The sequence below is a fragment of the Oncorhynchus mykiss genome, chromosome 12, assembly GCF_013265735.2.
Source record: "Oncorhynchus mykiss isolate Arlee chromosome 12, USDA_OmykA_1.1, whole genome shotgun sequence".
Taxonomy (NCBI): domain Eukaryota; kingdom Metazoa; phylum Chordata; class Actinopteri; order Salmoniformes; family Salmonidae; genus Oncorhynchus; species Oncorhynchus mykiss.
In genome coordinates, this window is record NC_048576.1 from 91824971 (window position 1) to 91896456 (window position 71486).

At 42.4% G+C, this 71486-nt stretch overlaps 5 protein-coding genes across 14 annotated transcripts in view; 2 read left to right on the forward strand and 3 right to left on the reverse strand.

Annotated features, from left to right (window-relative positions):
• Positions 1-14427: 14427 nt before the first annotated feature.
• LOC110487060 (centromere protein X) lies at positions 14428-16246 on the reverse strand. 2 transcript variants are annotated; one of them, XR_005035199.1, is made up of 6 exons: positions 16106-16246; positions 15755-15806; positions 15557-15610; positions 15177-15265; positions 15002-15071; positions 14428-14900 (listed from the first exon to the last, which is right to left on the reverse strand). XR_005035199.1 is itself a non-coding variant. In XM_021558968.2 (5 exons), the coding sequence occupies exons 1-5, from the start codon at positions 16139-16141 to the stop codon at positions 15057-15059; spliced, it is 246 nt and encodes an 81-aa protein (XP_021414643.2). In that variant the 5' UTR covers positions 16142-16245; the 3' UTR covers positions 14428-15056. The 2 variants fall into 2 exon arrangements, 1 of the variants encoding a protein (XP_021414643.2); XM_021558968.2 differs by having other exon boundaries at positions 14428-15071; positions 16106-16245.
• A 1003-nt stretch (positions 16247-17249) lies between these two features.
• On the reverse strand, positions 17250-22917 carry LOC110485305 (heterogeneous nuclear ribonucleoprotein A3-like). The gene is made up of 5 exons (XM_036939548.1): positions 22824-22917; positions 22447-22532; positions 22012-22107; positions 21513-21668; positions 17250-17357 (listed from the first exon to the last, which is right to left on the reverse strand). The coding sequence occupies exons 1-5, from the start codon at positions 22846-22848 to the stop codon at positions 17250-17252; spliced, it is 471 nt and encodes a 156-aa protein (XP_036795443.1). The 5' UTR covers positions 22849-22917.
• Positions 22918-25594: 2677 nt separating this feature from the next.
• LOC110513333 (transmembrane channel-like protein 6) lies at positions 25595-54197 on the reverse strand. Of its 5 annotated transcripts, XM_036939171.1 has the most exons (21): positions 54103-54167; positions 52750-53270; positions 50283-50389; positions 49599-49742; positions 48643-48798; positions 47673-47781; positions 47413-47488; positions 46998-47255; positions 46409-46611; positions 45876-46020; positions 42596-42742; positions 39704-39876; positions 38971-39061; positions 31648-31745; positions 29744-29839; positions 29483-29558; positions 28482-28615; positions 27953-28129; positions 27709-27787; positions 27493-27597; positions 25595-26183 (listed from the first exon to the last, which is right to left on the reverse strand). In XM_036939171.1, exons 2-21 carry the CDS (start codon positions 52800-52802, stop codon positions 26157-26159), a joined length of 2454 nt encoding a protein of 817 aa, XP_036795066.1. In that variant the 5' UTR covers positions 52803-53270; positions 54103-54167; the 3' UTR covers positions 25595-26156. The 5 variants fall into 5 exon arrangements, with proteins under 5 accessions (XP_036795066.1, XP_036795062.1, XP_036795063.1 ...); XM_036939167.1 differs by lacking the exons at positions 25595-26183; positions 27493-27597; positions 27709-27787; positions 27953-28129 and adding an exon at positions 53478-53520 and having other exon boundaries at positions 28463-28930; positions 52750-52858; positions 54103-54197; XM_036939168.1 differs by lacking the exons at positions 25595-26183; positions 27493-27597; positions 27709-27787; positions 27953-28129 and having other exon boundaries at positions 28463-28930; positions 54103-54176.
• Positions 54198-55305: 1108 nt separating this feature from the next.
• Positions 55306-62027, forward strand: LOC110487070 (synaptogyrin-2). Its single transcript, XM_021558990.2, has 4 exons — positions 55306-55577; positions 58502-58739; positions 59087-59223; positions 59896-62027. The coding sequence occupies exons 1-4, from the start codon at positions 55479-55481 to the stop codon at positions 60109-60111; spliced, it is 690 nt and encodes a 229-aa protein (XP_021414665.2). The 5' UTR covers positions 55306-55478; the 3' UTR covers positions 60112-62027.
• A 601-nt stretch (positions 62028-62628) lies between these two features.
• Positions 62629-71486, forward strand: part of LOC110487066 (soluble calcium-activated nucleotidase 1) — a 12465-nt gene continuing 3607 nt past the window's right edge. Inside the window, exons 1-2 of one of the 5 annotated variants that reach the window (XM_021558978.2) lie at positions 62629-62788; positions 70730-71392. In XM_021558978.2, the coding sequence (XP_021414653.1) occupies positions 70741-71392 (652 nt within the window). In that variant the 5' untranslated portion in view covers positions 62629-62788; positions 70730-70740. Of the gene's footprint in view, positions 62789-68180; positions 68461-69916; positions 70266-70729; positions 71393-71486 lie in introns of those variants that run through there. The other 4 variants (XM_021558975.2, XM_021558977.2, XM_036939173.1 and 1 more) reach the window with 4 other exon arrangements.

Here is a 71486-nt window from a genome sequence, read left to right on the forward strand (position 1 = left end):
GGCCGTCATTGAAAATAAGAATTTGTTCTTAACTGACTTGCCTAGTTAAATAAAGGTAAAATATATATGTATTTTTTAAAAGTACCTCTCCATCCTCTCGTCTCTCCACCCCCTCATCTCTCCACCTCTCCAACCTCTCATCCCTCATCACCTCTCCACCCCCCCTCACCTCTCATCCTCCTCACCTCTCCACCCCCTCATCCATCCTCATCTCTCCACCCCCTCACCTCTCCACCCCCTCATCCCCCCTTATCTCTCCACCCCCTCACCCCCCTCAATACTCCATTGTTCCACCCCCTCATCTCTCCACCACTGTAGAGGAACTGTAAAGAACTGATTCTGAACCTCTTGTGTTGTTGGACAGATATTTTCACTCAGGTTTGTTTGGCGCATTACGAATTCTGTGAATATACTTATCTTAGTCCAGCAGATTGGTGATAACTTTGTGAAGTGTATGATACAAAATTAATGAATTCTGTCTGTGGGCTTGTCTGCCTCATGTGAATTGGGCCGGACAACATCTTACGATCTTGAAAAGTAACTGAAGAGTGAAAATTCTTAGATGTATTTACCTATTTAAAGTTGTGTTTAGCCCTAGTCTCTGTTGCCACTGCTAGCCAAAGCCAAATTCCATTATGTCAGTGGAAGCAAGTGTGAGATCTGCTCCCATTCACCAATCTGCTGGACTTTTCACAGAATTCACAGAATTCGTAATGCGCCAAACAAACCTGAGTGAAAATTTCTGTCCAACAACACAAGAAGTTCAGAATCAGTTATTTACGGTCTCCTCTACAGTGGTGGAGAGATGAGGAGGTGGAACAATGGAGAATTGAGCTGCACCATCCCACATTATTGGGACAGTAGATCCCCAATATGTTACCATAGTAGTAGCCCTTAGACTAGTCCTTCACTCACTGGTCCAGTGAACAGCAGCCACGCGCAGGGGATAACCATGACACCTGTGGATGCCAATCCTCTCCGCAGCCTAGCCAAAGGCCAAACATCACACTGTGTCCGCCCCCCTGGCAGCTAAAGACATTTCGGTCATTGCTTGCTCCTTTTGAAATATCATCAAACGTTTCCCCTGCTCATATTCCCAGCCCGCTGTAAGCCTGATAGACAGGTACCCAGAGGGCCCGTGCAGCACTATTTTTATTTCAGGCCCTTTGATCGTTCCTAAAAATAGGTTGATCTGCTGACCTCTGGTCCCGCAGGGCCAATCAGCTCGTTTGGAGTACGACTTGATCTCCCCCCCACACCCCTTTTGACGTCATTTTAGACCAAGCAGCACTTTATTATTAGAGGGAGGCTTCCCGACATTAATTGAATGGTCTGCTGCCATTCAGTTTGTGCACCATGTGTGTTATGTAAGTGGATTTACTCTTGTTATCGTCGACCTGTACCCTGGCCATGCAGGCCACAGTACTGTGTGTGTGTGTGTGTGTGTGTGTGTGTGTGTGTGTGTGTGTGTGTGTGTCAGTTCGCAGTACAGTGTATGTGCAGTGTCTACGATAGAATTCATGGCTCCCGAAATAGCCCCAGTCCTCCACCTAATTGTACATCCCTCCTCCTTCTGCTCCCCTCTTTCCCTCCTCTGCTGCATGCCAAGGTCGCTGACCCCATCATCCACCTCACTGGTTCCGGAAGAGTCCTTTCCGCCCCCTGCGTCGTCCAAAACCCCAGCCAATAGGGAGGGCACAGCAGCAGCCCATCCCGGCCCAGGCCTAACAGCAAAGCGCCAAAACCAGTTAGGAGTGATCCCAGGCCGTCCCAGCCCAAGTAGCTCAAACTGCCAGGTATGTTCTAATCAGAACCACCCAGTGGGCCCAGTGGCTCCCTAACGAGGGCCCTTCAGAGGCTCCGTCCGGGGCCCCTGGAACCTCCCACTGTGTTTGTGTCACGGCCGTGGAAACTGCAGGCAGAGCACACCGTCTGGGTATTTACATTCAGTGCACACACGCTAGGGTTAGGGTACACCCTCTCTCCCCTCAACAGTAGGCTAGGGTACACCCTCTCTCCTCAACACTAGAGTTAGGGTACACCCCCTCTCCTCAACACTAGGGTTAGGGTACACCCTCTCTCCTCAACACTAGGGTTAGGGTACACCCTCTCTCCTCAACACTAGGGTTAGGGTACACCCTCTCTCCTCAACACTAGGGTTAGGGTACACCCTCTCTCCTCAACACTAGGGTTAGGGTACACCCTCTCTCCTCAACACTAGGGTTAGGGTACACCCTCTCTCCTCAACACTAGGGTTAGGGTACACCCTCTCTCCTCAACACTAGGGTTAGGGTACACCCTCTCTCCTCAACACTAGGGTTAGGGTACACCCTCTCTCCCCAACACTAGGGTTAGGGTACACCCTCTCTCCTCAACACTAGGGTTAGGGTACACCCTCTCTCCTCAACACTAGGGTTAGGGTACACCCTCTCTCCTCAACAGTAGGGTAGGGTACACCCTCTCTCCTCAACACTAGAGTTAGGGTACACCCCCTCTCCTCAACACTAGGGTTAGGGTACACCCTCTCTCCTCAACACTAGGGTTAGGGTACACCCTCTCTCCTCAACACTAGGGTTAGGGTACACCCTCTCTCCTCGAGACATACAAGCTAGAGGATGTTAGGGCCATACACAAACATACACACACGTCCATGCGACTGTGTACAGTATGTATGAAGTTTGTTATACAGTGTTGTTCAAGTTTGTGAGTAGCATATGTGTTTGTAAGTCTTCATGATTTGTGATTGACTGTTAGCATGTATTGCTAGTGTTTATGAAAATCCTACACACTATGAAGTGACCTATCAGATAGTGTTAATATTTTGAAATGGAGAAATACTCCATGTTTTATGTGCCTCCTAAACTGTATGTGGTACATCCAGTGGTTCAGCTACAGTACTGTTACAGCAGGCCAAACAGTCTGAGACAGAATCCTGCAGGGTGTATAACTGTAGCTCAAACTTATAGTCTGGGCCTGAGAAGAAAATAGTTGGAGGAGTGAAGACAGAATATTGGGAGGCTGAGTCATCGTGGGCTCAAACAGAACGATGGAAATCGGGGGGTGGGGGGGTAGTACAAGCTGACATGATCCTGACGTACCCTCAAAGGGACAATAAAGTGATGCTGACGTCCAGACTCACTCCACCCTAAAAACTGACATGATCCTGACCTCAAAGGGACAACACAGATTGATGCTGAGGTCCAGACTCACTCCACCCTAAAAAAAGCGACATCAGCCAAGGACCAACTTCATCACCCACTGTCACCACCACTATTATCACCAACGGCACCTGTCGTTGATAATCATAGATTTGTGCATGCTGGCATAGGGTGTTACCATTATTCTCTCAATGTGTTTTTATTTGCTGTTGTTTACAGAGTGTTACTGTGTGTGTGTGTGTGTGTGTGTGTTTCAAACCTTGGTTACAGTGAAGATTCTGTTTTGTTTGTTTCCTTTCAGGTAAGACAAGAGAAGACTAGCAGTCCAAGCATTAGAGTACATCACGATGAATATGAAGGAGACAACCTTAACTCAGAACCAGAACATACAGCATCACACATCAGAAGAACTTTCCAAGTTTCTCATTAAAGACCTCAACCCTTTTAACACAGTCAGAATGACTACCTTAATGATACGAAGGACAACATATTGTAGTGACCTCAACCACTGTAATTTCTGACTCTGTTGAAACAATATCAACCCTACCTTAATGAATTACATCAACCCTACCTTAATGAATGACATCAACCCTTCCTTAATGAATGGCATCAACCCTTCCTTAATGAATGACATCAACCCTCCCTTAATGAATTACATCAACCCTAACTTACTGAATGACATCAACCCTTCCTTAATGAATGACATCAACCCCTCCTTAATGAATGACATCAACCCCTCCTTAATGAATGACATCAACCCCTCCTTAATGAATGACATCAACCCCTCCTTAATGAATGACATCAACCCTTCCTTAATGAATGACATCAGCAATACCTTAATGAATGACATCATACCTACCTTACTGAATGACATCAACAGTACCTTAATGAATGACATCAACCCTTCCTTAATGAATGACATCAACCCCTCCTTAATGAATGACATCAACTCCTCCTTAATGAATGACATCAACCCTTCCTTAATGAATGACATCAGCAATACCTTAATGAATGACATCATACCTACCTTACTGAATGACATCAACAGTACCTTAATGAATGACATCAACAGTACCTTAATGAATGACATCAACAGTACCTTAATGAACGACATCAACCCTACCTTAATGAATGACATCAACAGTACCTTAATGAATGACATCATACCTACCTTAATGAATGACATCAACAGTACCTTACTGAATGACATCAACCCTACCTTACTGAATGACATCAACAGTACCTTAATGAATGACATCAACCCTGCCTTACTGAACGAAATCAACATTACCCTAATGAATGACATCAACAGTACCTTAATGAATGACATCAACAGTACCTTAATGGACGACAGCAACAGTACCTTAATGAACAACATCAACCCTACCTTAATGAATGACATCAACCCTACCTTACTGAACGACATCAACATTACCCTAATGAAAGACATCAACAGTACCTTAATGAACGACATCAATCCTACCTTAATGAATGACATCAACCCTACCTTACTGAATGACATCAACAGTACCTTAATGAATGACATCAACAGTACCTTAATGAATGACATCAACAGTACCTTAATGAATGACATCAAATCTACCTTACTGAACGACATCAACATTACCCTAATGAAAGACATCAACAGTACCTTAATGAACGACATCAACCCTACCTTAATGAATGACATCAACCCTACCTTACTGAATGACATCAACAGTACCTTAATGAATGACATCAACAGTACCTTAATGAATGACATCAACAGTACCTTAATGAATGACATCAAATCTACCTTACTGAACGACATCAACATTACCCTAATGAAAGACATCAACATTACCCTAATGAAAGACATCAACCCTACCTTAATGAATGACATCAACCCTACCTTAATGAATGACACTGCTTCTCAGTGCAAGAGGTGTCACTGCAGTACCTGATTTGAATTCAGGCTGCATCATATACGGCCATGATTGGGAGTCACATAGGGCACAATTGGCCCAGCGTCGCCCGGGTTTGGCCAGGGTAGGCTGTCATTGTCATTGTTCTTAACTCACTTGCCTAGTTAAATAAATATATATATATTTTTTTTTAATAACTTAATAAATGACATCAACCCTACCTTAATGATACAAAGGACAACATATTGTAGCGACCTCAACCCAATGCCTAACAACCTCATCAAGAGGCTCGGATATCTTGGCGTGACAGCTAAGGTGTTGAGTTGACAGTTGCTGAACCTGGGTTTGTATCTTGGTCGGGCTACCCCACTTTCGCTATAATATTTATTTTGTTATTATCATAGATATTGGATTTTGAGTACGTTATTCTGGAAAAAAGCTTATTGAAATTCCTGTCTTTAAAGGCCCCTCTTGGGCCTCGAGGAGAGGCCAGGCATGGCTACTGCTGCTTCCATAACGTCAGTACAGATCATGACGACCACCATCACACTAATAGCCACAGCCACGAGCAGGGCCTTTATCCCACGTGTGTCCAAGACCAGTCATCGGGATTGGAGACGGTTCAGTGTGTGTCTCCTGGTAAAAGCCTCCTTGCTCCGGAGCTTCTCCAATGAGTCTGGAATGGGCTGTGTCTCAAATGGCCCCACCTTATTCCCTACGTAGTGCACTACTTTTGACCAGGGTCCAGTAGTGCACTGTGGAGGAAAGGGTGCCATTTGGGATACATACATGGGCTGTCGACACTCCCTAGCCTTTAATGTACGATCTAGAAAACCTTCAACTCATTACTCTCTTCCACGATCCTCCCCAGTCTGGTCCTAACTGCTTTCAGATGTTTAGTAATGCTGCCTTCAGATGTCATTAGTTCCACTAAGATGCAGAAGGAGAAAAGTGGTGGGGTAGCGCCACTACTTCACTACCATTACAGAGATCTTCCAAGAGCACTTCAGTGGAGATTTGCAATAGTACTCAGTTTTGGAGGTTGACTAGAGTTAATGTTTACGCATCTCAAACATCTCTGGACAGTAGGCACAATCATTATAACAAAGGGAACTGTAAAGTTAACTGTCTCTGTGGAATCATGTCTTCTCATATAATACACACATTGTGAATTGACGTTACAGTATCTTTGTGGCAATTGTAATGCAATACTTTGAAATTGTTCAGTTACTTACACATTAGGAAACTAAATCAATAGTTTTACATATGCAGTGCATTGGGAAAGTACTCAGATCCCTTGACTTTTCCCACATTTTGTTACGTTACAGCCTCATTCCGAGTGGCTATAGAGTTACTCCCAGCGGTCTGCCGGCATAACTCCCTCCGTTGTGCCCTCAACCGGCCTTTGCCGGACGTCGGAGCAGACGCTTCTACTAGCCCCGGCCCTGCTAACTTTGAACGCCGTGTCTCCTGCTTGCTAGCGTAACAACGACTACCTAACGGCTTCCCTGTTTCATCTATTGCTGTTCACTGGACCCTATGATCACTTGGCTACATAGCTGATGCCTGCTGGACTGTTCATTAATCACGGTACTCTATTTTGTTTATTTTTTGTTTATCTGTTGGCCCCAGCCTCGAACTCAGGTCCTGTGTGTAGTTAACTGACCCTCTCTGCCCATTGATCGCCATTTTACCTGTTGTTGTTGTCTTAACTGATTAGCTGTTGTTGTCTTACCCATTGTCTTAGCTAGCTCTCCCAATCAACACCTGTGATTGCCTTCTGCCTCGCTTCATGTCTCTCAAATGTCAATATGCCTTGTATACTGTGTTTTAAGATAGTTATCATTGCTTTAGTTTACTGCGGAGCCCCTAGTCCCACTCAACATGCCCCAGATACCTTCTTTGTCCCACCTCCCACACATGCAGTGACCTCACCCAGCATGACTAGTGCATCCAGAGATGCAATCTCTCTTATCGTCACTCAATGCCTGGGCTTACCTCCACTGTACCCACACCCTACCATACCCTTGTCTGTACATTATGCCCTGAATCTATCCTACCACGCCCAGAAATCTACTCCTTTTATTCTCTGTCCCCAATGCACTAGATGACCAGTTTTGATAGCCTTTAGCCGTACCCTCATCCTACTCCTCCTTTGTTCCTCGGATGATGCGGAGGTAAACCCAGACCCTGCGTGTCCCCATGCACTCTCATTTGTTGACTTCTGTAACCTAAAAAACCTTGGCTTCATGCATGTTAACATCAGAAGCCTCCTCCCTAAGTTTGTTTTACTCACTGCTTTAGCACACTCCTCCAACCCCGATGTCCTTTCTGTGTCTGAGTCCTGGTTTAGGAAGGCCACCAAAAATTCTGAGATTTCCATCCCCAACTACAACATTTTCCGTCAAGATAGAACTGCCAAAGGGGGAGGAGTTGCAATATACTGCAGAGATAGCCTGCAAAGTTCTGTGATACTTTCCAGGTCTATGCCCAAACAGTTCGAGCTTCTAATTTAAAAAATGAATCTCTCCTGAAATAAGTCTCTCACTGTTTCCGCCTGTTATAGACCCCCCTCAGCTCCCAGCTGTGCCCTGGACACCATATGTGAATTGATTGCCCCCCATCTATCTTCAGAGTTCGTTCTGTTAGGTGACCTAAACTGGGATATGCTTAATACCCCGGCAGTCCTACAATCTAAGCTAGATGCCCTCAATCTCACACAAATTATCAAGGAACCCACCAGGTACAACCCTAAATCCGTAAACATGGGCACCCTCATAGATATTATCCTGACCAACTTGCCTTCCAAATACACCTTCGCTGTTTTCAATCAGGATCTCAGCGATCACTGCCTCATTGCCTGCATCTGCTATGGGTCCACGGTCAAACGACCACCCCTCATCACTGTCAAACGCTCCCTAAAACACTTCTGCGAGCAGGCCTTTCTAATCGACCTGGCCCGGGTATCCTGGAAGGATATTAACCTCATCCTGTCAGTCGAGGATGCCTGGTTGTTCTTTAAATGTAATTTCCTTACCATCTAAAATAAGCATGCCCCTTTCAAAAAATGTAGAACTATGAACAGATATAGCCCTTGGTTCACTCCAGACCTGACTTCCCTCTACCAGCAAAAAAACATCCTGTGGCGGACTACACTCGCATCGAATAGTCCCAGCAATGCGCAACTTTTCAGGGAAGTTAGGAACCAATACACACAGTCAGTCAGGAAAGCAAAGGCTAGCTTTTTCAAACAGAAATTTGCAACTTGTAGCTCTACTTCCAAAAAGTTTTGGGACACTGTAAAGTCCATGGAGAATAAGAGCACCTCATCCCAGCTGCCCACTGCACTGAGGCTAGGAAACACTGTTACCACCAATAAATCCACGATAATCGAGAATTTAAATAAGCATTTATTTACGGCTGGCCATGCTTTCCTCCTGGCTAGCCCAGAAAAAGCTAGCCCCTCTTCAAAGGGGGTGACACTCTAGACCCAAACTGTTACAGAACTATATACATCCTGCCCTGCCTTTCTAAGGTCTTCGAAAGCCAAGTTAATAAACAGATCACTGACCATTTCAAATCCCACCATACCTTCTCCACTGTGCAATCCGGTTTCCGAGCTGGTCACGGGTGCACCTCAGCCACGCTCAAGGTACTAAACAATATCATAACCGCCACCGATAAAAAAACAGTACTGTGCAGCCGTCTTCATCAACCTGGCCAAGGCTTTCAACTCTGTAAATCACCGTATTCTTATCGGCAGACTCAACAGCCTTGGTTTCTAAAATGACTGCCTCGCCTGGTTCACCAGCTACTTCTCAGACAGAGTTCAGTGTGTCAAATCGGAGGGCCTGTTGTCCAGACCTCTGGCAGTCTCTATGGGGGTGCCACAGGGTTCAATTCTCGACTCTTTTCTCTGTATATATCAACAATGTCGCTCTTGCTGCGGGTGATTTCCCTGATCCACCTCTACGCTGATGACACCATTCTGTATACATCTGGCCCTTCTTTGGACACTGTTAAAAACTTATTCGGGATAGGGGGCAGTATTCGGAAGTTCGGGTGTCTGAGGTGCCCAAAGTAAACTGCCTGTTACTCAGGCCCAGAAGCTAGGATATGCATTTAATGGTATTGGATAGAAAACACTCTGAAGTTTCTGAAACCGTTAAAATAATGTCTGTGAGTATAACAGAACTGATATGGCCGGTGTAAACCCGAGGAGAATGCATCTGGAATTCTTTTTTTGAGCTGTCTGCCCATTAAAATGCTTGTTTATGGGAAAATCAAACCTCCCAGATTGCAGTTCCTAGGGCTTCCACTAGATGTCAACAGTCTTTAGAAAGACTTTCAGGCTTTTTTTTTTATGAGCTAGAATTTGTAGTTTTTCTAGGTGGCTTTCATTTTGACTGTAGTCTTGTGGCGCGCGTGGATGAGCGCGCGCTCTTCTTTATTTATCTCCGGTAATGTACATACTATTCTCCTTCTTAAATTTGATCGTTTATTTACATATTAGAGTACCTGAGGATTGATTAGAAACGTTGTTTGACTTGTTTGGATGAAGTTTATTGTTAACTTTTGTGATTCCTTTGTATGCATTTTGAACGAGGGGAACAGGTGGATTACTGAATCAAGCGCACCAACTTAACTTACTTTTTGGGATATAAAGATGGACTTTATCGAACAAAACGACCATTTGTTATGTAGCTGGGACCCTTGGGATTGCAAACAGAGGAAGATCTTCAAAGGTAAGTGATTTATTTTATCGCTATTTCTGACTTTCGTGACACCTCTGCTTGTTTGGAAAATGTTTTTAATGCTTTTGTACGCGGGGCTCTGTCCTCATGGTGTGCTTTTGCCGTAAAGCATTTTTGAAATCTGACAAAACGGCTGGATTAACAAGAAGTTAAGCTTTTAAACAATGTGAGACACTGATATTTTCATGAATGTTTAATATTACGATTTTTGTATTTTAAATTTCGTTAGCGCCCCACCTATCCCAAAAAGGTTTTAACCTTTTGTGACTAGGGGGCAGTATTTTCATTTTTGGAAAAATAACGTTCCCATAGTAAACAGGATATTTTGTCAGGACAAGATGCTAGAATATGCATATAATTGACAGCTTAGGATAGAAAACACTCTAAAGTTTCCAAAACTGTAATCCAAACGAGCTTCAATGCCATACAACACTCCTTCCGTGGCCTCCAACTCCTCTTAAATGCTAGTAAAACGCAATGCATGCTTTTCAACAGTTCGCCGCCCGCACCCCCGACTAGCATCACTACTCTGGATGGTTCTGACTTAGAATATGTGGACAACTACAAATACCTAGGTGTCTGGCTAGACTGTATACTCTCCTTCCAGACTCATATTAAACATCTCCAATCCAAAATTAAATCTAGAATCGTCATCCTATTTCACAACAAAGCCTCCTTCACTCACGCCACCAAACATACCGTCGTAAAACTGACTATCCTACTGATCCTCGACTTCGGCGATGTCATTTACAAAATAGCCTCCAACACCCTACTCAGCAAACTGGATGCAGTCTATCACAGCGCCCTCCGTTTTGTCACCAAAACTCCATATACCACCCACCACTGCGACCTGTATGCTTTTGTCGGCTGGCCCTCGCTACATATTCGTCACCAGACCCACTGGCTCCAGGTCATCTATAAGTCTTTGCTAGGTAAATCTCTGCCTTATCTCACCTCACTGGTCATGATAACAACACCCACCCGTAGCACGCACTCCAGCAGGTATATCTCACTGGTCATCCCCAAAGCCAACACCTTCTTTGGCCGCCTTTCCTTCCAGTTCTCTGCTGCCAATGAAGGGAACGAATTGCAAAAATTGCTGAAGCTGAAGACTATTATTATTATTTCCCTCACTAACTTTAAACATCAGCTATCTGAGCAGCTAACCGTTCGCTACAGCTGTACATAGCCCATCTGTAAATAGCCCATCCAATCTACCTACCTCATCCCCATATTATTTGTATTTACTTACTTTTTGGAAAATACTTCAGTCACGTGCAACGATGGAACTCCAGCAGGGTATTGTATTCTCTTCTCATCTGATGCGTGACTTTTTTTATTTCGTACTGTCGAGGTTTCCAGAAATCTAGCATGTTGAACGCACAGTCCAAACATGATTGCCCATTGGATTTTGCTTATCTTTAAGTTTAAATATAGTTTTTTTTGTGATTGAGATATCTACTTTAGATATCTGCTCTTTTGCACACCAGTATTTGTACTTTCACACTCCAGTGTTAATCTGCTCAATTGTAATTACTTCGCTACGATGGCATATTTATTGCCTTACTCCTCAATTGCACACATTATATGGACTTTCTTTTTTTCTATTGTGTTATTGACTGTACGTTTGTTTATCCCATGTGTAACTCTGTGTTGTTGTTTGGGTCGCACTGCTTTGTTTTATCTTGGCCAGGTCACAGTTGTAAATGAGAACTTGTTCTCAACTAGCCTACCTGGTTAAATAAAGGTGAAATAAATAAAAAAATATTCTAAAAGGTTTGCAGAAATTTTTGCAATTAAAGGAATAAGTGGTTTTGGGTGGATTTTTTCCTTTGACTAATCAATCAGGTACAAGGAAGGAGTGAAAACCAACAGACACTGCCTTCCATTGAATTAGTTGGACACCTGCACTTTAGGAGAATTGTCACCTATACCTACCAAAATGTGTGTGGCTGACCCTTTTCATAGTTTAGTTTAGTCTCTGCTGTGTGGTGCACTGCAGACATACACTCAATAAACACATCACTTTTAGGTTGCGAAGTAAAAATGGTTCCATAAATGTGCAGTGCTGGACATGGAATTGTCTAGATCTAATTCACTACCTAAAAGGGGCTGGGTCATGTTATGTTCTGTTAATTACTGATGCCCCCTTTAAGAATGGAGCACCCTTGGTAATGCGCAGTGTTGTTCTGTTATTCTGGTACTAACTTGTTTTAGTAAATGTGACGCTCCAGTTCAAGTCCTGGTATTCAGTCTTTCTTATTATATAAATAAGTAATAAGAGCTAAGACACTACAGGTCAAATGCCAGGTGTTGTATCCCTGAGCACCCAGCAAGGCTAGCTATGACTCAAATCCCCCCACTTTACATCCAGCTGTATATGTTAGCAGCAGTTGTAAGCCCAGTGAGTCATTCATCAGCCCCACAAATAAAGTGTGAGGTGCTGTACAGCTATGCTGACTCACAGTGAAACCATGCTGGCTAGGGCCTGTCCCAAATGGCACCATAGAAAGCTCTCTCAGGTTAGAATAACCCAGTCATCAGGCTCTCTCAGGTTAGAATAACCCAGTCATCAGGCTCTCTCAGGTTAGAATAACCCACAGTCATCAGGCTCTCAGGTTAGAATAACCCACAGTCATCAGGCTCTCTCAGGTTAGAATAACCCAGTCATCAGACTCTCTCAAGGTAAAATAACCCAGCCCCCCACCCCCCACGCCTAATTTATTTACCATCACAATTACACCCTGCTCTTCCCCTGTGGGCCATGTTCCAATTCCTTCTGTTTTGCTTCTTCTTTTCAAATGGAAGATCTATGCGTGTGGTCTCTGCAATGGTTTGGCTGACACACACACAGAGAGACAAAAACACACTCATGCACGCACACTCCATTCAACTTTCCCCTGGCCTGTACCTCGAAGTCCCATTCCTCCCCTCCCCTCCTAACTAAACATCGCAGGACAGCAGAAGGGAACTTCAAAGTGTCCGGAGGGGGGTACTCCTTTTTTCCTGCCACTTGTCATCATCCAAGGGCCTGGCTGCTCCCCTTATTACTCTAATTGCTTCCAACTGCTCCAGGAGCCTTTGATGGGGGGGTGGGGGGGGTGAAGCCAGCCAGAGAGCATGCTGCAACCACCTGTTGTTGCAGAGCCAGACACAGGTGGGCTGTAGTGTGGTGGTGCTGTATAAAAGAGGACTGCACCACTGGGGTGTATTCATTTATGCAAAACTTTCTGGGGTGAAAGTTCCCAAAAACATAAAGATCTTTAGAGCTAAGATCATCTGAATCAATTGATAGGCAATGTACAAACAATGACCTTAATGCATAAGACAATGATATCTGTTCCGCAGAGTTTCTAAATGTTCTGTGATGTTTCTTAGTCCTGAACATGGCCCCTGGTTTCTGTTTCTATTGTATTAAATATGTATAAACATATTCGGTGCACTCCGTAATTATTGTTGTTTGGGCTTTGTACTCCAGCACTCTGAATTTTAAATGATGAGGTTATCTAACAGAAATGCTAACCTGCCATTATTGTAACGGTGTCATATTATTATTGTTAGCATTTTTTGGGGCGGGGTATGATATTTGTGCAGCTTTCTCACTCATTATTCATGATTAATTCAGGACTATCCGTAATCATGGTATCATCCACATTAATGTGGAAAATACCCTCAAATGAAAGCTGACAGTCTGCACTTTAACCTCGTTACTCACGATTCATTCAGGACCATGCATAATCATGGTCGCATCCATAAAAGTGTTAAGAAACATTCTATTCTTATTTACAATTAAAGGGACTCCAAATTGACATAATACATTGTTTACCATTCACTTCTAAATGGGCAAGAAAATGAATCTGAAACAACCAAAACTAACAACAAATGCATCCAACAAGTTAGTCACAAGCTTTTGCTCCCCTACAAAAGGGGGACCTATGTACAAAAACCACTGTCATTTCAAAGCGGTTCACCTGACATGAATGAAAATACTCAAATTAAAGAGGCCCGTCTGCACCTTGACCATTAAAGAGGCCCGTCTGCACCTTGACCATTAAAGAGGCCCGTCTGCACCCTGACCATTAAAGAGGCCCGTCTGCACCTTGACCATTAAAGAGGCCCGTCTGCACCTTGACCATTAAAGAGGCCCGTCTGCACCCTGACCATTAAAGAGGCCCGTCTGCACCTTGACCATTAAAGAGGCCCGTCTGCACCTTGACCATTAAAGCAGGCCGCCTGCACCTTGAACATTAAAGAGGCCAGTCTGCACCTTGACCATTAAAGAGGCCCGTCTGCACCTTGACCATTAAAGAGGCCCGTCTGCACCTTGACCATTAAAGAGGCCCGTCTGCACCTTGACCATTAAAGCAGGCCGTCTGCACCTTGACCATTAAAGCAGGCCGTCTGCACCTTGACCATTAAAGCGGCCCGTCTGCACCTTGACCATTAAAGAGGCCCGTCTGCACCTTGACCATTAAAGAGGCCCATCTGCACCTTGACCATTAAAGAGGCCCGTCTACACCTTGACCATTAAAGAGGCCCGTCTGCACCTTGACCATTAAAGAGGCCCGTCTGCACCTTGACCATTAAAGAGGCCCGTCTGCACCGTGACCATTAAAGAGGCCCGTCTGCACCTTCACCATTGTATAATTTCAAATCCAAAGTGATGTCCCAAACAGGTCACCGTATATGTTTTATTGTCAAACACCAGATCCTCCCCCAATGCTGCTGGAGTACTAGGTGTGAATTCCTATCACACAACTGATTACAATAAAGTGCTTTTAGGTTTACAATACATGTTTCCCCCAAGAAAATAGTTGTCGCAGACTGATGTAATAAATAAAAAAAGCACGCAACAACTTTTATTAGTTAGCAATGGTTTCAAATGATTTCAAACAACAAACGGAGGCAAAACCACAGAGCAAAATGTACAGAGTTCATTAGAGACCGTGTGCAATGTAACTCAAATAAAGGACTAATTACAATATAATATCCTACATGGGCTGAATGTAGGACTGGTGGAAGGGATCCCTCCCTCTCTCCAACCAAGGTGCATGAATTAAGAAGTAGATTCAGAAACTCTTGGAGGACAATAGAAGTAAATAAAGTGCTTCTTTACGTTTACAAACAAAACAGAAGCCTTTTTCTTTACTTCCATTGTCCTCCAAGAGTTGGTCAATCTCTCGAATTCTGAATTGAGGACTGGATGGCTCTCTGGCTCCACCTTCTGGCCTGAAGTCATACTAAAAATCCAACAGCTGGGGAAGAAATGAAATATGTTATGACTGTTGATTCTTATACTGTCATTCCTTGACAATAATAGGAGAGGATATTTCATAGAATTCATGGGTATATTTACACACCAGTTGAGGCAGGACCTTCTCAAAGTGTTCTATGTCCATTATGTCACAGTCCTCTGCCTCAGCCTGTTTTATCGTTCTTTGTGCAGCTTCTGAGAAACAAAGAGTCAGGGTCTGTATTCCTAAAGCAACTCGGAGTAAAGACTGCTGATCTAGGCACAGTTTTGCATTCAGCATTTTAGATCATAATGAATACGATTATATGGATAGAGGGACACATCTGATCCTTGATCAGTATTCCTACTCTAAGATGCTTTACGAATCCTGGCCCTGATATCTTCATCTCATATTGAAGTTATATAAAACACCATCATCTCAGCCTGTATAAACACCTCCATTGATTTCCATGTACATTACAGCAACAATCAATCGTTTGAACTTACCTTGAACAAACACATGTAGCATCTCTGCCATAAGGAGGACAGCATCGGCACCGACTTGAGAAAAACAAAGAAACAAAGGTCAAATGGCGATGACTTAGTTAACAGCCTACAACTGCTGCTTCATTTGACTAAACATGATCAGGTCCAACTCCTTTCCAGGATAGTTACATTAAACAACTCCGCTAGCTAGCAACTCGCCTTTAGTTTTCTCGTCCTTGAAGAAGCTTGACAGGAGTTTGCTTACAGTCTCCTAAAAAGAAAGAAAAAAACCATGATTCTGAATAACAGTATGCACGACAACAGTACGTTAAAGTTACTGTAGTGAACTGCTTCCAAAAACAACTGCCAGTGTTGTCAGAAGTATCCAGTAGGCTGATGATTTAGCGCGCTACCCCGCTGAATTAGCTCCATACAGTCTGCTCAGTCTAATTTGAAAATGAGGCTTGTGATCTTGATTTAGTTACAAAATGAGGCTTGTGATCTTGCTTTAGTCGAAATGATGTGACTCACAAAATACAACAATTAATAGTATTGGCGACTTTCTCTTACCTTTTTGAATGTGATTTCCGCGCTGCTTTCCGCCATTTTCAGTTTATGTCGATCAACGCGCTCTCAGCAGTGATTGGCTGCATCGAGTCCGTGATTATTTACGTAAAACGCATCGCGCAACGCTTCTATTCCAAAGGAAAAATAGTACCAAATAAAATGTGGAAAATAGTAAATGTCTTATGAAAATGTGTGTGCTTGCTAGTTTAAAGTGCATTTACAGTTTTAACAGATGAAACTATCCAAGCAGAAGATAAATCTCCTTCAACCAAACTCAATATCACTTTTGAAATACAATGAATAGCCTATTTTTTATTTATTGTTATAAATAGCCTATTAACTTTTCGACAAGTTAACAAATGACATGTTGGATTAACGTCTCCAACTCAACCAACAATAAAAGTTAAAGAATGCTATTAGTGGCTCAGATGGAACTATCCAAGCAGTAGACACGTCTCCTTTATATGTTGATATGTGGTTGCCTTGCCAACCAAACACAATTCAATAATACTTTTGTAATACAGTAAAGAGCCTAAAGTTAAGGCTATCTTCCAAACTAATGTAACAATAAACCTTAAATGAGTAACACACCCATAGTTATTGTAACTATACATTTCTTCTTATGTAATCATATAAATAAAGCGTGCCGGTTGAAGATAGCATACATAGGTCGTTGAAGGTTTGTGGAGATCTTCACAAATGTGAAAAAAAATCTGTGGAAATTTCAAACGGCATTGATCACGTGTACTTTTAATGTCATTTCAACTGCAATCCAGGTCATTTGGTTCTGCTAATAAATGAAGCACAGTGATAACACATTAATCTGTTGTATAAATAAACACAATATCATTGTATTCCCATTTGAACTTTGCTGTGGTTTTAAATGGTTGAAAGCACAGTGATAGATATTTGGGTGACAACTAAACCAAAAATCAGACATTGTTTTTCCATTGGAATTTTGTTGTGCTTTTAGATGGTTGAAAGCAGTGATACAACATTGGAAATTCAACCCGTTTTTAGCTGTCTTTTTGAGTGGGTAATCGCATTGATTAACGTCTCAACCCAATACTACCCAATTATCCACATTGAAAATATGTGGTGATATCAGTGGGATACAGAGGTGAGTGTGTTTCAGTGTGTGTGTGTGTCACAGCAGCGGTTTTACCAGGTAGGTGTGACAGGGTTTGAATTTTATGTTTGCCCTTGACACCTCTTCTGACAGGTGAACCTTGTAGTGAAAGATCTTCATATCCACCTTCAGAGACACAGAAAAGTCACAGGGTTAGAGGAGAGAGAAAGAAAAGATGAGAGGGAGAGAAAGAAAAGATGAGAGAGAGAGAGAGAGAAAGAGAAAGAGAGAGAGAAAGAGAGAGAGAGGAGAGAGAGAGAGAAATAGAGAGAGAGAGAGAAAGAGAGAGAGAGAGAGAGAGAGAGACAGAGAGAGAGAGAGAAAAAGAGGTGAGGGATGGTTGAGTTTCATTTTACAGCCAGTACAATGTCTCTACTCCTGTAAAGTCATAAAATAATCCACAAGACAGCTTTCCCAAGGACAACCAGTCAGATAAACATGCCGTATTAGAGGTAGGGAATTACACTGGCCAAAGAGATCACAGCAATCACAGCCACCAATTATCATACACCATCTAAAATATACACAGGAATCTAATTGTTTCTTGTTGTATTTGTTGCAAATTCATCAACTCAAAGTTCTCTCAAAGTCCAAACTATTTTTTGTATGTAGCCTAGTTTTAATGTAGGCCCATGGAGCACTGTTGGCCGACTGGTAAGATATTATGAGGTTATTATAGCCTAGTGAAAATGGAATTCATTAGCTAATAACCCGCTAATTGTGTTGACTGGTGAATATCCCATGCATGCTGCGCTAAACAACCAGACAAGCAAATTACTGCTATAGTGGAGTTTCAGCACCATGGACAGAGGTCAATCAATTCCCTGCTAATCTGACTACAGTTAGACCTGTGCTCTCTCTTTTATTAGTAAATGTCTATTTCCTATTGTAGAGGAGAGTGGGGTAAGTCGAGCAACGTTTTTTGCATTCAGCATCACCCCATCAAGGGAAACATAGTATTCTTTCTAACAAATATATTTGCATATTTTTCAGGATGATGTGTATCCATGGAAATAATCAGAATTAATGTAAATATTACAGTTTTGAAAACATAGCTTGTTAAAAAAAAGTTATTGTGGTACAAAATACCCCTTACCCAGGGAAAATTGAGCTGCGGGACAGGGTAAATTAAGCTGCTTACTTGGTGAAAATCTGTTTTTAGGACACAATGTAAAAACGGAGAGCTGGAGCTCGTCTGAGCGGTTGGGTTCTGTTTGATGTCATATTGATATATTGAAATGTGTAATTCGTGATTCTGTCAACCCTACACATGAACCTGTTTTTAATTTGTTTTGTTTATTGTATATTAGCTGTGTTCTCCTTCACTTTAACCAGGCTAAAAATAGAGAATCTGAAATTATTAAGGTTTTATACTAATGGTGAAGGAGAAATAAAACATGTAAACTGTTATAGACTTATTTATTTTGCCACTCAACCCAAACTTTAACAACCCGTATGTGTGTTAGGCAGTGCACCCCATGCTCTTGTATAAACCTGGGGTGGCGTAGTGTGGCAGTTTGACTTATGCATTTGGTGTTCTTTCAAATTAGCCAACAGTGGCATTTTCTGATGTTTTCAACGTGATTCTTCTTTGCTTTCACCACAAATGGGAAGAGAACAAAAACATAATGAACATGAACCAGAGAGCGCACATTGCTCCAAAAAATCGGTCTCTGCCCAAGTCCACACAGGTGTGAAGAACTACATGTTAAGCTGTATCGGCCCTTACCCAGAATCACCAACCCACATGTTTAATGATCATGGTCACAGTATGGATAAGGTACACATGGGGCAAAATATATTGATCCTTAGTGGTTTTGGAACACTCAGCATTTCATTAAAACAAACAACTAGCAACATCTGAAAGCTAATATGCCCTTTTAACCAAAGCAGTAGAGTAGAGCTTCATATTTCACTACCTAACCAGTTTGTCCAGAACCCATAGCCTATGAAAACCCAATTAGTACCATGAGCATACCACCGTGCATCCCGCCGCTGGCTTGCCTATGAAGCCAAGCAGGGTCTTTCCTGGCCGGTCCCTGGATGCTGCTGAAAGTGGTGTTGGAGGGCCAGTAGGGGGCACTCTTCCTTCTAGTCTTAAGATCAAAATCCCAATGCCCTAGGGGAAGTGATGGGGACATTTCCCTGCGTAGGAGGCTCTCTTTCGGATGAGACGTTAACGTGTGATCTTACTCTCTGTCACTAAATATCCCATGGCACTTAGCGTAAGAGTAGGAGTGTTAACTCTGGCGTCCTGGCTAAATCCGGGCAGCAGGTAGCCTAGCGGTTAAGAACGTTGGGCCAGTAACTGAAAGGTTGCTGGTTTGAATCCCTGAGGTGATATCTGTTGATGTGCCCTTGAGCAAGGCACTTAACCCTATTTGCGCCTGTTCTGGATAAGAGCATTTGCTAACATGTACATTTCCATCATGGCACACCTTCCCCTCATTTCTAATTGGCATTTATCACTCCTCACCTCTCCAGCTGTGGTGAGCGTTCTGGCACAAATGATTGTCATCATCTGGAAAGGCACTATATAAATGTTGGGCCCTGTAAAATCTGTATTTTTTTGTTGTTGCCTGATTCCGATTAGTCTTAATTCCAAATTCCGTTTCCTCCATTTCGTTTAAGGTTTCCGTTCTCCGTTTTTTCCCTTCATTTTATCAAGAAAAAAAACAACAAGAAAAAAAACATTTTAATAGAAGACAACTAAATTGGACATGGTCCAAGCACACCAAGAGAGTCGTTAAGAGGGCACGACAAAACCTATCCCCCCTCAGGAGACTGAAAATATTTGTCATGGGTCCTCAGATCCTCAAAAGGTTCTACAGTTGTACCATCGAGAGCACTGGTTGCATCACTGGCTGGTATGGCAACTGCTCGGCCTCCATCCACAAGTGTAGTGCGAACGGCCCGGTACATCACTGGGGCCAAGCTTCCTGTCATCCAGGACCTCTTACATAGGTATTCCTCTTGTTCAGATTGGATTGGGCAGTGTGATGGCGAATGCAATTCTCATTGCCCTCTAGAAGTTTGGAGAAAATATGAATCACTGATGCATTGTGTTCATTTCTTATGACATGATAAACTTGGGCAAATGTATTAATTTTCAATAGGCTACATTTTGTTGATACTTACTAAGCTATATACATTTTTGAACATTGTTCAATTCTGTTTTAATGTCTGGATTCCGTCAGCGTTCTGCATATCGCAGATTTACAGGGCCCTATAAATGCAATCAATCAATCAATCATTACTACTATTGCTGTCACTATCATAAATACTTCTAGCAAACACACATTTTCTTTAGGAAATGTCCCTTTCTAGTAATATCTTCGCTTATTCTACTAAAAGTTCATGCAACATTGGCCTTATAATGTTCACAGCATTGAAAACAATTGGCATTTCATTACAAATCAGTAAATCACGGTACATAAGACATCTGAAAACAAATTGTTACAATCAAACCAAATCATAGAAAGAAATTATAATCTACATTTATTTTTCAACAAATAATCCATGTATCCCATCCAAAATTGCTTTAAAAAAAAAAAAAACGTAGGTACAGTATCATCCGGCCTCTGATACATTCTCGAAGATGCTCAATTGATGAACAGACCCATGGTCACGTCTGCAGATAGACCTGGCTGGGATGACCTCAACCTTCTGGGTCATCCATCTATATGAAAGATTAGATTTTAGCATGGTAAAAGAGTTGCAAAAACAGTGACTCGTAACTTCTGTTGGACTCTTGCATATGACTTTAGACTTGACTGTGTTTTAATAGTCAAGTATTGAATCAAAGTATATATATTTTTAAACAAATTGACCTTTGACCTAGAAGAGTCTAACCTGTAACGCAATGTTACCCTGCATGGATTAGAACACACATCTGTTTATGAAGAGAGCGACTTGAGATTTGACTCAGACTCGCCCTGTTGAGACTTAAGACTTGACTGGTGCTGAAAGACCTGTGACCCAGACAGTGACATATATCGATAAGACTGGCTGCATGTGCTGGATAAAAGCAACCTACACACAACCATGTCAACACAACACTCATTAAAACATGTTTCCAATGTGTAATCACAACAACAGCAAAAAGTCAGCGGATTGAAGTGAAAAAATATGATATTCTCTTTATGTTGATGACTTTTTGTGAATCCAATCAGTTTTCCACGTTGATTCAACATCATCATATTTACTTTTTTGGTTGACATGACATAGAAACATTGCTGATTCATTCAACAAGTCGTTGCCCAATGCTCTGTTTTGATTTACCTTCAGACTGACAACTCTCTTGGCCTCCACTTCCATGCCTCCTATATAGTGAGGACCCGCCCAGTCTGCCGTATCTGTGTCCTCCTCAGAGGAAAAACTCACGTATCCCAACGCACTGGCACTCTTTGAGTCAGAGTCCTGTGGAGTCTTCTTGATCTGTTTTCAAAGGATGGACCATCACCATTACCAATAAAAACACCAATAATCCAAGAAAATATGTTGTTTTAAAGGGGTCAATCTGTAATAGCTACATCCATTGATTCTTGAGGAATATAACTTATAACATACCTTGTCAGATTAGTTCAACTGTCTTACTGTCTTGTCCCATTAGAATGCAAAATATAAGCTTGTTTTACTCCACTGACTGCAGTGTAAAAAAGGTGGAGGGGTGGATGCTATGTTGTTTAAAACTACAGATTGCCCCTTTAAAAAGGTATGGTTTAGGCCTTATCCACGTGAGGCTAATATTACAATAATTGATATGACTTAATCAGCCTACCGTGCATGCTGTAATGCTGCCCCACTGTCGGAAGTAAGCTTGTAGGTATCCTTCATTTATGTTAGTGCTGAGATCCTTAATGACAAGCCCGTGATCCTGTCCAACAGATACAAAATAAAGCCATTCATATTTTTATTTTCAAATGTTATCATGGTAAAGTAACTATATTGTGTGTCTGTAATAGGAATACTATGAAAAATACACTACATCCATTCATAGGCTACTAAGAACTACAGATATCGAACCTTAATTTGATAACCCTGTTGTTGCAACAAATCAAAGACTTGATTTGGCATAACTAAAAATGTCCATTAATTATAATCCACATTTCCTGTTGCTGCAGGATTATTTTCCTGCTGTGACAAACTGGTCAAATTAAGATCCTACACCTGTAAGTGTGTTTTAGGATGGTCAGAAAAATAAGTGTTTGTTTACCAGTTTGTACTTTTTGGCCAAAGCGGTCCTGTGTTTTTTAGGGAGAGATATGTACACTCTCCTTTGAGGCTCCATTTTCCCCATAACTAGAGGGAAACAGAATAAATCAATATTTCATTTCATTTGACCCTGTGAAATGCTGTAGTCTTTGGATATTTGCTTCAGACAAAAACAAAATCGATCACTGTAACTTCTTCTATGCTTTATACAATATATTTTAAAAAATGTATCAGTCATAATTAACTTAACATGAAAATAACCTGTTAGAGCAAGATACAACTAATATTTCCTGAGTAGACTTTATTTTCTGCAATAAAAAGGCCAAAATGTGATCTTTCACTAGTAGTATAATGATATATATATATTGTCTTACATACCAACAGAGGTCGTAGAAATGTACATCCACCTGTTTGTTTGGTAGCCCTAAGAGCATTGCATAGGAAAACCCATCATAAGATATAAATCAACAGGTGGATTCGGGGTGGGTACAAGGTTTCTCTTCCTGCTTCACAAGAAGATGATGCAATCCTACTCTTGGCTTTCTACAAGTTACATGTTACTCATCCTGCAGCATAACTCACATATTACTGGATTGAGTTCCACAGAAATTTCTGAGTAAATGGGCATTGTTCACCCCTCCTTCCCTTTGTGATATGTCGCCTCCTAGCAATGAATGTTAAGTAACAATCTAGGCAATGATGCGGGTCATCTTGGGGTCATGATAGGGGCTGCACAAAATGATTGATGTATTCTAATAATTGATAACCCTCCCCCACTACATTTATAGGGTCCTGGACCACAGATTAGCAATATATGCATTATCAGGTTTAACTTCTTATGGCTGGGGCAGTATTGAGTAGCTTGGTTTGATAAGGTGCCCAGAGTAAACGGCCTGCTCCTCAGTCCCAGTTGCTAATATATGCATATTAGTATTAGTGCATTTGGATAGAAAACACTCTGAAGTTTCTAAAACTGTTTGAATGATGTCTGTGAGTATAACAGAACTCATATGGCAGGCAAAAACAATATGGCGGATATCTTTTTGGCTTGTTTGGTCTCTGAGCGCCGTACTCAGATTACTGCATGGTATGCTTTTTCCGTAAAGTTTTTTTGAAATCTGACACAGCGGTTGCTGTGAGAAGTTTATCTACAGTTCTATGTATAATAGTTGTATCTCTTAATGTTTATTATGAGTATTTCTGTAAATTGATGTGGCTCTCTGCAAAATCACTGCATGTTTTGGAACTACTGAACATAACACGCCAATGTAAAATGAGATTTTTGGATATAAATATGCACTGTATCGAACAAAACATACATGTATTGTGTAACATGAAGTCCTATGAGTCATCTGTGAGTCATCTGATGAAGATCATCAAAGGTTAGTGATTAATTTTATTTCTGCTTTTTGTGACTCCTCTCTTTGGCTGGAAAAATGGCTGTGTTTTTCTGTTACTTGGTGGTGACCTATTATAGTCGTTTGTGGTGCTTTTGCTGTAAAGCCTTTTTGAAATCAGACACTGTGGCTGGATTAACGAGAATTGTATCTTTAAAATGGTGTAAAATACTTGTATGCTTGAGGAATTTTAATTATGAGATTTTTGTTGTTTTGAATTTGGCGCCCTGCACTTTCACTGGCTGTTGGCGGGGTGGGACGCTACGTCCCACATTTCCCAGAGAGGTTAAACTGATTAATCATGTAACTGTAATTAACTAGGAAGTAGGGGCACCATGGAAAATATTCAGATTACAAAGTTATAATTTTCCAAATATAACTTTCAGATATTTTAATATCTGATCAATCAGTCTTGATTAATGAATCATTATTTACCTCATGTTAGTCTCATTCCAAACGTCGAAAATTGTTGGTTATCTGCACGAACCTAGTCTTCACTATGAGTCTTCCATACATCAATTGTCTTAAAATATTTATTTACTAACTAAGTAATTCACAGAAATGCATAATCAAACAGTAGATCGTTACAAGGAAATGATAGCAGAGTTTCCCTAGTGTGATAAACCGCCATCACAGCTTGGTGGACAAAAAGGGAAGTGCGGGTCAACTGAGATGAGACACTACAAAGTTAAATATTATAACAATTGAAATACTAATCCTTTGCACATGAACGCTCACTCATTCGGGAACAATTGCAATCAATATATAGATTTACGCTCAGTGTGTCGTCTTGATCTCTGTTAAAAAGTTTGTTTCTGTTGGAGAGTATGTCCGCCTTCTCTCTCTCTCCATCTGTCGTGGTTAGAATGGATAGTTCAGAGTGACATTCATTCAAGTCGTTATAGAATAGATGTTTCGGCGGTTGTCGGTCTTCGTGTTCAATGATACCGAATTCCTAGCTGCAGACTAGTAATTAATATCAAAGACTTGTTCTTATTCTGTCGGTATCGATAGTCTAAGAGTTTAACCACGTGGGATGGTTAAAAGATTCAGCAGTCTGGTCTCAAACCTTGGCCCTCTCGTTATCGAGGTAAGCTGGTCTGCAACCTTTGTCTTCTCGTAATTGAGAGAAATATGGTCTGTTGAGAATTCTCAAGGTGGGGGTTTTATTCTGAAGAGCGGAAAAAGGCTGTCTCATGATGCCAGGTCCCAACTGTGTTCATGGGAGCGTGCCTGTGACTTAAGTGAAACTTTACACAGAAATACAATTTTCTCACATTACATCATTACATAGCATCCCACAAATAGTTTAATCTTTCCTCATTCATCCTGTACAGCAATTAGATGCAAGCCTCATAACTGAGGCTATTATATAAACAGCGTTATGGTAATGTGGCCGTATTGTCTCCCATGAGTTTCACAAAATTGTACCAAACGGACCAATTCATAGTCGGATTCTTCACCGATCTTTTATACCTTCTCCAGAACATAAATGTTGCTCGGAACTCAAGTTCTGTGAGGTGGAAGAAATTCCTTTGTTCTCTCTATGAAAACTCACTCTGTCTCTATACTGTGGCAATGAGGAGATAATCTCCTCCAGGAATTTACAACCTCTCTCTGGCCACAGCAGCCTGGGTGTAGGAGACAGGGGGGTAGGGGGATGGTGCATAGAAAAGGGCTGGTGCAGAGGGAGGGGTGCTCGCTGTACCCAAAGAGGGCAACGTCATGACAAACTGTAACGCAGTAAAATCGTTGAAATTGTTGCATGTTGCGTTTATATTTTTGTTCAGTATACATTGAAGCTTGAAAGCGGTGACAGACAGCCCAGAGACAATAAATATATTTACAAATATATATTAACAAAAGGCAAATTAGACAGTTATGGCCCACATTGGAAATACCATACTAGTATAAAACACACCTCGGATGGTCTTGAATATATATCAGTCTCAGTTACATCACATTCTGATGGTCTAGAATACATATCAGTCTCAGTTACTTCACATTCTGATGGTCTAGAATACATATCAATCTCAGTTACTTCACATTCTGATGGTCTAGAATACATATCAATCTCAGTTACTTCACATTCTGATGGTCTAGAATACATATCAGTCTCAGTTACTTTATATTCTGATAGTCTTGAACACACATCAGTCATAGTTACATTCTACAAGAAATGTCTCAATGTCCTTCACCACACACATCACTCAACTTTGAGTTCACTTTGACTGGTTGATAGCAGACAAATATCCTTGATGTGATGGGAGTCCAAAATGTAACATGCAGCATCCAATGAATACTCTGGAATAATTTAATCTTCAACTAAAACACATTCAACCTGAAATGACATAAGGGAAACCGATGTAATATTTAACAGAAATGACCTGAATCTGTTTAGACTAACATATCAACCTGAATCTGTTTAGACTAACATATCAACCTGAATCTGTTTAGACTAACATATCAACCTGAATCTGTTTAGACTAACATATCAACCTGAATCTGTTTAGAGTAACACATCAACCTGAATCTGTTTAGACTAACACATCAACCTGAATCTGTTTAGACTAACATATCAACCTGAATCTGTTTAGACTAACATATCAACCTGAATCTGTTTAGACTAACATATCAACCTGAATCTGTTTATACTAACACATCAACCTGAATCTGTTTATACTAACATATCAACCTGAATCTGTTTAGACTAACACATCAACCTGAATCTGTTTAGACTAACACATCAACCTGAATCTGTTTAGACTAACATATCAACCTGAATCTGTTTAGACTAACATATCAACCTGAATCTGTTTAGACTAACATATCAACCTGAATCTGTTTAGACTAACACATCAACCTGAATCTGTTTAGACTAACACATCAACCTGAATATGTTTAGACTAACACATCAACCTGAATCTGTTTAGACTAACATATCAACCTGAATCTGTTTAGACTAACATATCAACCTGAATCTGTTTAGACTAACATATCAACCTGAATCTGTTTAGACAAACACATCAACCTGAATCTGTTTAGACTAACACATCAACCTGAATCTGTTTAGACTAACACATCAACCTGAATCTGTTTAGACTAACACATCAACCTGAATCTGTTTAGACTAACATATCAACCTGAATCTGTTTAGACTAACATATCAACCTGAATCTGTTTAGACTAACACATCAACCTGAATCTGTTTAGACTAACACATCAACCTGAATCTGTTTAGACTAACACATCAACCTGAATCTGTTTAGACTAACACATCAACCTGAATCTGTTTAGACTAACACATCAACCTGAATCTGTTTAGACTAACACATCAACCTGAATCTGTTTAGACTAACATATCAACCTGAATCTGTTTAGACTAACATATCAACCTGAATCTGTGTTTGCAGGACAAGACAGATCTGTCAGAAGACAGCACCATGGTTTTGGTACAGACTAATCACAGCAGCAGCTCTTGGAGGTCATACAACAGGGTCATGTTCATTAGGTACCAAACAGAAGAAAGCACACAAACAGGGAGGGCCCACCTGGACTTCCTTTTCTGTTGCTCAACATTTACGTTTTCTGTTGCTGAACATTTTCCTGTTGCGTACGCTAATGAACACGGCGCAGTCAGGGTCACTCACCTCACTGCCCTGTGGCTGAGGCCTGGAGGAAGGGGACAGTGGATACTGCCTCTTCTCATGGATGGCCTGCAGACTAGTAATTAAGAACTTCTTGTCCTTCCCCTCCTGGTGATGAAAAAGAACAGATGAGTAACCATCAACACACAGATCTATCTTTGTAAGAATATTCAATGAAACAGAAGTTTTTGGTCTATACATATACACACACACACACACATTTTCTATTTGCTCCTGTAGCAGACTGATTATTTTCCTTTGGCCCTCTAAAACTTGGGTGTGAATGTAAATGACCATTCTGAAAAAAAAGAGAGGAAACATTAACTGCCAGGTAGGTGAACATAACATGCTTAAAACATACACTGTACTGTTAGTGGCTTTGCATAATAGTGTCAGCCAAACGGCACACAACAAGAAATATCCAGAGCAGTCCAAAGAATGTCCTTGTTGGATGCTGACTCACAGAAAGACACCTGCCAACAGGAACAGGAAGAGGGGGTTCTCCACCAAGCAGCTGTGTACCCAGTTGAGCCAGGCCAGCTTGGGGTTGGTACTCTTCAGCTCCTGGGCCCACTGTTTGCCTGAGTGGAACATGAAGGGGAGGTTCCTGAAAGGACCACAGCCAGAGGAGGGCTTAATCCTATGGGGGGGGGGGAGGCGAAGGGAAGAGTGGAAGAAACATTTGGACCACAACATCCTTTTCATACTGCAGTGTCAACCTGAAGCGTACTGTTCAGGCTGAAATATATTTTCTGTTCATGTTGTCCTTCCCAGCACAATTCCAGAGATGCGTACTTTTCAAGGGATGTTACATAGCAACATAGACTCAAAAGTGAAAAGGTGCATGTACTGTATGCATGCATACTTGTGCCTACATTGGTATAGGTTGATATATTTGTGTGTGTGTGTGTGTGTGTGTGTGTGTGTGTGTGTGTGTGTGTGTGTGTGTGTGTGTGTCAGACACCGCTCGTGTGTGTATTGGACAGACTCACGTCCATATGGTGTAGGTCACAGACACAGTGGCCCCGAGGAAAGAGGGGAAACACAGCAGAGAGATGAAGAGGGTGCTCATCTGACTGGCTCTCCACGGCTTCCTGGATGCCTGGCAGTTCACTAGTAGACTGCTCTGAGGAGGGAGAAAAGCAACAAGAGAGTTCACCAGTAGACTGCTCTGAGGAGGGAGAAAAGCAACAAGAGAGTTCACCAGTAGACTGCTCTGAGGAGGGAGAAAAGCAACAAGAGAGTTCACCAGTAGACTGCTCTGAGGAGGGAGAAAAGCAACAAGAGAGTTCACCAGTAGACTGCCCTGAGGAGGGAGAAAAGCAACAAGAGAGTTCACCAGTAGACTGCTCTGAGGAGGGAGAAAAGCAACAAGAGAGTTCACAAGTAGACTGCCCTGAGGAGGGAGAAAAGCAACAAGAGAGTTCACCAGTAGACTGCTCTGAGGAGGGAGAAAAGCAACAAGAGAGTTCACAAGTAGACTGCTCTGAGGAGGGAGAAAAGCAACAAGAGAGTTCCCCAGTAGACTGCTCTGGGGAGGGAGAAAAGCAACAAGAGAGTTCCCCAGTAGACTGCTCTGAGGATGGCAAACAGCAACAAAAGAAGAAAGACTAATGAGTCTAACACCGCTGGGGTTTCCACTGAGTGCGATAGCTGGCAACAAAATGGCGGATCCTATTCATTTTCAATTGAAGGAAGTGGCTCGGGTCAAAGTGAACAAGGTCAGAGAAGGCAGGCAAACAGAGCATGAGCGGGTGGGAATTAAGTTGGGGACCTTAAGTTTCTGGACAGGACCTTTACTTACCTAATCGTTTGTCAACACTTTTTGGGCCTCTGGTTATGACAAGTGCAGAGTTTGGACATGATAGTTTGACCTCTTTTAAGGAGTGTACCACTGTCACTGAAATAGTCACACTGGTTGAGCTCTGAGCTGGGGCCTACCTTCACTGTGTAATGGTTACACTGGTGGAGCTCTGAGCTGGGACCTACCTACCTTTTTCATATGGAACAACAACAACAGCTTGAGGATCTGCACAGCTGGCAGTAAAGGAGTGAAGAGCAAGCCTAGCCTGTGGGAAAAGATGACAGAGAAGGAGACATAAATACCACAGAAACCTCAATGACATTATCATCAAAAGAAAGAGAGACGACCCAGGGCTGACGGCACCTGCAGCATCTAACGAAGCATGACAAAACAATTATGTCACAGAGATACGAGGTGAGACGACTCATGGCATGCGAGCAGGCATTTTACCAGGTGAGGGTTTGCCCATAGATGAGCTCGAGTACGTTACGGGCGATATCAAACACTGGCTTCCTCCTTCTCCTCAGCACTCCTTGAGAAAACCGCCTATGGGGGGAAACAGTGTGGAGTATCAGTACATTTTACAGGAATTCTAAACAACATGTTCAGCAGGTCTGCCACGTACAACTTCTATTAAAAAAAAGCTTATTTCCATTTCACAAATACACTTTGGCACTTACAACTTGAACATACTATACAGAATGACTGCTAATATGACAAGAACAGAAATACAATCACACACAAATAGTAGAAAAACCTGTATTGGTTACTGTTTAGCTGTCTGACTAATGAAGGTCATCTAATGAAGGGACTCTTGAAGCATCCTTCAAAAGACTGTAGAACACAGTCAACATTAAAATAGTAGTGTCAGTACATCTCACAGTGAATGTGAAACAAACAAATGCTCAAGCAGTTCTGGCACTCACAACTTCACTACCGACTTCCTCACAAATTACCCAGAGAGCATGTCAAGCACAGTGAAAATAGAATACCAGTTACATTGCACATGAATTATCTACACAAACATCTTCAAAATATGCTCAGCTGGTTAGTCACTCAAATATTTCCAGATAGAATCTCCAAAGAGCAAGTAGAGCGAATATGAAAATAGTAGAATACACAGTACCAGTCAAAAGTTTAGACACACTCATTCTAAACCTACTCATTCAAGGTTTTTTCTTTATTTTTACTCATTTTCTACATTGCATAATAATAGTGAAGCCATAACTATGAAATAACACATATGGAATCATACAGTAATCAAAAAGTGTTTTAGATTCTTCAAAGCAGCCACCCTTTTTCTTGACAGCTTTGCACACTCTTGGTATTCTCTCAACCAGCTTCACCTGGAATGCTTTTCCAACAGTCCTGAAGGTGTTCCCACATATGCTGAGCACTTGTTGGCTGCTTTTCCTTCACTCCACGGTCCAACTCATCCCAAACCATATCAATTGGGTTGAGGTTGGGTGATTGTGGAGTCCAGATCATCTGATGTAGCACTCCATCACTCTCCTCCTTGGCCAAATAGCCCTTACACAGCCTAGAGGTGTGTTGGGTCATTGTCCCACTAAGCGTAAACCAGATGGGATAGTATATCGCTGCAGAATGCTGTGGTAGCAATGCTGTTTAAGTTTATTTGGGCTGCAATTTCTGAGGCTGGTAACTCTAATGAACGTATCCTCTGCAGCAGAGGTAACTCTGGGTCTTCCATTCCTGTGGCGGTCCTCATGAGAGCCAGTTTCATCATAGTGCTTGATGTTTTTTGCGACTGCACTTGAAGAAACTTTCAAAGTTCTTGAAATGTTCCGGATTGACTGACCTTAATGTCTTAAAAAGTAATGATGGACTGTCGTTTCTCTTTGCTTATTTGAGCTGTTTTTGCAATAATATGGACTTGGTATTTTACCAAATAGGGCTATCTTCTGTATACGTCCCCCTACCTTGTCACAACACAACTGATTGGCTCAAACACACTAAGAAAATAAATTACAGAAATTAACTTTTTAATTGAAATGCATTCCAGATGACTACATATAGAATGCCAAGAGTGTGCAAAGCTGTCATCAAGGCAAAGGGTGGCTACTTTGAAGAATCTCAAATATATTTAGATTTGTTTAACATTTTTTGGGTTACTACATGATTCCATATGTGTTATTGCATTGTTTTGATGTCTTCACTCTTATTCTACAATGTAGAAAATAGTAAAAATAAAGAAAAACGTGTCCAAAGTATTAGGCGTGTCCAAACTTTTGACTGGTACTGTAGGTTAACACATACAAATCTCCACAACATGGGGTTACAGAGGGGAGTGTCAGTACATCTTACAGGAATTATTACCATAAAACACTTCTTACTTCCAAATAAATTCTCCGAAGACTGTGTAGAGAACCGTGAATATGAAATCCACGAGCAGGAAACGATACAGCTCCTGACCAACAAAGCTCTCCCAGCACTGTAGAGACAGACCAAGATACCAAAGTCAAAATATACATTACAACAACTGTGGTGGGAACTCATTAACAGACTAATTGACATCTGAAAATAGTCTATACTATCCCAAATAAGGGAGGGTTTTCCAACAAAATTTTTAAAAAAGTGCTTTGGGGAGGGTTATGCATTTATTTTATTTTATTGGGCACAGGGGAGGGTAGTGTGTTTTTTAAATATATTTTTGTATTGGGCACAGGGCATGGTAGTGTGTTTTTTATATATATGTTGTATTGGGCACAGGGGAGGGTAGTGTGTTTTTTATATATATATTGTATTGGGCACAGGGCATGGTAGTGTGTTTTTTATATATATTGTATTGGGCACAGGGGAGGGTAGTGTGTTTTTTATATATATGTTTGTATTGGGCACAGGGGAGGGTAGTGTGTTTTTTATATATATTTTGTATTGGGCACAGGGGAGGGTAGTGTGTTTTTTATATATGTTGTATTGGGCACAGGGGAGGGTAGTGTGTTTTTTATATATGTTGTATTGGGCACAGGGGAGGGTAGTGTGTTTTATATATATATATTGTATTGGGCACAGGGGAGGGTAGTGTGTTTTTTATATATATATATGTTGTATTGGGCACAGGGGAGGGTAGTGTGTTTTTTATATATATATTGTATTGGGCACAGGGGAGGGTAGTGTGTTTTTTATATATATATATTGTATTGGGCACAGGGGAGGGTAGTGTGTTTTTTATATATATATATTGTATTGGGCACAGGGGAGGGTAGTGTGTTTTTTAAATATATTTTGTATTGGGCACAGGGGAGGGTAGTGTGTTTTTTATATATATATATTGTATTGGGCACAGGGGAGGGTAGTGTGTTTTTTAAATATATTTTGTATTGGGCACAGGGCATGGTAGTGTGTTTTTTAAATATATTTTGTATTGGGCACAGGGGAGGGTAGTGTGTTTTTTATATATATATGTTGTATTGGGCACAGGGGAGGGTAGTGTGTTTTTTATATATATGTTTGTATTGGGCACAGGGGAGGGTAGTGTGTTTTTTATATATATTTTGTATTGGGCACAGGGGAGGGTAGTGTGTTTTTTATATATATATATTGTATTGGGCACAGGGGAGGGTAGTGTGTTTTTTATATATATGTTTGTATTGGGCACAGGGGAGGGTAGTGTGTTTTTTATATATATGTTTGTATTGGGCACAGGGGAGGGTAGTGTGTTTTTTATATATATATATTGTATTGGGCACAGGGGAGGGTAGTGTGTTTTTTATATATATATTTTTGTATTGGGCACAGGGGAGGGTAGTGTGTTTTTTATATATATGTTTGTATTGGGCACAGGGGAGGGTAGTGTGTTTTTTATATATATATTTTTGTATTGGGCACAGGGGAGGGTAGTGTGTTTTTTATATATATGTTTGTATTGGGCACAGGGGAGGGTAGTGTGTTTTTTAAATATATTTTGTATTGGGCACAGGGGAGGGTAGTGTGTTTTTTAAATATATTTTATATTGGGCACAGGGGAGGGTAGTGTGTTTTTTAAATATATTTTGTATTGGGCACAGGGGAGGGTAGTGTGTTTTTTAAATATATTTTATATTGGGCACAGGGGAGGGTAGTGTGTTTTTTAAATATATTTTATATTGGGCACAGGGGAGGGTAGTGTGTTTTTTAAATATATTTTATATTGGGCACAGGGGAGGGTAGTGTGTTTTTTAAATATATTTTGTATTGGGCACAGGGGAGGGTAGTGTGTTTTTTAAATATATTTTGTATTGGGCACAGGGGAGGGTAGTGTGTTTTTTAAATATATTTTATATTGGGCACAGGGGAGGGTAGTGTGTTTTTTTTATATATATTTTGTATTGGGCACAGGGGAGGGTAGTGTGTTTTTTATATATATATATTGTATTGGGCACAGGGGAGGGTAGTGTGTTTTTTAAATATATTTTGTATTGGGCACAGGGGAGGGTAGTGTGTTTTTTATATATATATATTGTATTGGGCACAGGGGAGGGTAGTGTGTTTTTTAAATATATTTTGTATTGGGCACAGGGGAGGGTAGTGTGTTTTTTAAATATATTTTGTATTGGGCACAGGGGAGGGTAGTGTGTTTTTTTTATATATATGTTGTATTGGGCACAGGGGAGGGTAGTGTGTTTTTTATATATATATATTGTATTGGGCACAGGGGAGGGTAGTGTGTTTTTTAAATATATTTTGTATTGGGCACAGGGGAGGGTAGTGTGTTTTTTTTATATATATGTTGTATTGGGCACAGGGGAGGGTAGTGTGTTTTTTATATATATATATTGTATTGGGCACAGGGGAGGGTAGTGTGTTTTTTAAATATATTTTGTATTGGGCACAGGGGAGGGTAGTGTGTTTTTTTATATATATGTTGTATTGGGCACAGGGGAGGGTAGTGTGTTTTTTATATATATATATTGTATTGGGCACAGGGGAGGGTAGTGTGTTTTTTATATATATATATTGTATTGGGCACAGGGGAGGGTAGTGTGTTTTTTATATATATATTTTGTATTGGGCACAGGGGAGGGTAGTGTGTTTTTTATATATATGTTGTATTGGGCACAGGGGAGGGTAGTGTGTTTTTTATATATATATTGTATTGGGCACAGGGGAGGGTAGTGTGTTTTTTATATATATATTGTGTATTGGGCACAGGGGAGGGTAGTGTGTTTTTTATATATATATGTTGTATTGGGCACAGGGGAGGGTAGTGTGTTTTTTATATATATATGTTGTATTGGGCACAGGGGAGGGTAGTGTGTTTTTTATATATATATTTTATATTGGGCACAGGGGAGGGTAGTGTGTTTTTTATATATATTTTGTATTGGGCACAGGGCATGGTAGTGTGTTTTTTATATATATATATTGTATTGGGCACAGGGGAGGGTAGTGTGTTTTTTATATATATATTTTATTGGGCACAGGGGAGGGTAGTGTGTTTTTTATATATATATTTTGTATTGGGCACAGGGCATGGTAGTGTGTTTTTTATATATATGTTGTATTGGGCACAGGGGAGGGTAGTGTGTTTTTTATATATATATATATATTGTATTGGGCACAGGGGAGGGTAGTGTGTTTTTTATATATATATATTGTATTGGGCACAGGGGAGGGTAGTGTGTTTTTTATATATATTGTATTGGGCACAGGGGAGGGTAGTGTGTTTTTTATATATATTGTATTGGGCACAGGGGAGGGTAGTGTGTTTTTTATATATATTTTGTATTGGGCACAGGGGAGGGTAGTGTGTTTTTTATATATATTTTGTATTGGGCACAGGGGAGGGTAGTGTGTTTTTTATATATATTGTATTGGGCACAGGGGAGGGTAGTGTGTTTTTTATATATATTGTATTGGGCACAGGGGAGGGTAGTGTGTTTTTTATATATATGTTGTATTGGGCACAGGGCATGGTAGTGTGTTTTTTATATATATTGTATTGGGCACAGGGGAGGGTAGTGTGTTTTTTATATATATATTGTATTGGGCACAGGGGAGGGTAGTGTGTTTTATATATATATATATATTGTATTGGGCACAGGGGAGGGTAGTGTGTTTTTTATATATATATGTTTGTATTGGGCACAGGGGAGGGTAGTGTGTTTTTTATATATATATTTTATATTGGGCACAGGGGAGGGTAGTGTGTTTTTTATATATATGTTTGTATTGGGCACAGGGGAGGGTAGTGTGTTTTTTATATATATATTGTATTGGGCACAGGGGAGGGTAGTGTGTTTTTTATATATATTTTGTATTGGGCACAGGGGAGGGTAGTGTGTTTTTTATATATATGTTTGTATTGGGCACAGGGGAGGGTAGTGTGTTTTTTATATATATGTTTGTATTGGGCACAGGGGAGGGTAGTGTGTTTTTTATATATTTTGTATTGGGCACAGGGGAGGGTAGTGTGTTTTTTATATATATATGTTGTATTGGGCACAGGGGAGGGTAGTGTGTTTTATATATATATATTGTATTGGGCACAGGGGAGGGTAGTGTGTTTTATATATATATATTGTATTGGGCACAGGGGAGGGTAGTGTGTTTTTTATATATATATGTTTGTATTGGGCACAGGGGAGGGTAGTGTGTTTTTTATATATATATTTTGTATTGGGCACAGGGCATGGTAGTGTGTTTTTTATATATATATATTGTATTGGGCACAGGGGAGGGTAGTGTGTTTTTTAAATATATTTTGTATTGGGCACAGGGGAGGGTAGTGTGTTTTTTATATATATATGTTGTATTGGGCACAGGGGAGGGTAGTGTGTTTTTTATATATATATGTTGTATTGGGCACAGGGGAGGGTAGTGTGTTTTTTATATATATATGTTGTATTGGGCACAGGGGAGGGTAGTGTGTTTTTTATATATATATATTGTATTGGGCACAGGGGAGGGTAGTGTGTTTTTTATATATATATTGTATTGGGCACAGGGGAGGGTAGTGTGTTTTTTATATATATGTTGTATTGGGCACAGGGGAGGGTAGTGTGTTTTTTATATATATATTGTATTGGGCACAGGGCATGGTAGTGTGTTTTATATATATATTTTGTATTGGGCACAGGGGAGGGTAGTGTGTTTTTTATATATATATTGTATTGGGCACAGGGGAGGGTAGTGTGTTTTTTATATATATATTGTATTGGGCACAGGGGAGGGTAGTGTGTTTTTTATATATATATTGTATTGGGCACAGGGGAGGGTAGTGTGTTTTTTATATATATGTTGTATTGGGCACAGGGGAGGGTAGTGTGTTTTTTATATATATATTGTATTGGGCACAGGGGAGGGTAGTGTGTTTTTTATATATATGTTGTATTGGGCACAGGGGAGGGTAGTGTGTTTTATATATATATTTTATATTGGGCACAGGGGAGGGTAGTGTGTTTTTTTATATATATTTTGTATTGGGCACAGGGGAGGGTAGTGTGTTTTTTATATATATGTTGTATTGGGCACAGGGGAGGGTAGTGTGTTTTATATATATATTTTATATTGGGCACAGGGGAGGGTAGTGTGTTTTTTAAATATATTTTATATTGGGCACAGGGGAGGGTAGTGTGTTTTTTATATATATATTTTATTGGGCACAGGGGAGGGTAGTGTGTTTTTTATATATATTTTGTATTGGGCACAGGGGAGGGTAGTGTGTTTTTTATATATAGTTTATATTGGGCACAGGGGAGGGTAGTGTGTTTTTTATATATATATTTTATATTGGGCACAGGGGAGGGTAGTGTGTTTTTTATATATAGTTTATATTGGGCACAGGGGAGGGTAGTGTGTTTTTTATATATATATTTTATTGGGCACAGGGGAGGGTAGTGTGTTTTTTAAATATATTTTATATTGGGCACAGGGGAGGGTAGTGTGTTTTTTATATATATATTTTATTGGGCACAGGGGAGGGTAGTGTGTTTTTTATATATATTTTGTATTGGGCACAGGGGAGGGTAGTGTGTTTTTTAAATATATGTTGTATTGGGCACAGGGGAGGGTAGTGTGTTTTTTATATATATTTTGTATTGGGCACAGGGGAGGGTAGTGTGTTTTTTAAATATATTTTGTATTGGGCACAGGGGAGGGTAGTGTGTTTTTTATATATATATTGTATTGGGCACAGGGGAGGGTAGTGTGTTTTATATATATATTTTATATTGGGCACAGGGGAGGGTAGTGTGTTTTTTATATATATATTTTGTATTGGGCACAGGGGAGGGTAGTGTGTTTTTTATATATATATATTGTATTGGGCACAGGGGAGGGTAGTGTGTTTTTTATATATATATATTGTATTGGGCACAGGGGAGGGTAGTGTGTTTTTTATATATATATTTTGTATTGGGCACAGGGGAGGGTAGTGTGTTTTTTATATATATGTTGTATTGGGCACAGGGGAGGGTAGTGTGTTTTTTATATATATATTTTATTGGGCACAGGGCATGGTAGTGTGACCTTACCCCCCTCCAAAGGTGCGGACTCTGGCCGCAAAACCTGAACCTATAGGGGAGGGTCTGGGTGGGCATCTATCCGCGGTGGCGGCTCTGGTGCGGGACGTAGACCCCGCTCCACCTCTGGCTCACCCCGCTTTGGTGGCGCCTCTGGTGTGAGGACCCTCTCTGCGGGCCCCAGACTGGGGACCCTCGTTGCGGGCCCCGGACTGGGCAACCTCGTCCGGGGCCCGCAGAGAGGGCCTTTTTTGGTTTGGTCAGGGTGTGATTTGGGTGGGCATTCTATGTCCTTTATTTCTATGATTTGTGTTTCTATGTGTTGGCCGGGTATGGTTCTCAATGGTAATGGTATGGTACTATTCAATGAAGCTGCCAGTTGAGGACTTGTGACGAATAAAAAAAATGTATCAATCCAAACAGTGCAGCGGCCATTTGACAAATGGAAAGAGGCATCTGTTACAAAACACCAAAATGACAGTTTAATGACAGTCGGAGATTGTCAACACAAGCCTTCAATACTGGGAAGGCCTACAAGGTAGAGAGGGATGCATTTCCAGTTGTCAGTCTATTTGTTGTGGTGCTGAAAACGTAAATCATGAAATTGAGGTGCATGGAATTGGTATGCTTTGTTTATTGGTTGTGTGGTGCATTGGGACAGAAACCTGTTGGTGGAAAATGTGTCACATATTTGACATAGTTATACATATGGCATTAACATTTTAAATCTGATTTCCCCCTAGCTGATCATTGTCTGCATCTGGCTCTGATTGTAGAGTAATGAAACAGGCAGGGAGAGTGAGCTCCTCTGTGGTGGTCGGCCAACCCTCAACCTGCACGGCATCAATCGTGCCACAAAAGCATGCTGAAGTGGCAAAGTTGATACCCATGTTTATAAACACAGTGTTGCTACAGTTGTTATTTGTGGTCGTAAACATTATTTTGAGTTAATTCTATGAGGGGGGAGGGTGTGCAATTTATTTTACAGTGAAAAGGGGGGGTCATGTGTAAATAGTTAAGCTGAGAAGGGAGGTACATTTTTTGTATGACACCTTGAGTTAGACCAGCCTCCCTAGTAAATATAGAACTGTCCCCTACTACTACTTTGGGCCATAAATTCTTAGCTACTAATGTTTCAATGAAAGGGGACCTTAATTTGAAGGTGACATCTTGTTTTATGACAGACAGCATGGTGACAAGTATCAGGTGTCTTACCTGCAGACCATGTTGCTCTGGTTCAGCTGCAATTTTCCCCAGCCAATGGTAGCACAGTACGCCAAGAATGCTCACCTTCAGCAGTAGGTTCCTGTATAAAAACAGGATGTACAGTATCAAGTGTCTCAGAGTAAGAGTGCTGATTTAAGGTCAGTTTAGCCCAGCCATACTGAAATGGAGGACTGTGGTCCGGACCCAGAATGGGGTCAATACACACAGCGGGTCCTGACTTTTTTGGGGTGAACTTAGTCAGGCTTTCAACTTGCTGCTGTTGATTTATAATAGAATGCACAAGGTGCAATTTGGAAATGTCTAAGTGCATGGACAGTTTTCTTCTTATGTCATTCACTGACAGACCTACAGCTATTTACAACTGACAAATGTTCAGTTGTTAAACTACTAGCCCATGTAAGCTAGACACAGTGCATTGAGAAAGTATTCAGACCCCTTGACTTTTTACACATTTTATTACGGTGACATTAGCTTTGGTAAGATAATTCATCAACTTAATTTGTTGGACAACCAGGGTTATCATTTTCACCAAAATTAGCTGTTTTTCCAGAAATCCCAGTTGGAAGATTCCCAGAATCAGGAGGGAATAAGCAGGAAATCCAGAATCCTTCAACCAGGATTTCTGGGAAAAATGTTGGAACTCTGGAACTTACCACAATGCTAATGTACTAATATGTGTCAAACACTGAACATCTCTGAACGCAGTTCTAGTCGTATTTACCTGAAGATGGAAACATAGAGACGTACAATGGGCGAGTTGAAGTTCTCCATCCAAGACACGAGGTTGAAGAGACCAGGGAGGAGGAGGTTCCCACAGGACACAACCCCAGGCAGAGCCAGCAGACGAGCCTCATGCACCACACTGACCTCCCCCTCTGCATGCTCAAGTCTCCTCTGGTCACATTGAAGGAAAAACATTAAACAAAGGACTTTGTTGTCAAAAAGAGAGAGTGTAACAAAATAGCAGGAGTGTTGCATAGGCCTACAGTAGAGACCAGGGGTGTTGCATAGGCCTACAGTAGAGACCAGGGGTGTTGCATAGGCCTACAGTAGAGACCAGGGGTGTTGCATAGGCCTACAGTAGTGTTGCATAGGCCTACAGTAGAGACCAGGGGTGTTGCATAGGCCTACAGTAGTGTTGCATAGGCCTACAGTAGAGACCAGGGGTGTTGCATAGGCCTACAGTAGAGACCAGGGGTGTTGCATAGGCCTACAGTAGAGACCAGGAGTGTTGCATAGGCCTACAGTAGAGACCAGGAATATTGCATAGGCCTACAGTAGAGACCAGGGGTGTTGCATAGGCCTACAGTAGAGACCAGGAGTGTTGCATAGGCCTACAGTAGAGACCAGGAGTGTTGCATAGGCCTACAGTAGAGACCAGGAATATTGCATAGGCCTACAGTAGAGACCAGGGGTGTTGCATAGGCCTACAGTAGAGACCAGGGGTGTTGCATAGGCCTACAGTAGTATTGCATAGGCCTACAGTAGAAACCGGAGTGTTGCATAGGCCTACAGTAGAGACCAGGGGTGTTGCATAGGTCCTACAGTAGAGACCAGGAGTGTTGCATAGGCCTACAGTAGTGTTGCATAGGCCTACAGTAGAGACCAGGGGTGTTGCATAGGCCTACAGTAGATACCAGGAGTATTGCATAGGCCTACAGTAGAGACCAGGAGTGTTGCATAGGCCTACAGTAGAGACCAGGAGTGTTGCATAGGCCTACAGTAGAGACCAGGAGTATTGCATAGGCCTACAGTAGAGACCAGGGGTATTGCATAGGCCTACAGTAGAGACCAGGGGTGTTGCATAGGCCTACAGTAGAGACCAGGGGTATTGCACAGGCCTACAGTAGAGACCAGGAGTATTGCATAGGCCTACAGTAGAGACCAGGAGTATTGCATAGGCCTACAGTAGAGACCAGGGGTATTGCATAGGCCTACAGTAGAGACCAGGAGTATTGCATAGGCCTACAGTAGAGACCAGGAGTGTTGCATAGGCCTACAGTAGAGACCAGGGGTATTGCATAGGCCTACAGTAGAGACCAGGGGTATTGCATAGGCCTACAGTAGAGACCAGGAGTATTGCATAGGCCTACAGTAGAGACCAGGAGTATTGCATAGGCCTACAGTAGAGACCAGGGGTATTGCATAGGCCTACAGTAGAGACCAGGAGTATTGCATAGGCCTACAGTAGAGACCAGGAGTGTTGCATAGGCCTACAGTAGAGACCAGGGGTATTGCATAGGCCTACAGTAGAGACCAGGGGTATTGCATAGGCCTACAGTAGAGACCAGGAGTATTGCATAGGCCTACAGTAGAGACCAGGAGTGTTGCATAGGCCTACAGTAGAGACCAGGGGTATTGCATAGGCCTACAGTAGAGACCAGGGGTATTGCATAGGCCTACAGTAGAGACCAGGGGTGTTGCATAGGCCTACAGTAGAGACCAGGGGTGTTGCATAGGCCTACAGTAGAGACCAGGGGTGTTGCATAGGCCTACAGTAGAGACCAGGGGTGTTGCAAAGGCCTACAGTAGAGACCAGGGGTGCTGGAGGCGTTATCCGTTGGGCACAATGTTCAGTTCTTTGTTGCTATGAATATTAGTTGGGTGGGCAGTGGTCGCAGATCAGTCTTCTCAACTCCTATGGTCATTGTCAAACGTACAACCATAGGAGTTGGCTATACAGAACAAACAGATCTGTGACCTGGCTATAGAAACACTGCAGTGCAGACAGACATTAAGGTAAGAACAAGCAAGGCTCTACATCGCTGACTATAGTCTGGTCCTCCCAGATCTGTTTGTGTTATTTAGCATGACAAAGTCCATAGGAGTGGGCTATACACCACAGATCTGGGACCAGGCTTCTGACCTACTCCAACATTGAGAACGTTGCATTCCCTTTCGAGTAGGCCCCCGAGACATCTCCCCATCTTGTTTTGCAGGCAACAACATGTCTTAAGCTGCTTTCTGATTTCACAATGTGATTTCCTCTGTCGACTCACCAAAGTATAATTCTGCAACAAACAAAAAACGTTCCTGTCTGATTCTCAGAGAAACTCTGAAAAAACCTTATCCCCAAAAACTGTGGCAATACTTAAAGTAAAGTGGTGATAGTCCTCTTCCAATGTCCACCCACTAACTTACTTACTTAGAAGGAAGTTATGTATTGCCAATATCCACCCACTAATGTTCTACTTAAAAAGGAAGTTATGTACAGTGTTGGGCAGTGTATTCTATGTGGTACGTTAGTATGAAAATGGGAAGGTAGCTAATGGGCTGGTGTGCCAGCAGCAGTGGGTTAGTGACAGAGTAAGCTCTCTCTCCTTCCTTGGTAAAGGCTCATCTATCTACCTTTGAGAGAGCAGCCACAAGAAACTCTGGCAGTAATACCCCTATTGTGCAAACCTGAACCGTACTGTGCTGGTCCGTATAGCCCATTTTCTTTCCACATTGTCCTCTCCAGCACAGTTCCAGCAGCTATAGAGGATGCCTAACCAGGCCAGTGCAGTACAGCTCATGCTTGGCTCAGCAGTATGAAAAAGGTGCAACAGTTTAGCTGGGGTTGGATTTGCATAGCGTTCTATGGTGTGATAGGAGCCCCCCCACACACACTAACCAGGTGCATGTACTTGGCAAAGCAGTGGATGCCGAGTGCACAGAAGAAGGTGCTCCCCAGAGAAATGCTCCATGCTAGCAGGTGCACCGCCATCCCAGACAGCCTGCCCTTCTCCTCCTCTCCGCCTTTCACCTCCGACAACAGCTCCTGGAAAGAATGAAGAGACAGTTTATTTATTTATTCAACAAGGACAGTACACAATAACCAACAATACAGCTCATTTTCATCAGTAGCCAAACAGTGTTTGTGAATGTAGAGTCAGTGAAACTACAACACTGAAAAATAACTTCCCCAGTCAGTATTTTAATCTGCGTCATAATGTAGTTCCTTGTAGCTAACTTAGTCTTATTTGTACATCTTAAAATGGTTGCATATTCTTGTTCATTTTCTGTTGACACTGGGCAAGAATGTAGCTTTCTATAGGCATGCTACACCACAAACACCTAGACCCACATCCTGTGTGTGTTTCAATACCAGCTAGAACAGTTGTCCTTTAAATACTGTAGATATGCAGATCTATCCGAGGCAAATTGACGGACTGGGAGTGGCCTTCAGCCTCTGACTGGCTGACTGACTGGGAGTGGGCTTCAGCCTCTGACTGGGAGGGGCCTTCAGCCTCTGACTGACTGACTGGGAGTGGCCTTCAGCCTCTGACTGACTGACTGACTGGGAGTGGCCTTCAGCCTCTGACTGACTGACTGACTGACTGGGAGTGGCCTTCAGCCTCTGACTGACTGACTGACTGACTGACTGGGAGTGGCCTTCAGCCTCTGACTGACTGACTGACTGACTGACTGGGAGTGGCCTTCAGCCTCTGACTGACTGACTGACTGACTGGGAGTGGCCTTCAGCCTCTGACTGACTGACTGGGAGTGGCCTTCAGCCTCTGACTGACTAACTGAGAGTGGCCTTCAGCCTCTGACTGACTAACTGAGAGTGGCCTTCAGCCTCTGACTGACTGACTGGGAGTGGCCTTCAGCCTCTGACTGACTGACTGACTGGGAGTGGCCTTCAGCCTCTGACTGACTGACTGACTGGGAGTGGCCTTCAGCCTCTGACTGACTGACTGACTGGGAGTGGCCTTCAGCCTCTGACTGACTGACTGACTGGGAGTGGCCTTCAGCCTCTGACTGACTGACTGACTGGGAGTGGCCTTCAGCCTCTGACTGACTGACTGACTGGGAGTGGCCTTCAGCCTCTGACTGACTGACTGGGAGTGGCCTTCAGCCTCTGACTGACTGACTGGGAGTGGGCTTCAGCCTCTGACTGACTCACTGGGAGTGGGCTTCAGCCTCTGACTGACTCACTGGGAGTGGGCTTCAGCCTCTGACTGACTCACTGGGAGTGGGCTTCAGCCTCTGACTGACTCACTGGGAGTGGGCTTCAGCCTCTGACTGACTCACTGGGAGTGGGCTTCAGCCTCTGACTGACTCACTGGGAGTGGGCTTCAGCCTCTGACTGACAGACTGGGAGTGGGCTTCAGCCTCTGACTGACAGACTGGGAGTGGGCTTCAGCCTCTGACTGACAGACTGGGAGTGGGCTTCAGCCTCTGACTTAGCATAGAATATGAGCTTGATCAGGCCTCTATCCTATCTGTTCTATTTTGTTTGTTATAGTCTACGCAGGATTTTGCTCCTGCCCATCACTAACATGCCTGATTCAAACATGCCTGATTCAAATGATCAGCAAATAATCATGGCTCATCACACCTAAAACAAATGATCATGGCTCATCACACCTAAAACAAATGATCATGACTCATCACACCTAAAACAAATGATCATGGCTCATCACACCTAAAACAAATGATCATGACTCATCACACCTAAAACAAATGATCATGGCTCATCACACCTAAAACAAATGATCATGGCTCATCACACCTAAAACAAATGATCATGGCTCATCACACCTAAAACAAATGATCATGGCTCATCAAACCTAAAACAAATGATCATGGCTCATCACACCTAAAACAAATGATCATGACTCATCACACCTAAAACAAATGATCATGGCTCATCACACCTAAAACAAATGATCATGGCTCATCACACCTAAAACAAATAATCATGGCTCATCACACCTAAAACAAATGATCATGACTCATCACACCTAAAACAAATGATCATGACTCATCACACCTAAAACAAATGATCATGACTCATCACACCTAAAACAAATGATCATGGCTCATCACACCTAAAACAAATGATCATGACTCATCACACCTAAAACAAATGATCATGGCTCATCACACCTAAAACAAATGATCATGACTCATCACACCTAAAACAAATGATCATGACTCATCACACCTAAAACAAATGATCATGGCTCATCACACCTAAAACAAATGATCATGACTCATCACACCTAAAACAAATGATCATGGCTCATCACACCTAAAACAAATGATCATGACTCATCACACCTAAAACAAATGATCATGGCTCATCACACCTAAAACAAATGATCATGACTCATCACACCTAAAACAAATGATCATGACTCATCACACCTAAAACAAATGATCATGACTCATCACACCTAAAACAAATGATCATGACTCATCACACCTAAAACAAATGATCATGGCTCATCACACCTAAAACAAATGATCATGACTCATCACACCTAAAACAAATGATCATGGCTCATCACACCTAAAACAAATGATCATGGCTCATCACACCTAAAACAAATGATCATGACTCATCACACCTAAAACAAATGATCATGACTCATCACACCTAAAACAAATGATCATGACTCATCACACCTAAAACAAATGATCATGACTCATCACACCTAAAACAAATGATCATGACTCATCACACCTAAAACAAATAATCATGGCTCATCACACCTAAAACAAATGATCATGACTCATCACACCTAAAACAAATGATCATGACTCATCACACCTAAAACAAATGATCATGGCTCATCACACCTAAAACAAATGATCATGGCTCATCACACCTAAAACAAATGATAATGGCTCATCACACCTAAAACAAATGGTCAGTGAATCATGGACCACATTTGGCTGAATACGGTGTATTAGTGATGGACACCTGTTGATGTTAGTTCTACAGCACTAGAGTTGGAAACCCCTGGGTCTTGTTCATTAGGCACAAAATTGAATAAACAGACTGAAACAGGGAGGGACTACCTGGATTTGTCCAATAAGAAATGCTTATTGGAGTTTTTGGGCTGGAATTGTATTTTTATTTTTTCATTGTGAGCCCTAATGAACATGATCCTGTCCCGTACCTTGAGCTGGGTGGTGATGTTCTCCGACTGCAGCCTGACAGACATCTTCTTGCTGACTTTGAAATCCCAGGAGCAGAAGACCTTTATGGCCATGTTTCCCTGAGACTTGAACACACGGAAACTCCTCTCAAAGGACTTGGACATGCTAAGACAAGTACAATGAAAACATTTTATTAATCACATGAAAGACCAACAAGGAGAAAAAGGTCAAAGATCTGTCTTGCCAACTCTTATGGGCATTTTCACACCAACACGGACCATAGCAGTTGGCTGTAGAGCACAAGCAGATCTTGGACCAGGCTAACAAAGAGATTCCAAATGAATAGATCAGGGTCATATTCACGTTATGATCAATGGTTGCGTTTACACAGGTGGCCGAATTCTGATATTTTGCTGGTAATTGGTCTTTTGACCAATCAGATCAGATCTTTCGCCAATAATTGGGCAAAATATCAGAATTGGACTGCCTGTGTGAACACAGCTTAAAAATGAAAATCTGATCCTATATCAGCACTTCAAAAGGTTTGAGAGACCTGTAAACAAGGACGATGCCGGTGATAAAGAATGTTATGCCGATGGTGAAGCAGTAGGCTAAGGGAATGTTGTAGGCCATCATGTGAGGGTCACTGGTGGTGCCGCAGCCAGTCCCGGCGGTGGCTTTATCAGGTCTACAACTGGTGTTGATGGTGGAGTTGGTGTAGTAGCCATAAAACATTAGAGAGTTCGAGAGATAACCCTGAGAAGGAAGAGAGGTGATGTGGTTTCAGAAACAGACTGACAACACTGATGTAGTGTTTTGATATAGAAGTGCTCTTGCAGGTGCTTTACATTTGTATGGGTGGGCATTGCATTGTGACTTAGCTAGGTATGTCAGCAGCAGTTGTTTTATTGGCGTAGGCTGGATTTACACTCCACTAGGTGTACTCTGTAGAGGCTCAACAACCACGTCGTGCTTTCACCGCACACAGCAGAGATTTTGGTACATGCCAGAAATTGTAACTTAACCAATCGATGACATTTCGCTGGACGATCGGTGGAGTTTAAACTTTAGAGTGAATCACATTAAGGTCAAAACCTTGTGGATGAACATAATCAACCAATCAATCATAAACCTCATCTTACCGTGCCGGTGAACAGCTCCAGGCCTGTGACTCTGTGGGAGCTGGGGGTGTGAAGGGGCGGGTGGATGGCCTGGGGGAGGACCAGGAACAGGCCGTTGATGAGGAAGAGAAAGACGTTGAAGAGCAGAAGAGTCCTGATGAAGAGAAAGTAGGAGAGCACACCAGTGCCAAAGCGGCCACCCAGCCTCTTCAAAGCCACCTGCCACAACTGCAGGGAACTGAGGATGAAGAGACATCCGAACCAGATGTGATACAAAGCCTGTGGACACAGAACGCAGAGTAACTTTCATGCCTAACATCTCTGTGCAGAGATTAACGTCAGGATTGGAGCACTTTCCTCAGATTTTACATCTGAATGATAGTCGTGAAATTGCCAACAGCATGTTTTATGCTAGTGATAGCTTGGTTATACTCACTCGCTTAAGGAGGCTACAGCAGGGAACCTGGCTGCTCAAGAGGGACTGTCCAACTTTGTCACTGAATACAAGTTTCCTAAGGAGAGATGTTGACTGTAAAAGGGGTCTTTGAAGATTCAGCAATGATGAGAGAAGGGTTTAAGTAGCTTTCGTGTAATTTGTTTATTGTCAAATTTTACATTGGCATCATGTAAAGCAAATGGTGTCCTGGAACAATTAAGATAATCAATTACAAACAATGAAGAGAATATGGCACACACCTCAGTTTAGTCTTCTCAGCCAGACTAAGGGGCGTGGCACGCAGCATACGCACACGGTCACCGGCCGACAGACTCTGAAGATTGTTGACCAGCTCCTGTCTCTTGGTCTCTGTAATCCACACAAAGTTAAAAGGATACCATAAAACTTCAATTTAATAGCCCAGGCATTTATTTGCTTCAATCACTGAACACAACCACAAATATAAGAGACAGGCTTGTATTTGCCTGGCTATTAAGAGAGCATGCAACTGGCATGCTGACTGCAGAAATGTCCAACAGAGCGGTTGCCAGATAATTTAATGTTAATTTCTCTACCATAAGCCACCTCCAACATTGTTTTAGAGAATTTGTCAGTAGGTCCAACCGGCCTCAACCACAGATCACATGTAACCACAAAAGCCCAGGACCTCCACATCCGGCTTCTTTTTTTTTAAGGTATAGGTGACCAACAAATCTGTAACTAACAAAAAAATGTGTTTGATACCATTCCACTTATTCCGCTCCGCCAATACCACAAGCCCGTCCTTCCCAATTAAGGTGCCACAAACCTACCGTGGTTCCCAGTCATGAAATCCATAGATTAGGGCCGAATTAAATGCATTTCAATTGACTGATTTCTTTATATGAACTGTTACTCAGTGAAATCTTTGAAATTGCTGCATGTTGATTTATATTTTTGTTCAGTATAACATTTTCTAACCAAACCTTGATATCTTTAGCTTCTACCAGCGGAGTCATTCTTGTTGGTACAGCCCATCTCAGCAGAGCACACAAAACAGACACCGACTCCCAGCGGAGGGACAGAATGTTCACTCTGTTCAAAGGTTGATCTAAAAGATCTAAAACTGTCTGGTTTCAAATGCCATACACATTGTCCTGTGTCTGTAGTGAGGGTGGTAGAAGGCCCCTCAAAGCTGGTGAAAGACTATTGCCTTCAGGGGTGGATGGTGAAGTGGGTTTGGGGATTCACCTTCCTCACAGACATCCTCAGAGTCTGCCTCGATCCCATAGCCACGGATACTAGGTCTGGAGGAGAGGGAAACGTCTTGGGTCTGGCGGTGGTACCTGCGCAGCTGAGTAGAACGGATGTTGCACTGGGAGATGATTTCAAGACGACTCTGCTGCCCTGAGTGAGGAGAGACCATTTCCTGAGGTTTAAAAGGAGGAAGATTATATTTACTACCTGGGTGTATTCACTAGGAACCAAACGGAAACAAATGGCCGAAACATTTGTCTAACCTGAACTTGTCCAATAAGTATTCTGTTGCACAGCATACATGGTTCGCTACGGTGTGCACTAATGAATACACCCCAGCAGTTTATTCAAACGTCAACCACTTGTGAGGTCAGTGGCTTTTGAGTAGGCCATATTCTCCTCCAGTAATTTTCTGAAACTTCTGACACAGTAAGACAAGAGACAGGAAACTCATCTAATGACTTATTCAGGTTCTTAGACCCCACATTTTGACCATCCACATAGGTGTAGATTTCCGAACCATTGTACATATTTAAAATGTGTGTGGTGCGTTTACACTTATCCAGAGCGACTTACAGTAGTGAGTGAATACGTTTTCATACTGATTCCCGGTAGGAATCGAACACACAACCCTGTGTGCTATGCTCTACCAACTGAGCCACATGGGTAACAGGGCAGAGACAAGAGGAACTGCAACATTTTTGTATGCTCTCAAAATATCACCCATAGTCTCTTTATGAGTCACACAAAAGCCTTTGGCCTGGGTCTTGTTCATTAGAGCACAACGTGGCAAAACCGTTTGCAACGTCAAACGAAAACAAGCATTTATTTGGACAAATTCAGGAAGTACCTCACGGTTTCAAGCCGTTTTCTTCCCTTCTGTGTCTATTAAACACAACCTTGAGGTTTCCCCTTAACAAATCGGCTTGTGACTGAAAGGATGGTCTCACCGATGCTGCGACTGGGCATGGAGGACAGGACCCTCAGGGTGGCGGTAGACCAGCTCTTCCGGGCCAGAAGGTTGGTCTGTATGGATTCCTCACTCCTCTCATCTGCCCGCTCTCTGACATCACTCATCTGGCTGGCCAGCCTATCTGTGGGGAACATATGATTGAATATGATTAATCAGATGATAAAATATATTCAGTAAGACACACTGTACTGGCCTTGGTCGTGTTCATTAGGACATGCAATGGAAAATTATTTTAAAAAATGTTTCAACTGCAAACATTTCTTATTGAACAAGTCCAAGTAGCCTCTCCTTGTTTCATTCAGTTTTGTTACATTTGGTGCCTAATGAACACGACCCTGGTGGTAGTCTGCTTGTGCTTTATCCAACTCCTCTGTGTATTATGTTCTTTGTCATACATGTAGGCATGGCAATGATAAAGACAAGTTGGCTACAGCACAGTATGGGACCAGGCTAACACTGTTATGGACGTAGTGGTTATCAGAGGGAGTTAGAAGATATCAGTCCTCACCTCAATGAACATATCAGTTCACTGGAAAACATTCACTAGTAACAAACTGGCTACGTCCTAAAAGGCAACCGATTGCCCACATAGTGCACTACTTTTGACCAGGGCCCATAGGGAATAGGGTGCCACTTGGGATACAACCACATATAGAAGTACCTCTGCCTTCCGTTGTAAGGACCTCCATTTCCAGGGTTTCAGGACTGCCACTCTCCAGACCTGCTCCCGTCATAGAGTCCTGGGCCGTATCATCACCCCTAAGACTCCTGGTGAACGTTGAGCAATGGAATAGAAGAGGTTTATTTATACCAGACAGAGGGCTATGGTACACGTGCATGCATCAACAGACGGCTGTACAGATTAATGGACAGATACTTGTAAATGCGTAAACAAATGCACACACACACAGCAGTGTTATTCTAGTGGTTAGAGCGTTGGGCCAGTAACCGGAAGGTTGCTGGATCGAATCCCCGAGCTGACAAGGTAAAAATCTGTCATTCTGCCCCTGAGCAAGACAGTTAACCCACTATTCCCCCGCACCTCTCTGATTCAGAGGGGTTGGGGTAAATGCGAAAGACACATTTAAGTTGGACAACTGACTAGGTATCCACCTTTCCCTTATTCTTGGTTTTATCTACATATAAAAACACATTCAATATGAATTATGCAACGATTGAGGAAAAAATAGCCAGTGCTTGTAGATGTTATGATTTCCTATTCTCAGGACAATGATTAATAGAACAAAAGGCTCCAATGTTGCCAAGGCAACTGGGGTCACTGGAACATATCCAAAAGAGAGAAACACACCAGAGGACAAATAACTGCTTCTAAATGCTAGTAAAACTAAGCACGTGCTCTTCAACCGATCGCTGCCCGAACCCGCCCGCCTGACTAGCATCACTACTCTGGACGGTTCTGACTTAGAATATGTGGACAACTACAAATACCTAGGAGTCTGGTTAGACTGTAAACTGTCCTTCCACTCACATTAAACATCTCCAATCCAAAATTAAATCTAGAATCTGCTTCCTATTTCGCAAACAAACGCCTCCTTCACTCATTCTGCCAAACATACCCTCGTAAAACTGACTATACTACAGATCCTTGACTTCGACGATGTCATTTACAAAATAGCACCCAACACTCTACTCAGTAAATTGGATGGAGCCTATCATAGTGCCAACCGTTTTGTCACCAAAGCCCCATATACTACCCACCACTGCGACCTGTACACTCTCGTTGGCTGGCCCTCACTACATATCCGCCGCCAAACCCACTGGCTCCAGGTCATCTACAAGGCTCTGCTAGGTAAAGCCCCGCCTTATCTCAGCTCACTGATCACCATAGCAACACCAAACTGTAGCACGCACTCCAGCAGGTATATCTCACTGGTCATCCCCAAAGTCAACACTTACTTTGGCCGCCTTTCCTTCCAGTTCTCTGCTACCAATGACTGGAACAAATTGCAAAAATCTCTGAAACTGGAGTCTTATATCTCCCTCTCGAACTTTAAGAATCAGCTGTCAGAGCAGCTTACCGATCACTGTACCTGTACACAGCCAATCTGTCAATAGCACACACAACTACCTCATCCCCATATTATTACTTACCCCCTTTTGCACTTACCCTCTTGCACCCCAGCATCTCTACTTGCACATCATCATCTTTACATCTATCACTCCAGTATTAATGCTAAATTGTGATTATTTTGCCTCTAGGGCCTATTTATTGCCTACCTCCCTAATCTTCTACATTTGCACGCACTGCACATAGATTCTTCTATTATTCTTTTCTATTGTGTTATTGACTGTACGATTGTTTATGTGTAAGTCTGTGTTGTTTTTGTCGCACTGCTTTGCTTTATCTTGGCCAGGTCGCAGTTGTAAAAGAGAACTTGTTTTCAACTGGCCTACCTGGTTAAATAAAAGGTGAAATAAAAATAAAATAAATAAATCGAAAATCATTTCTGTAAAAAAAAATTCTGTGTACACTTTAACTACTAAAACCACGTATAACGTATGTAGAACAGATAATGAAGCTATATATTTTAAATAAGATTGTCTTTGAGAACTAACATTCACTAAACAAACACTAGACAGTCTGGGAGAAACTAAAATTACTAAATGTCACTGCAATAAAGAAGCACTTTTTTATCAACTTCCACTGTACTCCAAAAGCTCTTTGCTTCAGTTTGCTCCTCAAATCAACCTTGGTTAGAGAGCGGCAGTGTTCCCTTCCCTTACAACCATACAGTAGTTGGACAGCGTTAAAGGAACTTTTGAATGGGATGTTTAGACCTTGACTAATCTCACGTGAACAGACTGCATAAACAGAAATGGTACCATCATCCAGTATCTGACCAAATTACGCAATAATGTTGTTCCGGGTTAACTGAGATTAAACCTTGACCTATTCCAAACTAATGATGTCCTATGCACCAACTATGTACAACCAGACAGAGAGAGTGTTTGTGAAACTAGAACTAACAACGAGGAACAACAATGCACACACAATAATGCAGTATCTCCTGCAGAATATGCAACTGTGGACAGACATGGGCTACAAAACACAGCTCTACTTAAACATCCTGCCATTAACAGAGAGATGAGAGTAAAGAGCAACTTACTCCAATTCAAGCTCCATTATAGGTCTCAGATTGAAGTCCACACTGTATGCCATCCTCCTGGTCTTCACTCTGCGTGGCCACACCTGTCTGTCTGTATCATGGACTTACCCTTTTCCAATCAGACAGAACCATAGGGGAGCACACCAAGAAGAAAGGATTGGTGGAACAGAGGTACTGTTGCATTATATACTGTAGTTAGTGCATCGTCCCAGTCTTGTCTTCCAGTTGCCAGGAGAGGGAACTATTAGGAGCTCTTAGTGGGTGGGTTTAGGAGTTAGGACTTCGTCTGACCAACTTACACTCTCAACTCATTATCTACCAAACCCAAAATATGAAGAAAAAAAAAAGACTGACGGAAGGGTTGTTTCACAATCAAAAGAAGACTATAGAGGAAGTGGTCCCTCCCACAGACCACTAGTGTACTCCTTCCTCCGTCCTCCATCCTCCCAAAGATCCTTATCACAGGCAATGTGCCATGTTCACATGTTATCAGGAACTTCTTCAACAGGAATTGAGAGGAACTTGTGGAGGTTAAATAAAATAAAAACAATCAAGGACTAACCATCCATTATATCAACATTATTGTTGTAAGAATACATTGTTTACATTTAATTCATTTACAAACAGAGTAAAACAAGCTTTCGGGTTCTGACGGGGTAGTACAGTTGAGCTCAGCCCATGAGGCATTTAAGTTCTATTCTGCAAAAATGTATGTAGAAATTGCTTACTGCCCCTTTAAGCTCCCTCTTGGATCAAGTTGAGTTCATTTTCCTAAAGAAAAACAACAACACAGTATGCATATTTCTAATAACTAGTTTCTGGAATACCTTTGGATTTTATATAAAGCTATCCAACAAAATCTATTAAATAAATTCATCCAGAGTTTCTAAGTGATTGACAGCAGTGGATGATGGTGGGAGGAGCTATAAGATGACAGCTCATTGTAATGGCTGGAATGGAATCATTGAAACAGTATGAAACATATGGAAACCTCATGATTGACTCGGTTCCAATAACTCCATTCCAGCAATTACACAGAGCCCGTCCTCCTATAACTGTTCCCAACAGCCTCCACTAATTAACAGCTGTGAATTGATTCAACGTGTTAGTTCCATTTCCACAGGTTTCCAGATGGAAACACAATAGAAACAACACCAGTCAATACACTAAACTTCTGAATCATTATTCATAGGCAGTAGCCTATGACTTAGCAAAACTACATATGTATTGTAACTGCAAAAAGTAACTTCAAATTAGCAAAACTGCATATGTATTGTAACTGCAAAAAGTAACTTCAAATTGAATAGTTTGATGCACAAGACTTGCATTATCGATGTATGTTCTACCCCTCACCATTTCTGAAGACTTCATTTTTTCAAGACTGCCATGCACAGCCCCAAATCACCAATCAACTTTCAGCTCGAGCGGCTTTCTCTGGCGCAGACTCAACCAATGAAATACATTCTCCTCATTAGAGGTGTGTTCATTATGCGAAAAGTTTCGAAAACGTCAATAAAATATTTCCAAATGAATGTCAAGTTTATTCTAGATAGTTTGAATACATTTTGTAAGTCAATGTAACATTCTAATTGCAATCCTGCATCACAGTGGTGCACAACTAAAATGCATTGGCACATCACTAAAGAATGAAATGAAGTGAATATATAATTCAGAATAAACTGTCTGTCTCTCACAGCAGGAATCCCTTGTGTGCTTCTGCTGTCCTCTAGTGGTAAACCTACATTATGAATGGAGTTTAGTGGGATATGATAGCAGTTGTTTGAGACGATATTAGTTAGAGAAGTGAATAACAGTGATATGCAGACCTCACAACAACACCAATAAATGTTTTCTATTTGGTGGTCAATATGCAATGTTTTCATGTCCAAAGCACATTACACAGCCTGTGTCCCAATCAAAAGGCAGCATCCTTGCTGATTGGGAGGCCAGTGGAGGCTGCTGGGGGAAGAACGGACCATAATAATGTCTGGAACGGAGCAAATGGAATGGCATCAAACACATGGAAACCATGTGTTGGATGTATTTGATACCATTCCACCAATTCTGCTCCAGCCATTACCATGAGCCTGTCCTCCACAATTAAGGTGCCACCAACCGCCTGTGGATGCCACCATCATAGCCTATGGAAGGTGGTTGTTCCTAGGGGTATCATTGCAAATACTGCCTTGATGATGAGCTATAGCCTTGACAATAACGATGAATTATATATTATACACTATAGCCAGAATTATATTTTATCTTGCTCTCTTCCACACCATAATGTCAGCCACTAGGCTACATAAGCCTATCTATTATTCTCAAAGCTTGTGAAAATGAAGTTGATAACAAGTTAATAAAGATACAAGCCATTGTGTACACAATGGGGTGTGTGTAAGGGGACACAGACACATAGAGAGAGGATAGATGCTTATTTATTTTGTACAAACCCTTTGAAAATGTGTGATAATGTGACAATACTGAACACTATGGTCAAAAGGTCACTGTGAGAGTAGCAGTACCCCCATTTATTTGAAGCAATTATTAGTCCTATGAAGAAAAAAAATCATAGAGATGACGTGGTCATTGTCCGGGGCGGTTCTTTAACTTTTCAGGAAATGAGAGTGAAAACAAAACCACAGATCTGCAACTTCACAAATGAGACCTGCGCATAGTCATTTTCTAGCTGAAGTTGGGACATATTAATCGGCATAAAAATATATATATAAAAAATGGAATCTGGTGCCTATGGGGCCTCGCTGGCCGGAGGTGACTTCGATTTTATGAGCTTTATTAAACAACCTCAAACCATAGTCCGCATCTTGAGCTGGGTGAGTGATTTACTCTAGGTTGACAGCCAGCTAAGCGTGTTATCTTAGGAAACTTTTGAAGTAGCTAACGTTAGCTAGCTAGCAACCATAGCGAGCTGTCTGTTTAACTACAGTGCACATCACAGTTGTATTTTCTTTTTATGTAAAAGCTTTGCGCATCAAGGCAAGAAGACAACATGAAAGAGTTGTTGACCTGTTTTCTAGTTTGTGATGTGGAAAAGTTGAGAATGACACTTGGCTAATGCTAGCTAACAGGCTATCCAGCTGTGTTCTAGTAGGGAACTTTTACTCGTGACCAGTTTAGCTGTGTCAACCAAACTAAGCGTTTTGCCAACTGTTGATGATGGTAGTTGTAAGCCTGCCAACGGCCAGCTTTTGAGCTACAGATGTTAGTAGCTTGCTGCTGTAACTTTAGCTCGCTGGCATGACGTGGAAGATGTTTGTTTAGCTACTATCTGATCAACTGTCAGTCTGACAGATCCACCACACCACACGGTCATCCCATCAACTTCCGTACCCCTGTAAAAGTTCTGCAAGGATAGCTGTGATGACAATTTGTTTGCATGCAACTATCTATATTATTATAAGATGGACAATATGTTTAGTTTAATGGGGAAAAACATGTTAATTGATGTTGCACTACACTTCAATGTCAAGAAGAGATCTTGGATGCACTGAGCTAGCTAACCAAAAGCTGAAGCCCTTGTGGAAAAGTCCCATTGGATACCAATCGGAAATCATCATGGGATACAGGTCATGGGGCCCCAGTTTGGTTGTTTTCACTTAAAAACCCCAATGGGGTGACCGAGGGGCAAGCTCAACGCAACTTGCAACTGCTCAGTTCACTTGCCCCAGGCAACCCAAAAAATTGACCCAGAAAAAAGATACATTTATTTTTCGTGTCTCTGTTTCACAATTTTCCTTCAATTCTTAAGTGGCTGATGTGTCTCACCGGAGAAAGCATCCGATCGAGTGAAACAGGCTACACATACAGGAGACAGAGGAGCACTATCTATCTGATGCTGTCTGGTCAAAAGGAGCATGACATTGTTGCCGCCTGTAGCATTGAATGCAAGGGAAGCCAGCAAGCATTTGGCTTCCCTTGATACAAATAAAATAATAGCCAATCAGCGTTGCGCTAAACTGAGTGAGCCCACACATTTCACCCACGCACTGCTATAGCTGTCCAAAGGGTTTCAATGGGAATTCCAATAGAATGCACATTTTGTGGTTGATCGAGTAGCCGACTACAGGTCGGCTTCATAAGGCTGTCCACATCCACTACAGGTTGGCTTCATAAGGCTGTCCACATCCACTACAGGTCGGCTTCATAAGGCTGTCCACATCCACTACAGGTCGGCTTCATAAGGCTGCCCACATCCACTACAGGTCGGCTTCATAAGGCTGTCCACATCCACTACAGGACGGCTTCATAAGGCTGTCCACATCCACTACAGGTCGGCTTCATAAGGCTGTCCACATCCACTACAGGTCGGCTTCATAAGGCTGTCCACATCCACTACAGGTCGGCTTCATAAGGCTGCCCACATCCACTACAGGTCGGCTTCATAAGGCTGTCCACATCCACTACAGGACGGCTTCATAAGGCTGTCCACATCCACTACAGGCTGGCTTCATAAGGCTGTCCACATCCACTACAGGTCGGCTTCATAAGGCTGCCCACATCAGGTCGGCTTCATAAGGCTGTCCACATCCACTACAGGTCGGCTTCATAAGGCTGTCCACATCCACTACAGGCTGGCTTCATAATGCTGTCCACATCCACTACAGGTTGGCTTCATAAGGCTGTCCACCTCCACATCAGGTCGGCTTCATAAGGCTGTCCACATCCACTACAGGTCGGCTTCATAAGGCTGTCCACATCCACTACAGGCCGGCTTCATAATGCTGTCCACATCCACTACAGGTCGGCTTCATAAGGCTGTCCACATCCACTACGGGTCGGCTTCATAAGGCTGTCCACATCCACTACAGGTCGGCTTCATAAGGCTGTCCACATCCACTACGGGTCAACCCCTGAAATCATACCAAACATACACAATGGCTTGAAAGTTAAGCATTTCACTGTACTTGTGCTTGTGACAATAGAACTTGAACCCACACCCCTTGAAGTTATCCTCTACCGTTACGCCTCCCTCCAGACATATTACCTTTCATGTTTTTTTTCCCAGGACGTACTGTATGTCCTCGTGTGATTGGTTACAGGTTGTCTAACACTGTGCTACACCTGTCTTAGATGATAACAGGCCTATGTGATAATATGATAACAGGCCTATGTGATAATATGATAACAGTCTTCTATGATAACAGGCCTATGTGATAATATGATAACAGTCTTCTATGATAACAGGCCTATGTGATAATATGATAACAGGCCTATGTGATAATATGATAACAGTCTTCTATGATAACAGGCCTATGTGATAATATGATAACAGGCCTATGTGATAATATGATAACAGTCTTCTATGATAACAGGCCTATGTGATAATATGATAACAGTCTTCTATGATAACAAGCCTTTGTGATAATATGATAACAGGCCTATGTGATAATATGATAACAGTCTTCTATGATAACAGGCCTATGTGATAATATGATAACAGTCTTCTATGATAACAGGCCTATGTGATAATATGATAACAGGCCTATGTGATAATATGATAACAGTCTTCTATGATAACAGGCCTATGTGATAATATGATAACAGTCTTCTATGATAACAGGCCTATGTGCTAATATGATAACAGGCCTATGTGATAATATGATAAGTCTTCTATGATAACAGGCCTATGTGATAATATGATAAGTCTTCTATGATAACAGGCCTATGTGATAATATGATAACAGGCCTATGTGACGGACCCCAAGGTGTTCTAACTGACATGTTGTTGTCTCTTCAGATCTTTTCCATAGTGGTGTTTGCCACCATCACTGGAGAAGGCTATGTCAACCCTTCACTCCTGCCTGACACCAAATGCATGTTCAACAGGAATGACAGCGCATGCGGCTTCGGAGTGGGTATCGGAATTTTGGCCTTTCTCGCCTGCGTCGTCTTCATCATACTGGACGCGTACTTCCCTCAGATCAGCAACGCCAAAGAGAGGAAGAACATTGTCACTGTTGACTTGGTCTTCTCTGGTTAGGGGAAAACATTTGCTTGTGATACTCCAATGCTAAATCTGTAAGGCTGTAGTTTGGCACCCAGAACTGACACTTATGGACAGATTTTTCAACGATAATCTTGGCAACACTTCATATGAATAGCTTCCTTACAATGCATTACAAGCAGGTTTATAATGCCTTATGCCATGCACAATTCACTATACTTAACAAGTTAGGTACTAAAGGTGCACTGCTTATAAACATCTATAACTACACTCATAGTGTAGTTGCTCATATGGCGTTATGAATGCACTTATAATGCATTAGGAAGAGGGAATTCGTAGGAAATGTTACCATAAACTATACTTTCCCTCCTCTGTCAGGAGTGTGGACGTTGTTCTGGTTCATCTGCTTCTGTGTCCTGGCCAATCAGTGGTCTCACACCACCGAAGTAGCAGGCATCCCTGTCGACGCCGCCCGAGCCGTAGTGGCCTTCTCCTTCTTCTCCATTGTCACTTGGGTGAGTCAGTCTCTCTCTCTCTCTCTCTCTGTCTCTCTGTCTCTCTGTCTCTCTCGTCTCTCTTGTCTCTCAAATGTCATGTTACTATTTGAAACTGCTAGCTGGTCTGAGCGGTCGACAGTGAATGCCCTAACCCGCTAGTAATTAATGCTGATTGTTAGCGTTCTGACTTGCTACAGGCTGTCAGGCAAGAACAAGGCAGATGTGTCCTTTTCCAGAGCATTTATATATCTTGGTCACCACCACACACACACATAGAAGTCATCTTTGTGGTTCTATAAGGAAAGGAGAATACATGTACATATTAACAGTGATAATGCAGCTATATAATATGACATGTATATAGATTAAATAGTGTAGCATAGCATTTCAGACCCATATTCACATAACTACAGATGGGGAGAGGCTAATCACTGATGAGGCTGCCAGTCAGGATTCATGGCTCTGTCTCTTGTCCAGCTAGAGGTTTTCTAAATCAAGTGTGCAAGCGCACCAGGCATTCTAGAATCTTCTACTTATCTTACACATAACACTCTCTGGCAGTAATTGTAACATGCACATAATGCTCTACATCTGCATTGCTTGCTGTTTTAGGCTGGGTTTCTGTATACGTGCCTGTGACACGTGTTATGGGATTTTTCAAAACGTATTTACCAATATTTCCTCTCACAGGCTCTATTGACTACATTTGCTTATACAAGATATCGCCGAGGAGTGAGTGATCTTGACCAGGGCTACACAGACCCAGCCAAAGACTACAGCACTCCTTACCCATCCACCTCCGCCTATCCCCCGTACCCCACCAGTGGGCCAGAGGGCTACCAGCAGTCCCCTTTCACCCCACAAAACCAAGAGCATCCAGCACCATACCAGCCCCCGTCTTACTGAGGGACTGGACCATTGACCAGATTTGGGGGGGAGTTTGAGTTTTTAAGTTGCCATTGGTGCCTGTAGCCTGGTCCCAGATCTGTTTGTGCTGTCTTGCCAACTCCTACGGTCATGCCAAACACAAAAAGATCTGGGACCAGGCTATGTTGCCTCAGCTATGTGGACTGATCTCAGCACTCCACTGGTCCTCTCCTTTCACCTAAGTCCCTAAGTCTTAGCTGGTGTTGCGCTTACATAATGAAGGGTGTGTTGACATGATTTCAGTTGGTATTCATATTGTAGTTTAGGTTGTGAATGGATATTTTGCTGCATTTTTATACATACAACTAGAGTGCCTGAGCTGAGCTTCAGGTAGAATCTAAGGAAAACTGTTACTAGGGTAAAACCTAGAATGCCATGGAAAAATATGAGATTGAGTGCCATCACCACTTGAGGTAACTGCCATATGTTCTTTCTGTTGTTCTCTGCACTGTTTGTCTTGTAACATATGTAATGCAGTCATGTGGACACTGAAGTTCAGATCAAACCACTAAAACATATGTCGCTGTCGCTGGGAACATTGCTTTGTATTGCAATTAATGAGGCCATGCTATGCTATGCTATGCTATACTATGCTATACTATGCTATGCTATGCTATGCTATGCTATGGACACACTGTATTTTTCTATGCTGCCTAAATCCAGTTATATGGTATAGTGCATATACAAATACCTTCTGATCATTTCAATGTATTTCAACGTTCTAGCCAGCCCAGGATATCAAAACTTATTGCCATATATCTAGAAATCAAATGTATTGCTAAATTATTGACAAACATTTTTGTTTTTCTCTGCAAACCCATACTTTTATTTGTCCCAATAATGGGTGCACTGTCTGAAAAATGCTACCTTTAACGACTACTGTATATCAACGACTACTGTAGTGCTTTTAAAAACCACCACTGAACTCACTCAGAGCCTATTTCCTGTACCCAGTTTAAACCTACTTCTGGACTGAAACTCACGCTTAATGGAAAAGCTCCATTGCAAGTAGATTTTCATCCAGGAATAGGTTTATTAATCTTGGTCTGGGAAACCAGACGTACATTTTTTTGGGGGGGTAAATTGGATAACGCGTTATCTTTCTGTCATTTGTAGAACATGCTCCCAAGTCATGTTAACCCTTTCATTTGATCTTTATTGTAGTTTCAAACGAGTCTGTAATATATTTGGTAAACGAGGGTGTGTGTTTAGTATCAGGAACGCCCTCTCCTCAACTTGTTTGTCTCCTACCTTCATCTATTCCGAACCTGCCTGGGAACGGTTTTATTCAGTTCTGGTGTGTTCTTGTCCACGACACACCCCTTTTCAGACAAACTCATATCAGAATTCTCATAGATGAGTTTAACAAAATACCATCTAGTAGGTAATATATACAGTATATTGAATTGTAATGGTATTGAAAGAAATTGAGTAGGCTGCCAGTACGTTGCAATAAACTCTAGTGAACTATTAACATAATATATTTATAAAATAATACTTATGGGAGCAGTCAGCATACTACATTAGGACACACAACTGCAATGTGTTTTGACTACTAGTCTTCCTCAGGCAGTATTGTGATATTAGATTGAAAATTGTTATGTAAATGACCTATGCCCTTTAATCCTCCTGGGCATGACAATGACTTCCATACAGTACCAGAGTAAGAACCTTCATCAAAAACGACATATGGTCCTGCCTTTGTTCTTGGTATATCTACGGTACAAGCTCATTTATTTACATTCTCTCTGATGATGTGATCTCACCAATTATTATGCCCTCTGTCTTGGGTTTCAAGATAGCACTGAGCTTTGCAGTCTGTTGCACAAAGTGCCTTATAAAAGCCTACTACACCACCAACCGAACCTTTGCCAAATAAAGGCTTTTCCTGTTTGGAGACTGGCCCATTTTTTATTTTTTAAAGAAGGGTGTATTCCAAAGGCAAATATTTGAGCAGCCGCTAAGGAGGGAGAGTAAAGGAGCCGGTGAAAAGTAGATAAGGTTTACAACTATAACTAGTAAGGCTATTTGTGCTCTCTCTGGGTGGGCCCTGTGTGTCACCTCTAGTTATGTTTCACATTGGACGCGGAGTTTACTGAAAACCGACATTGTGCAACATAAACATCCCATGACTCTTGTAAATTTTTCAATATATGCCAATGCCAGGAACCTTTCACTACTAGCATAGTGTGTGGTATTTGAAGTCTAGCACCGTCACTGCTATCACGGACATGAGCTTGTTCGACATTGCATGCGATTAAATTACCGACTGACTACAAGAAACCTTGCATCATAAATAACTACTGATCAGTCAGTCACACTTTACCCTGATACATTGCCTTTTTGTTATCCTCTCGAACACGGCAAATGATTTCAGATGTGCTGTTGTACCTGCATTGCAATGAAAGTTGCAAACAACAAACAGTTTACGCAAACAGCGCATAGTAATCCAGAATACTTTTCAATCCGTAGGCTAGGTAGATTTCGTTGCCTGGGCGGGACTTATTTTATACTGTCACTGAACACGGAAGTAGCCCATGGTTTCCCCAATGATGCAAACGATGGAGACTAAACACTGTATCCTAGATTTAAACGAAGCGGTGTTGTCGCCAATCAAACCATTATCGGACTGTTATTTGGCGGCATATCACTTGTAGTGAGTATCGTTCTAACATTATTTGTAACAGTTGCGCATCCATGAAGCTTCGTGTCGCCTTTATTTAATATTATCCGACAATTCTAGAGCATATCCTAGTTAAACGGGAGCACTCATATGTTGTCACATGTACTTCCCCTTTTCATGTTCGAATTAGGCCTACTCACTAATTTGTCAATAGTGTGATGATGGGGGCTCGAGTTGGCATGTTTTAAAATGCCTTATATATACATAAAGATATGTGGACACCTTCAAATTAGTGGATTCGGCTATTTCAGCCACACCCGCTGCTGACAGGTGTATATAACATTGGCAGTTGATTGGCCTTACTGAAGAGCTCAGTGACTTTCAATTTGCTCCGTCATAGGATGCAACCTTTACAACAAGTCAGTTGTCAAATTTCTGCCCTGTCAGAGCTGCCCCTGTCAACTGTAAGTGCTGTTACTGTGAAGTGGAAACATATAAGAGTACGGCGCAGCTGAAAGTGGTATTTTTAAGCACATAGCGTGTAAAAATAGTCTGTCCTGGTTACAAAACTCCACACCAAGTTCCAAACTGCCTATGGAAGTGTAACAGTACAAATTTAGACCGTCCCCTCGCCCATACCCGGGCGCGAACTAGGGACCTTCTGCACACATCAACAGTCACCCTCGAAGCATCGTTACCCATCGCTCCACAAAAGCCGCGGCCCTTGCAGAGCAAGGGGAACTACTACTTCAAGGTCTCAGAGCAAGTGACGTCACTGATTGAAACGCTATTTAGCGCCCACGCTAACTAAGCTAGCCGTTTCACATCCGTTACACTCACCCCCCTTTTGACCTTCCTCCTTTTTCCGCAGCAACCAGTAATCCGGGTCACGGCACCAATGTAACAGTACAAATTTAGACCGTCCCCTCGCCCATACCCGGGCGCGAACTAGGGACCTTCTGCACACATCAACAGTCACCCTCGAAGCATCGTTACCCATCGCTCCACAAAAGCCGCGGCCCTTGCAGAGCAAGGGGAACTACTACTTCAAGGTCTCAGAGCAAGTGACGTCACTGATTGAAACGCTATTTAGCGCCCACGCTAACTAAGCTAGCCGTTTCACATCTGTTACAGAAGCAATGTCAGCACAATAACTGTTAGTCAGGAGCTTCATGGAATGGGATTCCATGGCCGAGCAGACGCACACAAGCCTAAGATCACCATGTGCAATGCCAAGTGTCAGCTGGAGTGGTGTAAAGCTCACCGCCATTGGACGCTTCACCATCTGGCAGTCCGAAGGACAAATATGGGTCAGGAGAACACTAACTCAACCCCATTGAACACCTTTGGGATGAATTGGAACTCTGACTGCGAGCCAGGCCTAAGTGCCTGACCTCACTAATGCTCTTGTGGGTGAATGGAAGCAAGTCCCCGCAGCAATGTTCCAACATCTAGTGGAAAGCCTTCCCAGAAGAGTGGAGGCTGTTATAACAGCAATGTTCCAACATCTAGTGGAAACCCTTCCCAGAAGAGTGGAGGCTGTTATAACAGCAATGTTCCAACATCTAGTGGAAAGCCTTCCCAGAAGAGTGGAGGCTGTTATAACAGCAATGTTCCAACATCTAGTGGAAAGCATTCCCAGAAGAGTGGAGGCTGTTATAACAGCAATGTTCCAACATCTAGTGGAAACCCTTCCCAGAAGAGTGGAGGCTGTTATAGCAGCAAAGGGGGGACATACAGGCGCAATGTCAGTGGAAGTCTGCCAGTCTAACACTGCTGTAAAACCCATTATAAACCAACCACATGATCACACAGCACTGTAGGTAGAAGCAGTATCTAGTCTTGTCATTTATAACTGTGGGGAATGTAAAAGACAAGGTCACACATCAGTAGGAAGATAGGCCTACTTTGAATAGTGACTGCTTGTATGTGAATATTGTCATTCAACACCATGTATCTACAGCAGAACATATTCAAAACCATTAAAATGCATAAACTATTGCAATCAAAAACAACTTGATACAACTAGGCCTAGAGACCTATTATAGTGACCTTAACCTGTCACCTAGTAGTCTCTAGACAGCTGGGATGCCTCCCACAATGTTGCTACCCGAGGTTAATCACCTGGCAACATTGTCAAGAGGTCTCGGATCTCTTGGCCTAACAGCTAAATGATTGAGTAGCTGGACCCGAGTTCGAGTCCCGGTCAGGGCTACCCCTGAATTTGCAGGTACCATCACATGGTATGCTCAGTTGAAAGACAGAAAACAGTTAGTCTATGCTCATTCTGCAACCCCTGCCCAACAGCAGTCACTGTGAACCATTTATTGTCTTGACACATGTGTCCTTTAATGACATATAACCTTTGTAGTGCCAAAGTCCATTATATGGGGCGGCAGGGTAGCCTAGTGGTCAGAGCGTTGGAGCCTAGTGGTTAGAGCGTTGGACTAGTAACCGGAAGGTTGCAAGTTCATATCCCCGAGCTGACAAGGTAGAAATCTGTCGTTCTGTCCCTGAACAGGCAGTTAACCCACTGTTCCTAGGCTGTCATTGAAAATAATAATTTGTTCTTAACTGACTTGCCTAGTTAAATAAAGGTAAAATAAATATATGGCTGTTGAAGACCGTTTCTGCAGATGTTGCCTTTCTTTGAACATTTGCTAAGAGACAGTGGTTTACAATTAAAACCCATATCTGTGTGTAACTAACTTTCTCCTTTGCTTTATCCTGACATGGATGAAATTCTCAAAATCATATTTATTTAAAGTCCACTGAAAATCACTTTTAAAAGTTCATATTCTATTACCTCATAACTAAATAATGTTGTTGACTCATCCTATACTCGTATTTGTGGCCAAAGCATAAATTGGAGAAGAATAAAAAAAATATATATATATAACAGACAGATTGTTTCATATATGCTGGCTATATCCTCATAGAGGATAATGTAGCTGGCCAATCAGCAGTCTACTCATGTGAATATTTTTAATGACCAGCATACGCCCACACCATTCTGTTGTTGAGGTACGCCCACACCATTCTGTTGTTGAGGTACGCCCACACCATTCTGTTGTTGAGGTACGCCCACACCATTCTGTTGTTGAGGTACGCCCACACCATTCTGTTGTTGAGGTACGCCCACACCATTCTGTTGTTGAGGTACGCCCACACCATTCTGTTGTTGAGGTACGCCCACACCATTCTGTTGTTGAGGTACGCCCACACCATTCTGTTGTTGAGGTTCGCCCACACCATTCTGTTGTTGAGGTACGCCCACACCATTCTGTTGTTGAGGTACGCCCACACCATTCTGTTGTTGAGGTACGCCCACACCATTCTGTTGTTGAGGTACGCCCACACCATTCTGTTGTTGAGGTACGCCCACACCATTCTGTTGTTGAGGTACGCCCACACCATTCTGTTGTTGAGGTTCGCCCACACCATTCTGTTGTTGAGGTACGCCCACACCATTCTGTTGTTGAGGTACGCCCACACCATTCTGTTGTTGAGGTACGCCCACACCATTCTGTTGTTGAGGTACGCCCACACCATTCTGTTGTTGAGGTTCGCCCACACCATTCTGTTGTTGAGGTACGCCCACACCATTCTGTTGTTGAGGTTCGCCCACACCATTCTGTTGTTGAGGTACGCCCACACCATTCTGTTGTTGAGGTACGCCCACACCATTCTGTTGTTGAGGTACGCCCACACCATTCTGTTGTTGAGGTACGCCCACACCATTCAAAAACAGAAAAGCTGCTTTTTAACATACTATTTTTTTTAAAATACTCATTGTAATTAATTATGAGTCAAATTTAATAGACATCTAGACACAATGGGCAATTACTTTAAAGTGCATTAGTGTGCAGGGAAACATATCATAAAGTCTTTAAAATGACACAAAGTCCATTCAAATGGATGATCAGAGTGGGTGGATAACAACGTAGACCTATTATAACGATATAAAACATGTTATAGTCCATGCATTTCAGACTTCCACTGTGGTTTTACCAGTCAACACTCCGCAGGTAACCTATTTGAGTAATATAGCCTGCTCCCAGGTCTGTTTTTGCTGTCTTGCTAACTGCTATTGTCATAGCACAAACAGATCTAGGGCCAGGCTACTTTGAAGACACCGCCATCATGACATGCTGTAATTGCATCGCAGACACACCTTGGTGTGTTCTCAGGTCTAAAGTTGTCATAGTGATAGGAGATTGTCTTTTTGGTAATGGCTGATACTAGATCAGTGAATTTTCAACCTTGACCTTTGTGCATGTGTGCACTGCAAGCATAGGTAAAGTCAACAGATTGTGCCTCTAGTCTGGCCTCATCCCATACTGTCTGTTCTGTAGCCTCTAGTCTGGGATCGTCCAGTACTGAATGTTCTGTAGTCTGGCCTCGTTCCATACTGTATGTTCTGTAGCCAGGCTATAGAACACACCGTATGGAACGAGGCCAGACTACAGGCTATAGAACATACAGTATGGAACGAGGCCAGACTACAGGCTACAGAACATACAGTATGGAACGAGGCCAGACTACAGGCTACAGCACATACAGTATGGAACGAGGCCAGACTACAGGCTACAGAACATACAGTATGGAACGAGGCCAGACTACAGGCTACAGAACATACAGTATGGGACGAGGCCAGACTACAGGCTACAGAACATACAGTATGGAACGAGGCCAGACTACAGAACATACAGTATGGGACGAGGCCAGACTACAGGCTACAGAACATACAGTATGGAACGAGGCCAGACTACAGGCTACAGAACATACAGTATGGAACGAGGTCAGACCACAGGCTACAGAACATACAGTATGGAACGAGGCCAGACTACAGGCTACAGAACATACAGTATGGAACGAGGCCAGACTACAGGCTACAGACCATACAGAATGGAATGAGGCCAGACTACAGGCTACAGACCATACAGTATGGAACGAGGCCAGACTATAGAACATACAGTATGGGACGAGGCCAGACTACAGGCTACAGAACATACAGTATGGAACGAGGCCAGACTACAGGCTACAGACCATACAGAATGGAATGAGGCCAGACTACAGGCTACAGACCATACAGTATGGAACAAGGCCAGACTATAGAACATACAGTATGGGACGAGGCCAGACTATAGAACATACAGTATGGAACGAGGCCAGACTACAGAACATACAGTATGGAACGAGGCCAGACTACAGGCTACAGAACATACAGTATGGAACAAGGCCAGACTAGAGGAACAATATGTTGACTGTACCTAGGCTTGCAGTCTATACATGCACAAAGGTCAAGCAAGACAAGAGTGGTGAAGAGTAGTTGTCAATTACCTTGCTAGGTTTTCCCCTTTGGACTTGCGGTGGTTAATCAATACTAATCCCCCAAGTCTAGTTAAAGTTCACCACCGTTGTTGTTACCCTTAGTCACGGTTGCACAGCCAATCCCTTTCAGCTGATAACTAAGGAGTTCACTGCTCAGCATACAATTAACTCTAGGGCAACGGAAGAGTGTAGCTGGTCCATTGGTGCGGTTGTGGAATTGAGATGACAGTCGGCCAGCATTCAGGAAGGAGAAGGAGGAGAAGAAAGGGTAACTCCATACTACCAGAGCTCTTGTTTGTTTCAGTGACAGCAGATCCTGCATGGACTCTGTGGTTTGAGGAGTTTGTTGTGAGGTACTATATGGAGAAGAGGTAACTAGGTCCCAGATCAGTTTGTGCGTGCTTGCTTATACCTCACCTACTCCTATGTATGGCATGACAATGACCATAGGATTTGCTCTAGAGCCCGAACAGATCTGGAACCTGGCTAGAGGAGAGACATGTTGGAGATATGTACTATAGTGTGTGATGTCTGTAGTGTCTAGTTGGGATTCCATCCATCACAGATACTTTACCCTGTAATTGATGCCGTGTGTTTGAGGACCTACATGCTCACACCTCAGGCACTTCTTAGTGTGGGTGCACAAACAACAATCTGTTTTCTGGTGGTTTAGTTTCAACCAGCTGATGTGTGCGTGCCTGTGTGTTAGACTAGCATGCCGGAGAGGGAAGTCTTCCACAGAGCAGAGAGTCTCAGGGTGTCATAATGGACTTCTGTTTGGCTGGGGGCCCTGGCCACAGTCCTGGTATAAAAGAGCCTTTGAGCAGAAGAGGGGCTGCTGCTGCTGGCTTTAGAGACATTATTCTCTGGTCACAGGATGTGTCGCTCCTGGAACCGACTCAAAGTGAGGTCACAAAGATTTTCTTGAGGGTGTACATGCTGGTGTATTTCTGAGAGCGCATTTCAAACGGATGCTTCATTCGATTTCGATACTGCCTTTCAACCCGATTCACATTTGAGATTTTTTCAGTTAACATTTAGGCTATGCCACATGCATTTCTTTCTTCTCCGTAATGAATCTAGATCTGAGTACCTCCATGACGATATCAAGAATAGAGAAAAATCTAACAGTTCTGATTGGTCTAATTAATTCTACACTCAACCAATGAGTTGAGCCAGAGTCAGAATACTTGAAAATTCGTCATTGGTTTTGCTTCCCTGATTGGTTAGAGATGATCCAATCACTGATTACTATGTTTTGTACAATACCCATCATTTTGACATTACCACAAATGACTTTAACGATGGCGGTCTCAGACTGAAGTATGTATCAAACATAGAGAAGATGAAGAATTCAGTTTGAATCATCAGCCAACATTTAGGCTACATTGAGTGTATAATTAATTTTTTCAGATGTATGGAGACAGTTCTATCAAAAAAGCCACCGATAATGCTGTGGCAAATGGTTTCTTATTTAGATGTACCAAAACGTAGGCAGGATTGCATTTCCTCATTCTGTCGCCTGTTGGCTTTCTCTCTCACGAGTGATGTTGATTGAGTATCTGATAAGCAGAACACATGAGCACATGAGATTTGCTACTGAGATTAGGTCCCTCTGGGATAATGAATCCAAATCAAATTTTATTGGTCACATACACGTGTTTAGCAGATGTTATTGCAGGTGTAGCGAAATGCTTGTGTTAATAAAGACTACTCTACCTGTTCACCACTTGTTAGCTTAGCCAAATCCTAAAACTAGGCTAGTTTTTAAACACCCTCATCTGACAGAGTTTTGAGTGCCAAGGTTTTGGGGGTGGTTTCCGGGTGTCTACTTGCTACCTTTCCTGCTTTACCTGTTCACAACGACATATTGTCCCATTTTATGTCACTGAATGGGCCACACCCAGGCTCCACGTCAACACACTGCCTGCACACCTGTGGCCAGCTTCTATTGGTCTCACCTGTAGCTACCGCTTCTTCCTCCTTCACAGCAGAACTGAGCTGTGGGATGCTCATTGGTTGTACATAGACATTCTCTTCAGGATCTGCAAGCTAGTGTTCTTTCAGTGGTCTGCTATATGGACAGACGTCAGCCTTAAAGAAGAACGTCCTTGTGAGCAGAGATTCTATCATTATTTTCAGTTTTTTACAGGCAACCTGGATCTGAATGAAGCTGGTGTGTATTGTATACTGTTGTCTGGTGTGAAATCTCACATTATTTATTTGAATGTTTATGTACTGATTTGGTGTTTCACTGATGGCATGTTAAATCAAAACACCTAATCCATGTGACCTCTTCAAGGAGTTCTTCAGCGGTTGTGGGGTTGTTATAGTGCCGTCAGATTCTAAAGCTGCTATATTTCTAGATACACATGATGATTGAGAGTCGTGAGACTTGTGAAATATTCTGCAAGACTGATTGTCTATAGGATCGAGGCCAAAGTCACAACAACAATACATGGTTATCTAACTACTGGTGAGAGTGAGTGCGTTGAGTGAGTGAGTGGGTGAAAAGGAGGCGAGGAGAGGAATCAAGGAAATACAATTGAGATTCTACCTGTGTACTGTAGCTGAGGAGGGCAGCCTTTCCCTCAAATCAGACCTCTGACCCCTCCATTCTCCTCTCCTTAACCTTTTCAGATCCCTCCCCCATGCCTGTTTCTCCAGGCTACACCCAACTGGAGCAGAATGATCCGTCTATGAACCCCCTGCGCATCTCAGTCGGAGGACTTCCCATGTTGGCCTCCATGACCAACACCCCAGACCCCCGATTCCGCCTCAATTTGAGGGCCATCGTAGCCCTGGTCCTGGCCATTGCCCTGGTCCTCCTCTACATGCACCTGAACCCAGGCTCCTACTCCGAGGTCCCCAGCTCCCGTAACTGGAAGTCTGGCCACACGGGGATGGCGGTGGACGAGGTGGCCGACCGCTACAATGACACTTACCCGCTCAGCACCCCCGAGCGGACGCCGCAGGGCACGCGCTACCGCATCGGGGTCATTGCCGATCTGGACACGGACTCGCGCAGCGACAAGAAGCTGACGTGGTTCAGCTACATGCGCCGGGGCCACCTGCTGGTGTCGGAGAGTGGCACCAAGGTGGCCGTGGAATGGGACGCGGAGAGGGTCCTGCTGGAGAGCCACCTGGCGGAGAAGGGCCGGGGCATGGAGCTGTCAGAGCTGGTGGTGTTCAACGGGAAGCTGTACAGCGTGGATGACCGAACGGGCGTGGTCTACCACATCGACGGCAGCAAGGCTGTGCCCTGGGTCATCCTGCCTGACGGGGACGGCTCCGTCTCCAAAGGTCAGTGAGGTAGATGAGCCAAATTCAAGTGCAGAATCGATTCCTAGGCACTCCTGTAGATCTGAAAGGGTTGAATAAGTATGAATTCTATGGT

Excerpts from the sequence above, each read along its gene's own strand:
- LOC110487060 (XM_021558968.2), bottom strand. The coding sequence starts at position 16,141 with ATGGCGGAAAGCAGCGCGGAAATCACATTCAAAAAG. Across the intron at positions 15,611-15,754 it reads CAAGGACGAGAAAACTAAAG|TCGGTGCCGATGCTGTCCTC; the intron begins GCGAGTTGCTAG and ends GTTTTTCTCAAG. Across the intron at positions 15,266-15,556 it reads GCTACATGTGTTTGTTCAAG|AAGCTGCACAAAGAACGATA; the intron begins GTAAGTTCAAAC and ends TTTGTTTCTCAG.
- LOC110485305 (XM_036939548.1), bottom strand. The coding sequence starts at position 22,848 with ATGTACATTTCTACGACCTCTGTTG. Across the intron at positions 22,533-22,823 it reads CATTTCTACGACCTCTGTTG|TTATGGGGAAAATGGAGCCT; the intron begins GTATGTAAGACA and ends GTTTCCCTCTAG. Across the intron at positions 17,358-21,512 it reads AGAGAGTTGTCAGTCTGAAG|GTGGATATGAAGATCTTTCA; the intron begins GTAAATCAAAAC and ends GTGTCTCTGAAG.
- LOC110513333 (XM_036939171.1), bottom strand. The coding sequence starts at position 52,802 with ATGGCATACAGTGTGGACTTCAATCTGAGACCTATAATGGAGCTTGAA. Across the intron at positions 47,489-47,672 it reads GCTGAGAAGACTAAACTGAG|GAAACTTGTATTCAGTGACA; the intron begins GTGTGTGCCATA and ends ATCTCTCCTTAG. Across the intron at positions 46,021-46,408 it reads GGCATCGTCCTTGTTTACAG|CATGTCCAAGTCCTTTGAGA; the intron begins GTCTCTCAAACC and ends TACTTGTCTTAG.
- LOC110487070 (XM_021558990.2), top strand. The coding sequence starts at position 55,479 with ATGGAATCTGGTGCCTATGGGGCCTCGCTGGCCGGAGGTGACTTCGAT. Across the intron at positions 55,578-58,501 it reads TAGTCCGCATCTTGAGCTGG|ATCTTTTCCATAGTGGTGTT; the intron begins GTGAGTGATTTA and ends TTGTCTCTTCAG. Across the intron at positions 59,224-59,895 it reads TCTTCTCCATTGTCACTTGG|GCTCTATTGACTACATTTGC; the intron begins GTGAGTCAGTCT and ends TTCCTCTCACAG.